The sequence below is a fragment of the Euprymna scolopes genome, chromosome 14 (genome assembly GCF_053919585.1).
Source record: "Euprymna scolopes isolate OS-2025 chromosome 14, ASM5391958v1, whole genome shotgun sequence".
Taxonomy (NCBI): domain Eukaryota; kingdom Metazoa; phylum Mollusca; class Cephalopoda; order Sepiida; family Sepiolidae; genus Euprymna; species Euprymna scolopes.
Genome location: NC_136495.1, coordinates 114459185 through 114531273, shown reverse-complemented (window position 1 = coordinate 114531273; position 72089 = coordinate 114459185). Strand labels below are relative to the sequence as shown.

At 36.2% G+C, this 72089-nt stretch overlaps 1 protein-coding gene across 1 annotated transcript; it reads right to left on the bottom strand.

The window, feature by feature from the left end:
• Positions 1–24189: 24189 nt before the first annotated feature.
• LOC145293231 (protoheme IX farnesyltransferase, mitochondrial-like) lies at positions 24190–66537 on the bottom strand. The gene is made up of 6 exons (XM_080139788.1): positions 66123–66537; positions 52514–52967; positions 36728–36852; positions 33903–33973; positions 29450–29682; positions 24190–24703 (listed from the first exon to the last, which is right to left on the bottom strand). Exons 1-6 carry the CDS (start codon positions 66216–66218, stop codon positions 24249–24251), a joined length of 1434 nt encoding a protein of 477 aa, XP_079995914.1. The 5' UTR covers positions 66219–66537; the 3' UTR covers positions 24190–24248.
• Between the last annotated feature and the right edge of the window lie 5552 nt (positions 66538–72089).

The following is a 72089-nucleotide window of genomic DNA, read 5'->3' as shown; positions in this document are numbered from 1 at the left end:
AACTCAGCGCACATGCACGCCCAGCTTCCCTCGGAACATGACGTCAACAGCCGGAGTAAGCCGAGCGTCGCCGAGGAAATTAAGCTGTCTAACATAACATAAAGCTGAGCCAATGACAATATAGCACAATAGTTTTCAATGCAACGCGCGTTCGCGTGAGTTGAAAATTCAAAGCAGCAGACGACAATTTGGAAGAGGAAGAAAAGAAAACAAATTAGTAAAAAAAAAAGTAGAAAAAAGCTCACCATTTCGTACTTTCACGTCAGAAAAAAAAACATGAATTTTACAGCCTTAAGTGAGCAGCTGAAAACACCAGCCGAAGTCCTCAATTTTGTCAAGACAAAATTTACTGGCACGGACGAAAACTTGTGCATCATGTGGACACAGGTGCAATCTTATGATAAGAGGAAAGGTAAGCGATGGTTATGCCTGAAGGTGTCGGGTTACCAAATGCCGGACCTTTACATCATCCGGACTGGTAACTTTTTTGGCAAGTCTAGGCTGAAAATTGCCATCATAATTAAAATCATCCACTTGTGGGCGTTCGAGCGAGCAACACAGAAAGACCCAGCACGAATGCAGAATACGATCTACGCACACAACACGATTAATAACACAACGGTCTGAGGAAACAACATCAATATCCGTTTTAATATGAAAAAAAACCTATCTCACCCAGTTTTGTTTCAACTTTTCTAGTTCTCAGGGGTTTCCTTGAAAAAAAAAAAAAATAAAAACAACACCCAAAAAAATAAATAAATAAATAAAATGTTTTAAATTTTTCTTGAAAAAAAAAAATACAAAAAAAATTCCTTGAAAGTATTTATTTGACTTACCTCCAAACCTTTTCTCGAGCAAAAAAATCTTTAACATTATTTATTTTAATATATATATATATATATATATATATATATATATATATATATATATATATATATATATATATATATATATATATATATATAAGGAAAACATTTTTAGAACATTTTTCTTTACAGTTAATAAAACTTAAAATTTAAGGTAAGTTTTCTTTTCTTGTTATGCTTTCATCTGCGACGCTCGGCTTAATTTCCTCAGTGACGCTCGGCTTACTCCGGCTGTTGACGTCATGTTCCGGAGAAAGCCGGGCGGACTCTGAGTTACGTCTGGATCACTGTCTGCATGAGTACCTAAATTTTTTTATGTACCAAAAACAGTTTTTTCATGAAACTATTTTAGTTAAAACAATGTTGTAATAAAAATAATTTATTTAGAAAAAGGAACTCATTTTCGTTTCGCTAATAACGTGTTGCTAACTTCGATGTTTGATAACATATGCATCTGGGCTTTTGTTTACATATTATAGCAATTAGTAGTAGCAATAATATTTTAATGAACGAAGACATCAGCGTCTCTCTCTCTCTCTCTCTTTCTCTCTCTCAATAAACAAATGTAAAGAAAAATAAACAATGAAAAAAAATAATAATAACTGCTCAATTTTTGTCCCCACCGGCCGAGAGATGTGTGTTATAGCTTTTTTTTTATTACGTAATAACTTAAAATCAATTATTTCTTAACAACTTTTGTAAGATAAACCCTAAATTTTATAGAAGTAAAAACAAATATATCTCTGAGAACACGCTAATCCAATAGAACCTAGAGCGTTCGTAAATGTGTATTCCGAAATTAAATGTCTATTTCAGAATAAAATCTCAATCAATCAAATTTGCCGGAAAGCGTGACACACAAAAGAACACACACGCTATTGTATTAATATATAGATATAAAAAGGCTAAATCCGTAATAACATATGATTTAATACATTATATTAAAATGCTAAATCCACAGCAACGTATGATTTTAATATATTATATGAAAAGGCTAAATCCAGAGCAACGTATTATTTAATACGTTTTGTAAAATGGCTACATCCATAGCAACGTATGATTTTAATACATTATATAAAAAGGCTAAATCCATAATAAAGTATGATTTAATGCATTGTATAAAATGGCTAAATCCACAGCAACGTATGATTTTTATACAGTTCATATAAAGGCTAAATCGATAGCAACGTATTATTTTTATACATTATATAAAAAGGCTAAATCCATAGCAACGTTTAATTTTATTACCTTATTATTGCTTAATCCAACGTATAATTTTATACATTATATAAAAAGGTTAAATTCATAGGAAATATTACATAGTTGCTACTTTGAACATGCTACTATTTCGGACAATTGATTGGCAAAAACCAAAAGTTCTGGTCAGGTGACATAATATGTTCCAAAATCGAAGAAGAAAAATGTTTTGTTTTGTTTTGTTTTTTTTTTGAAAAATAAAACGTTTAATTTAAAATTAAAAAAAAAATGGAGAAGTGGTAGGTTAAGTGGTATTTTAGACTCGAAATATAGGAAGTGGTAGGGGAAAGAGAACGTCAAGACGTAACAGGATAGAAGGGGGACTAAAGAGGAAAGAAAAAGAAAAAGGAAGATGAAAAAGGTTAGAGACATAGAAAAAGAAGAAAGGAGAAAGAGAAAGAAAAAAGAAAAACAAGGGAACCGAGAAAAAGAAAAAGGGTGAAAAGGGGTTAACGTGATTACATTGTCATTAAAAATGGGAGGGGATGAAACGGCGAACGACGATTGAGAGGTCGAACTTCTAGTGTTGCTTTGCGAGGATCGGCTTCAATTAAGGCTTTCAAGAGTTTGTTATTAACTACAGTTGGCCGGTCGTGACTGTCTTCATCTTCGATGCTCTCGTCATCGTTGCAAAATTTATTGCTGTGCCACATGTTCGTAAGTGGTTCCTGGACCAAACGCATCATTGATATCACGAACTGTTTCAGCAGCTTTTCGGCCTAGTATGAAATAGTACAAGAAAATCGTGCGGATTTGAATTTTGTCCATGCTGTCAAAAAGCCAGCAAAAGAAATTAATGGAGAGATTGAGAACGATAACGAATTGTGACCCGATTGGGGACCTGGCGATGCCGGGAGACCTTGCTAGTTGATTAAAAAACAGCTTGTAGTCTGGGTGGCCCATTAACACGAATTCATGAGAATTCGCACGGCTGGACTCTAATGATGATGATGATGGTTTGATGTTGTTTTAAACAGAATACGTCTGTTTCTTGACGGATAATCAAAATGATCTCCACTCCCCTTCCCCGGGAATGGGCACTACAATGCGTGTCTACGCCAGAATGAAGTCATAAAAATAATTCCGAAAATTAACAGATGGACTCGTGTGCTGATGGACCACACGGGTTGGCATGCGTGGCAAAGACCTGGTGTCAATTAGACGTGACGGCTCGTATTCCTGGTGAGGGGACGTTATCTCCTTACTGACGTGTTGAGAGAGAGGATGAGAGAGGAAAATCTTTCCCTTCCTTTTTTTCTTTTGCTTCAATAAATGTAAAGGGCGCTTTTTATTATTTTCTTTTCTTACTCTTCTCCGACCAAGCGGTCAGAGTTCGGCAGGCTCTTACTGCCCCCCTCCTCCGAACAAAGGCACGGCCGCTGATTGGATGACCGCCACTTGTCGCCCTATTTGGAGAGGAGGGGGTTACAGCTAGCCGATATTGATAAAAGGAGGTGAGGAGGGGATGTGAGAGACTTTTGTTGCCACACGCTTGGAAGACACGTCTCCGATACGCGTGTCTCTGATCCTTCCCCTCCCCCGTATACTGACGATAGTGAAAACTAAGTGCTTGGAAAAAAGGAAAGAAAACTGTCAGCCTCTCAGTGCTTGCATGATTAGGCCAGCGTGTAACTATCATTTGTAAGATCGAAGACGATAATAAATTCTATGTTAAGAAAAGCCAATTAAAGCTTTTTTCTTTATTTGAGAACACACTTGTGTAGTGCAATATATTTCTCAGATAGCCCAGGTGAGCGTTTGGAAGATGATTCAAAAGTGGAACCGGAGAGCGGACGACGGCGACGGAGACGAATTTGACCACTAGACGAAAACACGGGTGACGCCACAGGTATCGGCTACAGCTGCATCTCAACCCCCAAGCCTGTGCATCTGAGCTGCTGCCCTGTATGGGTTACAGAATAACAAGATTCAATAGAGCAAAAAACGCGCTTCAAAATGATATATAACATGGCTATATATATATATATATATATATATATATATATATATATATATATATATATATATATATATATATATATATATATATATATCAATGGATTAATTAAAAAATCATATATGAAAGTAACATATGTGAAAAACAATATTGTTTTTGCTACCAACCTAATATATATATATATATATATATATATATATATATATATATATATATATATATATATATATATATATATGTGCGTATATATATATATATATATATATATTAGATTATCATATAATGGTTAGATCACTCTGACTGACATAAAAACATTTAAAATAAAATGTTTAAATTTCAACATTATTTCACGCGGTTAACGGTAGGCGAATGGATACGGTCTTTGATAATGAAGCCAGAGATGGCTTCTGTCGCCGGGTTCGTTTCTATCGATTGGTGTTAATCGTGACACGCTGCACTGAAGATACCCGAAAGGATGAAACAGTAGTGTCTGTAGATATTTAATAATTATTATAGTAAATAATTACACACACACACACACACACACACACACATACACACACGTATATATATATATATATATATATATATGTATATATATATATATATATATATATATATATATATATATATATATATTCATCAAAACTGCTAGACTTTGGAACTCCCTTCCAGGTTCCTGCTTTCCCAACTGTACTGACATGCAGAAGTTCAAGTGTAACGTGAACAGACATCTTGTTACTCAACTCCCTACATAGTATCCCTGCAACTTATCTCCCTGATAGTAGCCCCTTACATCAAAGTGGCACTGTGCCATGTTTGGGGTGAAAAGTGAATTAAAAATAAACATGACAATTAGGTAGATAACGTGGTGCTTGTTTGGGATTTGGTTTTTATCTAAGGGAGATAACTAGCATTTACTAAGGAAATAATGTTTTGTTGTAGATAATTTATGACGATTTAGGACGCTGAAATGTTCAGTAGAACAAGGAAACAAATTCTTTATATATATATATATATATATATATATATATATATATATATATACATATATATATATATATATATATACATATATATATATATATATATATATATATATATATATATATATATATATATATATATATATATATATACATATATATATATATATATGATAATGAGTAATTCGAAATAAATAAATAAGCATTTGATTCATCCTAAGGCGTTAGAATTTAACTGTGAACACAGAGGATCAAACACCACATTCCCGGATCAGTAATTCTTTTAAAGACCTATTTTTAGTCAGGCGAGTAAAGACTCGCTCCATACAAAAAATAAACTATACATTTATTTCTTTTAAACTTTAATAAAAGTTTACTTTTTTCTGTAAGTAAACAAACGAAAAACATTTTTTTATATATTTTATTTACATTTTTCTATAAATTATTTTATAAGATAAACTTGAAATTTATTTGCCTCCCCTCGAGGGTAAAGTTAGAAACTATGCTACTTGAAAAAGAAGGGTTTTATTTAATCATAGCTTTGTTTACATAATTTGTTTGTAATTAAAATGCGTTTATAACAAAGCGGGCTTTTAAGCAAAAATACAGGATAAAAAAATGTTTATATTTTTGCACTGTAAGCAAATGATTTTAATTATATCATTGCAGTACAAAAATGTAAACATTTAAACAGACATACTTTTATTTATAACTAGCAGGACCCATTAACCGGCGTTGCCCGATGGTAGTATGATTCCCCCTCGTAAAAAATTAAACTACGGTTGTTGTTGTTGATGGCCACTGCCATCCTTGGCCAATTGCGGACAGTGGCCGAAATATAAAAAAAAACAAGTAAGGGAATGCGTAAATGCGGAGATGGAGCCACTGTAAAAATTTACCCCACCCCCAAGTAAAAACAAGTTTAAAAAATTACAAAGTTAACGTGTGTGCAGTCTAGCGAAAATGGTAAAAACATAACTTTCTGTAGCCAATGCAATTTACGTTCAAACAAAGCCTAGTTAATCGGTACTTTTTAAATTTTTTTTATCAGGGCGTTTTTTTTTGGGGGGGGGGTCGGTCGAATGTGGATATATGTATATTTCCACCATCCAGAAAAATCATTTAACATTACCACTTTCCCAGGGATTAGGTGGCGCTGGAAACAAAAGTAACGTTTATAATTACTGCCAACGCATAATTTCTAAGATATGAGAAAATGTTAGTTTTAAAAAAGTGGGGATTACTTTCCTCAAATAATTTTACGTAAAATGAGCACTAACATAATGACCAGCTGTTTGGGGGGGGGCACGTACAATGAACTAGATTTAATGTAAACTGAGCATATACAGGTTGATCACGCCTCCACCCAATTAGATGCTTACATTTGCGAGATGTGGCGGTCCAGACAATCGACTTTGCAATAGAAATTTTTTTAACCCTTTCTTTCTTTTTATTATAAATAGACTGTCGAAAACATTGTGTTTTATATAAAACAAAATTATATATATATATATATATATATATATGTGTGTGTGTGTGTGTGTGTGTGTGTGTGTGTGTGTGTGTGTGTGTGTGTGTGTGTGTGTACACGTACGTGCGCACACAAACACACAGACACGCATAGATGTGTAAGTGTGGTCGACCGAATAGGTTAGCTTTATAAACCTTTTCCAATACCAATTAGATCTTGATAAAGATTCTTCCAAGAGATTAAAATATAATGCGAAACATTCGGGTCCCAGGAAATCCCCAATTTCCAGAGCTTACTCAGAATTATCCGAACTTTAATAGTTACGGATAATACCAATCCTATTGAATCAAAGACTGGGACATTCACAGACAAGATGTCACGTTTAGTAGTAACATTCCTTCCAACTGTGCAAGAACTTAATTTCATCTTGTCAGATAAAGGGTTGTAGAGGTAAGCCAAAACCTTTTTATACGTATTTCCATGAGAGGAGTAATTGTCAAGTCTCATACACTGCGCTATTATTCGCTATTATTGCACCATGTTTTCAAAGAAAAAACCCCTTCCTTCATAACCGCTACAGCATCTAAATACAACTGTAGAAGATTAGGGGGTATTGATGAGTCTTCACTAAGTTGTCAACGTAAAACCTTTCAAGTAATAAATAATTACAAGAACCCGGTTGATATTTCTCCACGTAGCACTTCACAATGTAACTTTAAATAAATGGACTGGGTACAAACCCAACTATGAGAGTCTTGTACCTAAAACATACTAGTCTATTTTCAAGCTTCAAAAAGTCTATTTTCAAGCTTCAAAAAGTCTATTTTCAAGCTTCAAAAAGAAAAAACAAACAAACAAACAAACAAAAAACGGTTTTCATCGAATTCATTTTTAGTTTAATCATCAGAAATGGCTTGTACCTAAAACATAATAGTCTATTTTCAAGCTTCAAAAAGAAAAAAACAAATAAACAAACAAACAAACAAACAAATAAACAAACAAACAAAAACGGTTTTCATCGAATTCACTTTTAGTTTAATCATCAGGACGCCAGCCGAAAGGACATACTGATTAGTTCTGAATTTGAGTATCAAGATGAGCATATCCGAGTACAAATTTACTCCAACATAAGCGCAGTCATAGACCAAATATCACGGTCTCATGTATGATATGAAAAGAAACTGGAATCTTATGGAGATATAAATCATACCAGTTATCATAGGTGCCACAGGGCTTTACGAAGAAGAACCTGAAGTCTACCTAACTAATATTCCTGGTGAACCAAGTGCAAGATAGATCCAAACAATTGCACTTAAGGGAACAACGAGGATACTAAAAAGAGCTCTCGGTTGGTTTCAATAAAAAGCAGCTGGTTTGGCTGCGCCATACCCAACGTTACAATCTTCAAAGGAAGAAAATGAAAAAAAAACAAAAAAAAACGGTTATAGCCTGTTCTTAAAGAACAATCGAAAACAGGACGAATTTTTGTTGTAAGTCTTGGTTAAACACTGGACGGTGCGGAATCTACGTGTACTTACTAAAATTAGAATGATCGACATTTACTCTCTTGATTATACCTTCCTTATCTCGTTCCAAAAACACCTGACAATATCCAAGACACAAATCCTATTCAGATATTTACGAGAAACACAGTCTAACACTGATATGGTTACTTGGTAGTTAGAGGCTACAGTACTTAGTTTAGTCTCGTCCCAGGGTAGACTTATTTAATAACAGTTATCGACAGATCTAATATAAGAACGAAAGGCTTTTTCTTCTTATCGTAGTCACTGAACTCATTTTCTACGATACCCATCGTCTCTAAACTATATAACCTATCAACGGTTCTATCAACAGAGGACTCTTTCAGTGTATTTCCATTAAGAGCCTAACACAAAGTAAATATGAGTAATATCGCAAGAAGAATATTTGTCGACAATCTGAGCATAATGCAAAATCAACTCTTCTGTCTGAGGATGGTTGGTTGGTTGGTTGGTTGGTTGGTTGTTTTTGTTTTACGGCATATCAACCCTTTTCAGGTTATTTAATGCCGAATTCAAAGATTTTGAAGAAAAATTTTTTTAATAGAATATATTTGTTGTTTTCAAGTCGGTTTCTATTTAACCCATATAGGTACTACCACTCCGGGTCAGAGTGGACCTGGAAGCAATGGCAATTAAAGGGTGGCTCCACACTCCCCAAAGCCTGCAAGCTGGGGCCTCACCACTGGATATAGTTTAAGGTCATATCCAGGACCCTGTCTGAGGAGATTTAAAGTCAGCTATACTTCTGGACAGAACCTTGCCCTGAGGGAACCCCCAAACGTGTCCCCCTCTAAATCGGCTTAAATTGATAGGTCCTAGGAATTTAATCGCATCAACTCCCAATAGGCCATGGACGAGCAATGTGCCGTCGTTCCACTCAGAATAATCAGTAGCTAATTCAACTTTATGTTTCATAAAATCTTTGATTACATAAGTCAATCCATTAATACGGAAAGTAAGATCTAAATTCTCATCAATCAAAAAAGACACAGAATTGTTAAGGTCGATTTCTTTCAAATATTTTAGCTCTTTCCCCAAGAAAGTTTTAATTAAGAATTTACGATCCTTTAAGCCAAGAAACCAGAAAAATTATCCAACAGGCTAAGAGATAAATAAGATCTGTCTTCCTGTATCCAGCAAAACATTGAAGGATACTTGTTTGCCACACCCTGTATCAACAGAGATTTTTACGACTGATAGAATTGACAAACTATTATTAATCCAGCAGGTATTAAGCATTGTATGGGAACTAACTGAACTAGAGCACAAAATTCTACAATGTTCCCTTCTATTGCAAGTCCAACAAGTACCAAATTCCTTCTTGTCACAGAAAAAAATTTTCTCATCATGGAGAGGACTCGAATATTTAAAGCACAATCCCAAAACCTTACATCATAAGTAGGATAAGAGTGACAAGAATAACCCTGATGGTCATTAGCTCTGCAAAAATTAAAATTGTAATTTGCTTTAGTCGCCTCGATATAAACATTCTCCAAGATGGAAGGTTTTTTTTATAGCAGAGGTATACATAAGCTAATGAGTAAACTTCTTAGCGGGACTCACAACCTTACGAGGGTAAGAATCTTGCTTACAAAAATCTAATGTACGTGAACTTTCAGAACAATTTTCTAACATTTCCTCAAGGGATGGAAAATTATTTCCAGCCCTGTGAACAGATTTTGTTTTAAAGAAAGCCGGTAACTTGCCAAGAACTAGGTGGCTAAACAATTTATTCCCAGGAGATTCAATTTCCAAAAATTCTAATCCAAACCATTTTTTTAGCTCATATATCTGAGCCTTCAAAATACTCAGAAACCTCCTGGTGATAGAAACATTTTTTTATTATTCAATTTTCACCCCAAACAAGGCACAGTGCAACTTTGAAGTAGGGGGCTACTATCGGGGACATAACTTGCAGGGATATTATGAAGGGAGATGAGTAGCAAGATGTTTGTTCACATTACACTTGAACTTCTGCATGTCAGTACAGTTGGGAAAGCAGAATCCGGAAGGAAGTTCCAAAGTTTAGCAGTTCTAGGGAAGAAACTATTGGAGTAGAAGGCTTTCTTATACCTAAGGAAATATTACTTAGTCTGTCAGTATGTAATATAGAAGAAAAAATCGAGTCAACTATGTTCTTTTCATCCAAAAATTCTGTAGCGAAAATATTTAGCTCTACCTGATAGTTTTATTAGATACTGTCAAACGTCTAATTAACTGGAAGGTGTAACGCGTTATGTGATTTTTCAAAACGACTAGCTTTAAAGCATCGCAGTCAAGATTAGCTGCACAATTCTGAAATTCCCTGCTGAAATTCAAAAAGGCCAACTTATCAGTCTCCAGATCATTATCATTGAACTTAGATTGAACTCAATCTTTAGAATCAAGTTAGGACCCTTGGTTTTCACAGTAGACTCCCGATGTTCAATGGGATCATCAACTTTAGAAGGTCGTAAGTTAGACATTTTTATAACACTTGTATCTTGAACAAGCTACATTCTTTATTAAAGGATTCGATCGTAATCTCATCAATCTATTCCGTCAAATAAACGTTGACAATCTGTTCTTCTAAAAGATTCACAGATTTCAAATAATCATCAATTTGATTTTCATATAATGCTAAACTAGATACTCCAATCTTTTTCCGCGACTCTAAAAATTCAAACATAGTCAATATTTTGTCTCTAGCCAACTTCCTTCTCTGTATCAACGAAGAAGGAGAGGAAGCTATTTTTACGCAGCTAAGCTCCGCCCCCAAGAACAGTCCACCAAATCTTACGTCAGGAAGAGACAGAGAGAATGAGAGTGACCAAGACAAAGACCACATATAAAAAGAAGATAAAGAGGGTAATTGAACAAATTCCAACGATTATGGATTTTTTTAAAAGGAGAACCAATGACGTAATCTGCTTCTTGGCGCTAAAAAAACTGCCAAAATTTAACCAAGGAGACAATATAGCAGCCAAAACTGAAAAAGGTTACAAAGAAAGACCAGAAAGCACAACAGACAGTGTGAAATAAACTGAATATGACTATACTACCAAAAACTAATTCAGGTGGTGGGGGTGGGGGAACCCGATTTCTATAGTAAAATCAAAGGAAAAAATTCCACTATTAGTAGAAAAAAACTTTTTTTTAAATCAGGTTCCACGTAATCGTAGCAGAGTGTCGAAATTATTATCATCTCTTTCAATGAATGTCACGTATAAAAACGTTGCCAATACAAAGGCAAAGAAAAGCAACAAAAAAAAGGAAAAGGAAAAAGGCTTCGTGGATAGAAACAAACAAAAGAAATAAGAAAAAGAAACTTATAGCCAAAAAAGTTCACGAGCTGTCTGCTGCTAGGATTTGGCTCTTAGCTACAAAGAAAGTCCTTTGTGTGGTAACAATTATGAAAGATAGTAAAAAAGACAGGTTGAGAAGGACTTTTTTTACTTATTACTGTAATATGAGATTTCAACCAGTGTAGGTTTTTTTTTTAGAAAGATCGAAATATTTTAGCGAAGTCTAAAAGAGTTTGCTTCATCTTGTCACAATTTAAGCTTACATTTTGTAATGTCGTCTATTTTAAAATAGGGTTCTCTCGAGTTGAAATACCTGCAGATAAAGATAACTTATTATCTGAAATAAGATTCCGAGAGTGTTCTTTTATAGTGAGGAATCTATTTCATTTTCCTGAAGGAATAACCTGAAAAAAAAAATACACACATTTCTTCGTATAATAACGCTCTCTGAAGAGGCAAGAAGTGCAATAAAAAAAATCCTATTCCTTCTTTGAGTCCAGCCAGGATAGAAATATTCTTTTCTTTTGACTTTGAAAAATTGCCGCTTGAGAGTATCCATTTTCTTCAGGCATTTGAAGAAAATATCTAGTTATAGTGATAGACACTTCTAATTCAATTTTTCCTAGTGAGCATATTTCCCACATATGTCTTCTCTCCTGCAGGTTTGTATTTTTCCGACACAGTTAATTGTCAAGTTCTTGATAGATTTCTTGGATTTACTTCAAGTAGTTTTCTTCCAGCGAGATACGAATTTGTCAGGTAACTTAGACGCAATCACTTCAACATAATAAACTTCGCCAGGTAACTTAGACGAATTCACTTTAACATTTTGACATTTTGATTTTACGGAGAGAATATAACACGTCAACACATTTCAAGTGTCAAGCACCAACTGCCAGCTTTAGCTTGAATTTTATCACAAAACGCGGGAATGCGCACTTCAATCAACATGCAGAAATTAATCACGTGACCAACAACATCAGCAGCAACAATACAAACCCAAAAGAAAGGAAGAGGAGGAGAAAAAGAAGGAGAAGAAATATATCCCCCCAAAATTTCAACACTAATTCAGAAGCAAGTTCTCGGACAGTTATGCGGTCACGTGCTTCAACTAAGGCTCTTAATTGATTCTTATAAACATCTGATGGCTGACCACTACGCTCGTCAGCTTCAAGACTCTCGTCGCTACCACGAAATTTCTTAAACCATCACTGTGTTGTGCGTTCAGTAGTGGTTCCTGGGCCAAACGCTTCGTTGATATCGCTATCTGCTTCAGCAGCTTTTCCCCTAGCTTGAAATAAAAAAAAATTGTGCCAATTTGCTTTTTTTCCATTTTCTCTGAAAAGAAGACATAATTGTTCAAAAGCGATTGTAATTTAAACGATTATATAGAGCAAAGAACGTTCTTTAAAATGATACATAAAGTAAAGGTATTATAACGAAGACTTATTTGAAAATACATCATTTGAAATCAAAATTAAAAATTCCGTAAGAACCTTCTTGTCAACCTAACAGATATTTCTTTCTAATTTTTTAAATTTTATTTAAAAGAAGTGCGAATTATTTGTTTTCCATCTGCTAACAAATTCAATACAAAGTTTAAAAAATGTGTAATTATAAAAACATGATTTCATTTACAAGCACTTTTTTTTTAATTTGGTTAAATCCAAAAATTCAGTTGCCAAAGTTAAGACGCCAGAAGTGGACTTCTTCTTCTTCTTCTTCTTCTTCTTCTTCTTCTTCTTCTTCTTCTTCTTCTTCTTCAAATGTCCGGCCTGGTCTTGCAGACATCAACGATCATGGCTCTCCATTCTTCCCTGTTCTCGGTCTTTCTCATGAACTCATTGTTGGTGCCATCTTTATACGTTGAAAATTTGTTTAAACTGTCTGTGAATTTTGTGCCTTGTTTTCCTCTGCTTTTTTCCGCATATTTTGCCACTCCATAACAGTTTCTCTAGTCCGTCAGCCCTGATTACATGGCCGAAAATTTGAGCTGTCTTTCTCTGATAGTACTGATAAGGGATCTCTTGTATCCAGCTACGTCCATTAATTCTGCATTTGTTTTTCTTGAAACGTTCATGATTTTCCGGATGAACCACATGTCCACTGCTTTTAGACACTGTTCTGTATCCTTGGTTAGGGTCCAGCATTCGCATCCGTATAGAAGAATGAACCATGCATAGGTTCTCATATCATGTATCTTTGTCTTGAGGCTTATCTTACTATTGGTAAAAATGCATTTCATGCTGTTAAAAGTTGTCTTAGATTGTCCAATTCTCTTCTTGATTTCTGTGTCACACTTGCTATCCGGGATGATAGTACAAGCAAGGCATTTAAAGGTGTTTACTGGTCTGATTCTGTCTCCATTACAGACCATGTTTCATTCTGGTATGACAGCTTTCTTCGAGATCACCATGCATTCCGTCTTCTTTGCATTGAGCTGTAATCCTTTCTTTTCGCTTTCGTCTGTTACTGCTGTTAAAATCGTTTGCAGTTTTTCTTCAGAGTCGGCGATAAGAATTGTGTCATTTATATATCTCAGGTTGTTGATGTTATGGCCACCTGCACTAATTCCCTCATGATTCTCAATATTTCGTAGAATTATTTCCCTATATACATTAAATATATCAGATGAGAACACGTAGCCCTGCCTCGCACCTCTACAGATTGGTCTATATCGACTGATGTCATTGTCTACTCTAATGGATGCCTTCTGTTTCCAATATATATTTCTGAGTACTCAAAGATCGTTCCTGTCGATGTATAGTGCTGCCAGAATAGAAAACAAGTTAGAGTTTTGTACTTTGTCGAACGCTTTTGAGTAATCATGTCCGAATTTAACTTAGTAACAGCCAAATTAGACGTATTCAAATACTAGAACCTGTAAAAACCAATTACATATAACCATTTACAAGTAAGACAAGGAGAAAGAAGAGCAAAAAAAACCATTTGAAATAATTATAAACTTTTATTTAAAGAGGCGAAAAAATAAATTGAAAGGGGAGGGAGAAAAAAAAAAGTCTGAAGTTCACCTTTTAACCGTATAAAAGACTGTATTTAGACTGCTAAAAATGTCCCCTTTTGGCGAACCTTAAAGGTTCTGGTAACAGTTCAGGAGAGAGAAAGAATAGAATTAAAAGATAAAAGATTAAGAAAGCGGCAAAACTTACGAATAAGGTAAGAATAGTTTTTTTTTTAGAAGCAAGGATAATTTATATGGATTTTTTTTTTTTTTTTAGAGAGAAGATAGCATAGAATAAACAATGTCTCGTTGGATTTTCTTTTTTTTTTTATCAAATAAATCTGCGTCTTTTTCAACTTTCTTTTACTCATATTTGTCGGCTTTTACTTGGGGGGGAAACAAACATTACTTGGCCTGATGTATTTTCGACTATAATTAGTCGAACGAACACTTTTTTTCTTATCAAAGAAGGCTCTTCTTGCTTCACCATTGAAGATAATACGCTTTCTTTTTCACTCGTCTGATGTTTTACTTTTGAACTTTTTTTCCTCACTTCATATTACATTTTGGAGACGGACGTGTTTTTGTTGAGATAAGTGATTTCAATTTTAATCATACTTTTTATTTTTAGATTCAAATATTAATAACTCCATTTTATTTCAGTATTTAATTTATGTATTTCTGTTTTATTAAATGCTAGCTTTTTTTTCTCGTCCATAAATGTTTATTTATCTACCAAGTTGATTGCAAAAATAGATTACGAATTTGTACTCATTCTTAGTTCGTGAGAGGGGAATCTATCACCATACTTTCCCTTAAACACGTCTATTGGACTTTTATTAAGTAGAATACTTAATAATTTTTTTTTTTTAAATGGCGAGTAGAAAACGCATTGTGGATGCGTTATCGGCAGCTCCTGTTACTCTCCCTTCTTCTTATTTGTCCCTCAGTCCTCATTTTTTAATGAGTGATTTTTCTGACAAAGGGAGAAGAAATAACTGTTTCTAGGTTGGCAGTATTTTGCGCGAACAGTTGGCAGAGATAGCGGAAATTTTCTGTTTCTATGTCTATCCTTGTAGCCATGTCACTAGTAAGGGTGCTGGAGGTAAACGTTTTGTCTGGGCTGACGTTATCCGCCTGATAGTCAGGGACCCGAACCTTGGATTAACCACTAAGGAGGCTGTCCTATTAGCAGGTGCAAAGTACTGGGGCTGCTGTATTGCCATTTGGTGAATGGATTCTGGACCATGCAGTAGCTTCTGGTGGGGCCTCTCGATGCCATACTAGTGGGTAATTGTTACGGCTTTACCTTATCATTAGCTACAAATAAAAAAAAAAATTCTTTGTTTCTTTTTCTCTCTTAGTTTCCCCTCTCTGTCCTACTCTAAGTAAATCTGACGGCCTAGTCCACAAATTCCAAAATTTCATCATGACAAGTTTCACCCCTTTAAAGGCTTCTGATCGAAAAGCGGGGCCATTGTCCATTAAGAGTTCCTCAACCGGCCCTCTCTCCAAAAATATCTCCTCGATGACCCCTCCGATCGCCCATGCAGCTTCTGCCCTGATCTCTCTCCAGATGGCAAACCTTCCCGGTCCACAGTCGACCATCGTCAGATACAATTTGTGGCGATAGTGTGTCACATCAATGGCCAATCGCTCCCAGCCCTCCGCAACGTGTAGCTCTCCTGCTTCGTGTCTGGACGGTCCAGGGTCAATTGATTGGCACTCTCGACAGTTCTCCACCACCTCCCTAACCTCCTCCTCGGTGGTCTCCGGGTAAACCTCTCTGGCTAGGAATAACATTCGTTCTCGACCAAAGTAGTGCATTTCGTGTGACTCTTTGACTTCTTCTCCTGCACAGCATACCGAGGAGACCTCCTTTCCCTCCTGGAGCCAGGCCTTCTTCACGCGTGTCATCGAATCCACCTTGTTTTTTTCTGACGGGACCAACATAACAGATACTCTCAACTGGAATTCCGCTATCAGGTCGGTGAGCGCTCCAAGTCTGCGCTTGATCAGCATTTCCGCAGCACCCCTGGTCTTAACTCTCTTATCGCCAGTTACTGCCGACCGAATCCACGACGCTACCGTTGCCGAATCGGTTTTGACTTCAATTATTTTCAATCCCCATTTCAAGGCCAGATTGATTCCTTTTATAGTGGCATCTAGTTCTGCTACGTTGATATGGGAGAAGTCGTTTTTTCTTAGCCACGCCGCATCCTCCACAGTTACACCTCCTATCTCTAGTACGACGCCCAACGCCAGGTTACTGGCATCGCACCAAACCACACCCACGTCTTCGCCGCTGACATACCATTTCCCTTTCACTGGGTCCTCATTCCTCACTCTCGCAATGACTTCTTACAGCATGTTCATGACCTCCTTCGTCACACGGCCCTCCCAGCCATCAGTGCCTGTTTGTCGTTTAATAAAGCTGCATGCTATCCTTAGCCAGCCAGCGATAGGATAGTGCCCGACCAGCCTCCCGCAGACTGAGAAGAGTTCTCGCCTCGTAAGCTCAGATCCGACTTCAGGTATTGCATTCCCTCGTTCGAAGACAAGGCTTTCTTTTCCATCTCGCCTTAGTTTCAACCCCAGCACCGCTCCTCCATTTAGGGCCTCCGCCGGTTTTGCAGTTAACCCATACTTCTCGACATGGCTTCTTACTTTCTCTGCTGTCACCTCTGCCTCCTCCACCAGGATGTCGTCAATGTACGAACTAGTGGCCTCCTCCACTGTACAGTCTTTGCTCAGCACTGTCTTCAGCACGGCAGTCATAATTTTGGGGGCTGAACTCAGCCCAAAGCCTAACCTCGTCAGACAATACACCCGCCCCTTGTACCGGACCAGTTGGTACTGCCAGAGTTTTTCATTTACATGGATCTGCAGATATGCCGATTTCAGATCGACAATCTTAGTGGCCAGCCCCATTCTTCTCCATGTCCTCATGACCTCCTCACATACGTCGATCCCCGTTCCAGTGTGGCAGGCTACGTGTCTGTTCAATTCCCTAAAATCCAGCACGGGCCTAATCTTGTTTTTAGTAGGCTGAACAACCGCCAGTAGTGGCAACACTCCTTTTTCTTCCCCTGTCTACGGTTTCAGAATTCCTTCTTTTATCCACCTCTCCACTTCTTCCTCGAATCCTTTTCTTATTTCTCCTCGCAGGGTGTTTTCGTAGCAGCCCACCTTATTCTATAGTTCTGGGGGCCCGGAGATCCATTTCCATTCCACCGTCCACCTCACGCCATCAAACTTCGCCAGGAAATCTTTGTCCTCAATGCAGCAAACCTCCGGTTTTGGGGTTCTGACGGTTCTATCACCTTCCACCCCTGCCATCCCCACTGCGCCGAGACGTCCAAACGTCACTTGGCCCCCTCTTAACGTAGCGCCCCCAGTCGGTTAATTGCACTCATACCTATAATCACGTCGACACCACCGACCAGATGATTCAACACTAGGGCTTGCAGTCCAATGGGCACCACTTGCACCATTACTTCCGCTGTCGTCTCTTCTAGGCATTTCACATCCCTGCTATCCACGGTCCTAATAATCCTGGTTCCGCTCCATGACCTCGCGACATTCCTCGCTAACAACGTTGTAGTGCAGCCTGTATCGACAAGGGCTATGGCTCTCTTCCCATTGACTACCACCGGTAACCGAGGCAATGTTCCATCATGCGCCATTTCCACACAGAAGGGGTAACCACTGGCGCAATAGCTCCCCTTCACTCGTTTCCCTGGTCCCGTGCAGCAACACAATAGCGGCTAATATGCCCCACTTGTCCACATCGGTAGCACGTGATCCCCGGTCTCGGCTCTTTGCAGTCCTTGATCAGATGAGGACCCTGGCACCGGAAACACTTGATGGCAGGTCTCCCCTCCTGTCGCCTCGCCGGCTGCCTCTCATTCAAGTGAGGCCTCATGCACATATTTCCACTCACAGCTGCAGCCACGATTGGGCTTTTAACATTTTTCACTAGGACTCTGGCGTGGACCAAGAGATCGTCCACTTCCATAGAATGGATCCCCGTGATTCTCTGCATGTTCGCAGAGATTTCCTCTGGGAAGCCGTTCACTAGGTACAGCTTTACCGTCATCTCCAGGCTCCTCCCCACGTAACCAGCCAACCCTGCCAGTCTCCTGATCTCTGCTACAAAGACGTCAACCGACTCGCCGGTCCACCTCAAACTTGACAGCTTGCCAAGTGCTTCAAATGGGCCCTCAGCGAAGGCCAATTTCAGCCTTTGCTCCACTAAGGCAAGGTCTTCCTTGTCTTCATCTCGCATCTGCTGGTAAATCGTGAGGGCTTCCCGCTCTAAGTATAGCGGCAGCAGGGTGCCCACATCTTCTATCTTTTGCAGCTTCGCCACCATTTTTAATTTCTCCAGCCACTTAATCAAGTCACTCTCCCCAGTAAAGGGTCTCAACATCTGAGTGCTCAGTCTCCACTCAGCCATGCTAATTTGCTTGATGTGCCGAAATAGCTTGTCGTTTGCGTGACACTGCTGTCCGAACTTTCACTTTCTGGTTACCATTTGACGCGTCTTCTCTCCACTCCAAAACGAACTTCTGCAACTTTAGCTTTTCTCTCCCCGAATCCGACTTTTCTCTTCTACAAATACAACTTCTCTGCTCGCAATCAAACTTCAGAATGCCCTCCTTCCCCAAATCACTCCTCTTTTATCTCCAATCAGGAGCATCTCATTTGCATACCTCGTGGTCACCCTGTAGGCATATAAAGAAACAGGGCAGCCATTTTTGTTTCTTTCTTCTTCATTATGAACACGAGGTAAGCCACACAAAAACGCGGTCGGTCGTTCTTGTTTCTTTTTTCTTCATTTACACCACAGGGTCTACGTTCTAACCTTCCAGAGGTTGAAACCCAATTACAGGAGACTAAACCAGACCTTTTATTTTTAAGCGAAACTGGCATTGGACAGGCTATTTCCCTAGAAGAGTTCGCAATTAAAGGATACTCTAACTTAACTTCTAAATCTGACCCCCAAGATCGCCATGGGCATGGAATATGTGCCTATATTAGGGATAGCTTTCCATGTGGTAGGGACATCTCCAGGGAAGATCCTAACTTACCCTATATGTGCTTCCGGGTTACTTTAGCTCACACTACGGTATTTATATTTACTCTCTATCGCCCCCATAACAGCAGAGTTACTATCATTCAAAGCATATCTGAGAAAATTGACCAAGTCTTATCTGCTTATCCTTCAGCTAACATTCACGTATGTGGTGACTTCAATGTTCACAACGTCGAATGGTTGACCCACTCTAACAAGACCGATAATGAGGGGAGGTTCTGTCATGATTTCTCCATTGCCTATGACCTCACTCAGATTGTTCAGGAACCCACCCATGTGCACGACAATGACGACCAGTATGCGAGCCTACTAGACCTTTTTCTCACAACTTGCCCTGAACTATGTTCAGTTTCTGTTCTGTCGCCTCTTGGCTTTTCCGACCACTCTGTTGTATCAATTAAGATAAAAATAAAATGTAATAAGTCCCCAGACGTACCTCTCCATCGTACAGTATATCGATACACTAAGGCTGACTGGGATAGCTTCCGTACATTTATATCTGATCTACCTCTGCATTTCATGTTTAAAAAGGAGTGTCCTCTATAGTATTAGACCTGACGGAATGGTTAATTGTAGGTATTGACCGTTTCATACCCTCGAAAAATATATTCGCTATTAAATTGTGTTTGAACATAGTTTCTATCTTTACTAATCTTTGTACTACAAAACGTCAACTTTAAGATATTCTAACTTTTGACTGGGAAGACGTGTTCAAATTCCATAGCGAAGACAATTCTTTTCCTTGATTAGCTAAAACAACTAGAAACGTCGTTGACAGGTACAACTTCTGCTTCGAGTATTTATGTGAACACACCCCAACTGCTTATTTGCAAAAAGTGATCTCCCGCCAGTGGGCATCCTATGCTGACAGATTTCATCGTTAATAGTCGGATTTAAATAGCGATTTCTTTGAATATACAAATCACAACAAAAATATTAAAATACCATTTTAAAGTAAATTTTATTGTGAATCCAGTTATATAAGTTTTATTTTGATGGATGTAAGAGAAATGTACTTATCATTATTTAAAGACTGAGTGTCAAATTATGTAGCAGTGTGCGCTTTGTCCAGCGCTGAACGCTATAGTGTCTGGTATTGCTAGTTAACTGGTCAAAATCAGACTGCCCCTTCTTTAATAGGATTTTTTTTATTATCGATATTTATCGGAAATATTACGATACAAAACTTATTTAAGAACACTCTCAGACACAAAGAATAATTGTTTAAAATTTTTTTAAAAAAATCATCCCAACTATTTTGGAGTTTACAGGAAACAAATTCACACGCGCACATCCAGATGCAAAGTTTCTTTTACATATAAGTAGAGATTTTTATCTATCTGTAGTCATCATCGTTGTTTTAAACAGCAGAAACACTTCTTTTAAACTTGAGTTATTTTTATCCATGATACAGTATATTAAGTTCGTTTTCATAATTTTGGAATAGATAAAATAGGCTTTTAATATCAATGTCAGAGCAAAAAAAAAAAATCATTTTTATAAGTGTATAGATTATTGCTTTCATTTAACGATTACACTCAGTTCTATTTATGCGTATTTTGTACGTAACTACATAGTATTTAGGATGAAAAAGTTCTAACACACACAAATTTGTGTGTGTGTGTGTGTGTGTGTGTGTGTGTGTGTGTGTGCAGAAAGTCTCTACCAAACTCCTCTTTGAATTTTTGGTCTACATACTTGAAACTGGATATATAGGGCATTTGGACATGTGGAACAATTTCGATTTTGTTTTTAGTCTGTGATAATAACTGCTAATGGGTCAAAATTGACTCACCACACACCTGACACTGTGACCAGTGTTGGAATTGAGCACCGACTTCAGACCAGCACGATCATGATGGGTGCAGCGAATGCACATAGACGCACATTTACAATTGCTTTGTATTATTTGGATTCTTCGGACTACTGTTCTTATCGAACTCTTGAATGTTTCTGTTGAACTCAGGAATTTGGATAGAATTGCGAATGGAACCCTTTATTTACTTCACGGGGGTAGCATGCTCTTGTTTTATCAGCCATGACTGGATAGAGGTCCTAAGTAATTTACAAATGTATTTTTCAGTCACCCATACTGAAAATTGAACCTTCAACCTTCAGGAGAAGGTCACGTTTACAACTGATTTTTCCAAGTTCTCTAAATACTGTGGACTTGAGTTTGACTAGATGCACCCAAAGAAGGCCAACTGAAACGTTGTGAAAATAGCAATCAAACTGAGAACAGTGGGCAAAAGAAAAAAAATAATACAAATAACCAACTTTCATCTAAAAAATTCAGAAAGACTTAAACTGGCTTGTTTAAAATTCAAACATCATGCAAAACCTTGCCCTGAACTATGTTCAGTTTCTGTTCTGTCGCCTCTTGGATCTTCCGACCACTCTGTTGTATCAATTAAGATAAAAATGAAATGTAATATGTCCCCAGACGTTCCTCTCCATCGTACAGTATATCGATACACTAAGGCTGACTGGGATAGCTTCCATACATTTATAGCTGATCTACCTCTGCATTCCATGTTTAAAAAGGATGTGTCCTCTATAGTATTAGACCTGGCGGAATGGTTAATTGTAGGTATTGACCGTTTCATACCCTCGAAAAAGTTTCAGCAAAAAAACCTAACAGCCGGCCATGGTTCTCTCCAGAATGTGCTGCTGCCATTGCGCACAGAAATCACTTTTTCCATTGCTTCCAACGTAATAGATGTATGGAAACTAAAGCCGCTTTCAGGACTGCCAGCAACCATTGTAAGAAAGTAATAAAGAACGCAAGAGAGTTGTATGCTCAATCTGTTAAGTCCAAAGTAGCTGAGCAGCGGCTTGGTTCCAACCAGTTTTGGCAAATAGCAAACAGAATCCTGAACAGAAGCGTGTGCTCTATCCCAACTATTATCAATGGACCTGAGGTAATCTCGTCAGCATCAGACAAAGCCAAACTCTTTGTCAAGAACTTTGCAGCTAATTCTACCCTTTGTGACCAAGGCCGCCAACCCCCAATATTTCCTCCTGTATCAGAAAACACGCGATGTGATATACGTATATCTGTACGTGATGTTGCCAAGCTAATCAAAAACCTTGATTCCAGTAAAGCAACTGGCCCTGACGGTATTCCAATTATAGTACTCAAAAAACTTCAACCTGAACTAGCACCCATACTTACAAAACTGTTTAAACGTTGTTTTAAGGAGAATAGTTTCCCATCTCCCTGGAAAATTTCATCAGTATGCCCTGTATTTAAGAATTCAGGTGATCGCTCATCCCCCTCTCAGTACAGACCAATAAGTCTCCTGTGCGTCATGATTAAGTTGTTGGAATCTGTTAAATACAGAAGTAATCAACCATCTCAACAAAAATAACCTTCTTAGTGACACTCAATATGGTTTCCGTTCTGCTAGATCTACAGCAGATGTGCTTACAGTTATATCTCATAGGATTAGCAAATCTAAGGAGGCCAACTTTCTAGGGCAATTGCTCTTGACATATCTAAGGCTTTTGATAGGGTATGGCATAAAGGTTTACTTCATAAGATCTCTTGCTATGGTATAGCTGGAAATGTCTTCTCAATTATTAAATCATTTCTTTCTGATAGGTTCATAAGAGTAGTAGTTGAGGGGCAAAAATCAGAAGCTCACAGTATTAATGCCGGTGTCCCTCAGGGGCCCATCCTGGGCCCAACTCTTTTCCTGATCTACATTAATGATCTTCCAAATCATATCCTTACATCATTTGTAGACATTTATGCTGACGACACTACCATTTATGGTAGCACATCTAAGACAGTAAACGACCAAGTTCTCTCCAATTCTCTCTCCTCTGATCTTGAGCACGTAGTACAATGGGAAAAGGAGTGGCTGGTTACTTTTAATGCATCTAATGCATTTAGATTAATGCATCTAAAACCAAGCTTCTCTCTTTACATCATCAACATTCTGATCCACATCTGGCATCAATTGAAATGAATGGCTCTCGTCTTCAGGAAGCCTCAAGTTTTGACAAGCTTCTTGGCTTGACCTTTACTCCTGATCTTAAATGGAACACATACATCAAATCTGTTGCCAAGGCCGCTGGAAAAATGGTGGGATTTTTCTATCGATCCGATAAATATCTCACTGCTGATGCTATTCTCTATCTATATAAGAGCCAGGTACGTCCAAGGATGGAATATTGTTGCCACATCTGGGCAGGAACTGCTAGAAAGGACTTGTCCTGCCTTGATAGAGTTCAAAATAGACTTTGTAGCCTCGTAGGAGATGTCCTTTTCTCTTCCTTGCAACCTCTATCTCACAGAAGAGATGTTGCGAGTTTGTCTCTGATGTATCCCCCCTCGCCAAACTTTCACAAGAAACACTCATCTAGCTGTAAACACTATCAATAATTCCCCCCAATCTTTATCTGTGCCTAAACCTAAGTGTAGATTCCATGAACAAAGCTTCTTTCTTAGAACTGCACGCCTGTGGAATTGTCTTCCGTTTTCCTGCTTTCCAGCTGACTACAATATGGTTGTGCTCAAGTCTAACGTAAATAAGTTCTTGATGAGCCGTTCTATATAAGTTATCAAATTTACCAAATTTTCATTACTAATGATTACTATATTGTCCAATGTCTACTGTACACTCTTAAACCCTTATCCTTGAGTAACCTCTTGGCCTTGATAAGTGGTGATGCCTATGTAAAAAAAAAAAACAAAAAAAAAAAAACTAAGCAACATTTTCCAAAAATGATTCAAAGAATAAAAGCAAAAATCAAATAAATAGTGTATTCCTGAATCTGTTTTTTTTTTCTTTTATATACATAATTTGAATTAAGATTTACAAATATATATTTTCTTTATTGCATGCTTCAGCAACATCTGAGATGATGGAACTCAGCGTCACTTCATCAGTCCGTTCTCGTGATGGCTTCTTACTTATCAACATCAATGTAAACAGCACAGGTAGGTGCAGCAACGTGAATCGGAACAGTTGTCTGGACGACTTGCTGTCGCCTTCTTTGTAGAACTTCCATCCTAAATAGGAAAGGTACGCATTGAGTGGCAAAGAGTCGACCATGAATGTCCACGTGGTAAGGTTGATGACGGGTGCCATCATAGAGAGGGCTGTCATTCCAAGGCAATAGCGGAAAGCAACTCTCCGACAGAGGTTGGGGTTCATCACCGAAGACATACAGTATCCCCCGCGAGAGTAATCAGGACGGAGGTTCCAGCTAAGGGCATTGAAGTGGGGAAATTGCCAGGCAAACATCACGGCTCCAAGAAACCAGGCACCTAAATAATTTCAGAAAGGAAAAAAAAAAAAAAAAAAAAAAGAATTAACAAATCTAGCAAAGTAACAAAAATTTGGTGTTTTTCCAGAATTTTGCTTATATTAAAAAAATCTGTATGATGTATGTACTTGTGATGGAAAAAAATATTGTGTACAAAAAAAAATCATGTAATGGATCAAGTAGTTTTATTTTTAATTTACAAATCAGATTTTATATTTTAAAGAGAAACTATGAGAGATGATCTTGTAAAGCCATCTTGAATATATTCTAAAGAAAAAAGGGAGATAATTCAAATTTGCGATTCTTAACATAGGAGGGGGGACATGGAAAAACTCAAATTCGCTGAAAAATGATTTTCATCTATATAAATAAAACGTGCGTGTGTGTGTATAAATATTTAATCGATAAACTCTGGTCACATAACACTGAAATTAAACGGAAATAGTAATCATACACTAAGAATGGTTTATAATGAGTAAAATCTTTGTTTGGATGGATAAATAACGCATACAGAAGTTGGCAAGTCCAAATGCAAACTTTTCATTTCAACTTGCCAACATATTTTTACTTCTTTCTGCGCATGCCCAAATTCCATTCATTTCTTCAAGTTATCTAATATTCAATCTTTATCTCTTGGTAGCTAAATCAGTAGGGAATGTGGCTGGAGTGCTAAATGTTTTGGTTTCAATTTTAACTGATGGCACCCAAATCATTTTTTTTTAACTTGAAATCACTACTATATATATAGTATTCAATAGAGAATTGGTTCTGTAATAATAAATACAAAATCTGCATGAATTAAAATATATTTAAGTGTATTTTACAACCATCCCAACCCATAAACCCACTTATATTTTAAAGGGAAACTACGAGAGACGATCTCGTAAAGCCATCTTGAAAATATTCTGAAGAAAGAAGGGAGATAACTAATTCAAATTTGCGAGATATTAAAAAGCGATTCTTCACATAGGGAGGGGAGGCGTTGGAAAAATTCAAATTCACTTAAAAATGATTTTCGTCTATATAAATAAAATGTGTGTGTGTGTCTGTCTGTGTATGTAGACATTTAATCGATAAACTCTCAAACTACTGGTCGCATAGCACTGAAATTAAACGGAAATAGTAATCATACACGAAAGATGGTTTATAACGAGTAAAATCTTTGTTTGGATGAATGAATAACGCATACAGAAAGTTGGCAAGTCCAAATGCAAACTGTTTATTTCAATTTGCTGACATATTTTTATTTCTTTCTGCACATGCCTAAATTCCATTCATTTCTTCAAGTTATTTAATATTCAATCTTTCTTACCTATCTCTTGGTAGCTAAATCAGTAGGGAATGTGGCTAGAGTGTTAAATGTTTTGGTTTCAATTTTAACTGATGGCATCCAAATCATTTTTTGAACTTTTGAACTCTTTACTCAATATTAAGTACAATATTAAATAGAGAATTGGTTCTGTGATAAGAAATATGAAATCTGCATGCACGAAAATATATTTAAGTGTATTCCATGACCTTTTTGTTACAGAATGAAGATAGTATATTACAAAAAAAAAACTCACAAAAATTGCTAAAGTAAATTTTTTTTATTTATTTTCGAAAAAACAAATTTGCCATTTTTTACTGAATAAACAAAGGCTGAAGCCATTTTAATATTCTTCAAATTTTGCTTTTAACTTTTATAAAATTACCCTTCTATAATAATGTTTTCATTATTTGAAAATTTAATTTTCTGAAAAATAAAAACAAAAAAAATACATGTTATGTTAATAAGTTATTGTTCGGTTTTAAATCTTACGTTTCGGTTGTCTTTCCGACATTATCCTAAAAAAAATCCAAAATTAGAAATGAAAGTGTTGGTTATCTACCCTTAATTCCTTCATGGAATTCGATTTTCTAAAATAAAAAAAAAAAAAAAAAAGAAAAGTACTTTATCAAATTATGTGATTTTTGGAATATATCATGTTTATTACGTGACTTGTACGTACATCATACAGACATTTCTGTATTTTGTTTACTTTTAATTGTTGCCATAAGTGTCAATCTGAATAAACACCAAAATTTCTACAGCTGTTATATTGTAAACTGAAAGTTGTCAAAAGTTATCTATTTCTATTAAAGACTAGCAGGACATGTGTGCCAACGTTGCCCAGTGGACACAAAACCAAAACAGATTCATGGCCAAAATAAAATCATTTGGCTTCCACTGTCAGGTATTGTCTGGCATTCGTAGGTACTGGAGGTCACTAGTTATCATTGTTATCACTGGGGTTTACTAACGTTTAGTGTAGGGTTGGGTGATTACTTGCAGGTGCTGGCAGTCATTAGCGGGCATCATCAGTGTCGGCCTCCATTAGACTGCTCTGAATTGAAAGCATCCGTTTTCAACTGTCGGTCATTGTTGATATGACATCTACATTCTGTGATTAGTATGTATACTATATAGACTTTTCTGTATTTCCTTTACTTTTAATTGACACCATAAGTGAATAAGCACCAAAATTTCTTATCGAAATTAAAACATTACTTTAACAAAATATTTACGTTAGGTTTCAAAACATAAGCAATAAAAAATGAATGCGTACATGTTATGAACTTCAGAAATTATTTTAATAGTCCAAAACAATTTTGTTTTAACTATGTATTGTATATAGTTCTTTTATAATTATATAATCCTCCTAACCTAGCAAAAACATGTGCCTGGACGGAACCTATATTTACTAGTTATGGAACGTTGATGATGTGCATACATGCAACCTATGATAAATGCTGAGGCGCAAACACGCATATGGTGACAATGCACCGAACGACAGTGTAAAGCTGTCAGATTAGTCAGCAGGGGAAAAGATCAATTACTTGACAGGTGCATCGGTCAGATGCCGCCTGAAACAAGAAAAGGTCATATAACCCAAGCATACTGCCGGGTAACGCAACATTTGCATCAGTCAGCCGAGTGTTGAACAACGATGAGCGTGACTCTGATCATCCACCTTTCCTATTTTGGTCTTCCCTATTCTCCAGCTAAGCGCACAATTTTTTTATGACACGACAACAAGAAATTAAGCTTATATTTTTTATACAAACAAATTGACGAGTTTTACTTTTTTGCAGACAAAAGATCAATTACGCATTACACTTCAGTTATATAAACATTAAAAAAAAAAAAAAAAAAATTGAAATATTCTAAATCTGATACAAGTGATTACTGTAGGTGAAATGAAATTTAATCATTAGGAATAAGTCCAGCAGAGTTCATGTCATAAAAAAGATGTTTATTTAGAATTAAAAAAAAGATGCAGAAAAATCTTTGATATACCTATTTGTCACAGAACAAAGAGATCATATACCAAAAATCATATAAATTGATCATTTTTTTTTTTTTTTTTTTTTTACAATATTAGCGATTTTAAAAGTAAATTTTATTCAATACAAGGCCGATTTGATCTCGATAGATCAAACTGAGTTGAATCCCCATGATTTATAAAAGATGGCATATCAAGAAATAACGTATTGCCTTCGTAATAAAATTTGATTTTTTGTTGTTAATAAAAAACAAAAATACAGAAAATTGATCAAGTAGTTTTTTTTTTAAAAGTCGAATTTTAAATAACAAAAAAAAAATTAAAAAAATTTTTTTTTTATATTTTTAATGATCATTTGTTGGTCATTTTTGTTTTACGTATTCTTGATATTAGCTTTATTTTTATTATTGGAATCCTTTCAGATGAGTAATTTGCATATTTATTTATTTGCGGACTGTTATCCTCATCTTTATAATTGTTGGTTCATGATATTTTGGCCAACTGCTTCTCTGGCCTTCATCAGGTTTTTAATCGCAATGAGATAGTTGTTGTCTCACCACGGGCCTAGTGCTGCAATGAATAGAGGCATTGAATCTCTACAGTTCCAGGTGAGCATTGTCTGAAGATAGTAGTTTCAATTCTACCCAAAGCCTGCCAGAGGATTAGTTACCCAAAACATGGTGAGACGACAACAACTATGGAAGGCAGTAATTACTAGGGTTGTGACAATAGCATATTCTTTCTATTGTTTTTACATAGACTGATGTGGTTCTCAGTTGATTGACTGTGCCTTACTGTGTGGGATGAATATTCAAGAGTCAAAAGAATGAAAAGAATCTTCTGTTGTCACAGCCCTAGTTATTGCTGAGGATACAGTTAAGAGACTCAGTATTCCTATCCAGTCACGGTTAACTACCTGAGAAAGGTCAGAGGAATAGTTGGTTGACACGTGAAACAACTACTATGAAATGAGAATAACAGTCCGCAAATAAATATTAGTTGTTTGTAAGGAATCGATTAAGAGAATAAGTATTCTCAACAAAAATTAAAAATAAGTATTGCGTAGAATTTTAATCAAACAAAAATTAGGAAAAATTATCAAGTAAAAATTTAATTAAATAAAAATTAGTTTTGGTATTTTGCCAATTATTTGGTTAAATGACAGACCGACTTATCTCCCTTTGCTTTACGGTATTTTTCACTCTTATCAAGGGTTGATCAACAAAATATGATAGAACTGATTTTTATTTTTAATTGAAATTTTACTTAATAATTTTTCATAATTTTTGGCATAGATACCTATTTTTACCCGATATGTAAAGAATTTTCCAGTTATTAGGATTTTAACTTATAAACACCTTGATTCATGTTCTCTATCTTTAATCTGATAAAACTGAGAGATAAAAACCCAAATAAAATTATTACAAAGAAAATAAACATACCGAGTGAGAGATCTCCGGTGCATGCTGCCCAACCCATCATCGGAGGAAGTGCGCCAACTATTGAACCCACCCAGGTATTAGCAATACTCGTTCTTTTCATTGGTGTGTACACCAGTGTGTACAGTCCGAGGTTTATTGCTCCAATGTAAGCGGTTAATGGATTGACGCCATAATTTAAAATGGCAAAACCGGTTGCACCCGTGATAGTGGCAAATAATACAGCATGTAAGGGACTGAAAAACAAAAAAGAAAAAATAAAAAGAAATTCTTTATAAAAGAAACATCTAGAGAGTGTAAACTTCTATCAAGGTTCTACGGTTCTACAAAAAAAAAAAAAAAAACTTCAGTTAAACTTCAAATCTTTTACAAATATTAAAAGCTTTCCTGAACTGCAACATCGGGGTTTCTTTTACAATCACAAGAGATTCGGAAAAAAATGGTCAAAATTCAAATACATGACAAATAAATGTTATCAAAGGCAAGATGACCTACTCTTCTACCTATCTAGAAAATCTTTTAGTGATTTTTACTCACTTTAAAAAATTGAATTGGTTCGAAAAACAAACTGTGTAGCGTTTATGTGAGAGCAAGAAAAATGGGCATGCTCTTGACTCATAGAATTCAAAGTTTTGAAAATGACTTAAAACTAAAAATTTATATAAAATACTGTTAGAAACCCACTCAATATATGTCATACTAACATCTCAAATAAAAATTTTTTTTTTAGATTTTTTTTCTCAATGTAAGCATCATGTAAATTTGAATTAGAATTTGAAAGAAGCTAATACAACACAGATTTTTTTCTTAAATAAACATTTAAAAAAAAAATCAACTTAGTTTTGATGATATGAGACAGCCAATCATATCTTTGCAAAACGAAAACGCCTATTAGTTAGACATTAGTAGAAAGCATTTAGTATCCTGCACTTTCAAAAAAAAAAAAAAAAAAAAAAAAAATTAGTTTCAAACATATTTCTTCATCAGGCATCAAATCAGCTTATTTTTTTTCTTTTTCTTTCCTTGTGGCATGGTGTCCTGAGAAAATCAAACTCTGTGTAATCTTAAACGATGAGTTTTTTTAAATGTTCTCATCAGGAGGATAGTTTGTGGCATGCATGAAATTAATTATTTCTGACTCTAAAATCCCTCATTCTAAAATCTCTCGCTTGTTTTGCACAATCCTTCTGATTGAACATTTGGAAGAAAAAAAAAAAAATCATTAAGACCACAATACATTTGATTTTCCAGTGACACCATTCCACAAAGAAAATAAAGAAGAAAAACACAAACTGATTCTATTCCTGATATAGATGCTCATCGAAACTAGGTTGATTTTTAATTTTCAAATAAGTGTTTATTTTTAAAAAAAATTCTGTGTTGATTTGATTTTTCACAAATTTTTATACTGTAATTTAATTACCTTTACCAGGAAGGTTATGTTTTTGGTTGAATATTTTGGTGTACAGCCTAGCATCATCATAAGTTTAATCAACTGTTACCATATTTGGTCAAAATACCCAGAATTAAATAAGAATCAACAAATATTCTACACTTCCAATACTTTTATAGTCATCAAAATCAGTGAAATTGACCATTTTTCAATCAAATTGATAGCTTGAATTAAAGTTTAAATTCCCCACACTTGACTAGTCCTGACTTTTTCTTGTGAGGATATCTTAAAGAAAGAGTCTATGTTAAAAACCCCGCAAGAATTGAAGGAAAACATCAGGAACAAAATAAGGGAGTTAAATCGCAGTCAAGGGATTCTGCAATCTGTCTTGAATAATGTTTTGGAAAGAATACAAATATGCGAAGCTGAAAATGGGCAACGTTTAAAAGACATTATTTTGAATAAATAGTCTGAATTTTGCATTTTTAAAAATTTAAATTTCCCAATGTCTTAGTCAGATTGTGCTAAAATTACAGAAAGATATCAAAAATAAAGAATCTTAGTGAATTTTTTTAACACCCTGTACTTGGTTTATATTATGGTTATTGAAGTACTGCATCATATGACCTTGACATTTGATTGAGAAATTTGGTCATAATCAAAATTTCAACGTTTGATTTTTAACAAATTTGATGTCATGAATCTGATGTTCATTGATAAGAATAACCATCATGCAATATTTCAGCCTGAGCAAATAGTTTTGGAGTTACCAATAGTTCTTTGGCATAACTTCTGAAATATTTTATACAATATGGAGAAGAACAGCCCAGATAACTTCAATTCATTCATACATTTTCGGCAGAGGTATGTAGGCTTATTCATACATTTTCAGCAGAGGTATGTAGGCTTATTCATACATTTTCAGCAGAGATATGTAGGCTTGTATGACTGATTTTAGTCCTTGTCATATATTTGTTTTGCAATATAGTAGGAAAAAAGAAAAAAAAATTTTTTTGCAAAACACTTGATTTCAATAATCATTAGTACAAAATCAATGTAAATGTATTTACATTTTTTTCCCATTCATTAATTTTAATTTAACATATTAATCTAATATATAAAATTATCTCATCAGATTTTCAAAGTCAATTCAGACAAGCCTGTTACTTTTTTTTTTTTTCTTTCAATATACTTATTTCGTTTGAATTTCTCTCTGAAATGAATTTATTCGTTCGGTCTCTTAAAACAAATATAAATATGAGAGTTGTTTCAAAAGTAAGGCCTACTATTTTTAAACTCAAAAATTAAGATGCTGAAGAGATACAAAGATGGGAGTGGTACCATTAAAACGTGCAACTTTTTGTGCCTCTGAATTTAGTCAACATAATTCTCAATGCATTTTTGCCAGCCTCTTTTGATGCCCCCATCATAAAAGTCTGGAATGCGCTTTGTCACTCACATCTGTCACAACTTTAAAATCAACAAACTCATCTCCTAACTGTGCTGACATCAACTACATTGGCCTCATAAACATTCAACAGGTGCCCGTGAATGCTGATTTGTTCAATTTTTTTCTGCATGGAGGAATTCAATGACATATCTCTGCTTCTGGTGCAGATCCATAAGAGTTGCTTTCTTAAGAGTCTCACACCGTCAATATTTGCAACAGAAAGATAAAAACTGTTCACGTCACAAATGCATGAATTCAGTCATCATAACAACGCAATTTGCAATTCCTTCTTATGGAATAAAAAAATAGGAGGCATTACTTTTGGAACGTCACTCGTATTAATTATGCAACGTTACGCATACTCGTATCATGCCGGCACATCACTCGTTTTCTTTTTAGCATCAAGTATTAAAGCAATCTCTTTAAAATTCCTATTTCACAAAATAATTGATTTGCAAAATTAAATTTACTAAAATTAGAAACGGGTCAGTTATCATCTCTTTTAAATGGACTAATGTCGAGTAGACACATAATAAAATGGTAAAATTTAAAAAACTTCCAAATCATATCCTTACATCATTTGTAGACATTTATGCTGACGACACTACCATTTATGGTACCACATCTAAGACAGTAAACGAGCAAGTTCTCTCCAATTCTCTCTCCTCTGATCTTGAGCACGTAGTACAATGGGGAAAGGAGTGGCTGGTTACTTTTAATGCATCTAAAACCAAGCTTCTCTCTTTACATCATCAACATTCTAATCCACATTTGTCATCAATTGAAATGAATGGCTCTCGTCTTCAGGAGGCCTCAAGTTTTGACAAGCTTCTGGGCTTGACCATTACTCCTGATCTTAAATGGAACACGTATATCAAATCTGTTGCCAAGGCCGCTGGAAAAATGGTGGGATCTTTCTATCGATCCAGTAGATATCTCACTGCTGATGCTATTCTCTATCTATATAAGAGCCAGGTACGTCCAAGGATGGAATACTGTTGCCACATCTGGGCAGGAGCTGCTAGAAAGAACTTGTCCTGCCTTGATAGAGTTCAAAATAGACTTCGTAGCCTCGTAGGAGATGTCCTTTTCTCCTCCTTGCAACCTCTATCTCACAGAAGAGATGTTGCGAGTTTGTCTCTGATGTATCGTTATTTTCATGGAAAGTGTTCAACTGAGCTTCAATCTATGGTCCCCCCTCGCCAAACTTTCACAAGAAACACTCGTCTAGCTGTAAACACTATCAATAATTTCCCCCACTCTTTATCTGTGCCTAAACCTAAACGTAGATTCCATGAACAAAGCTTCTTTCTTAGAACTGCACGCCTGTGGAATTGTCTTCCGTTTTCCTGCTTTCCGGCTGACTACAATATGGTTTTGTTCAAGTCTAAAGTAAATAAGTTCTTGATGAGCCGTTCCATATAAGTTATTAAATTTACCAAATTTTCATTACTAATGATTACTATATTGACCAACTTCTACTGTACACTCTTTAACCCTTATCCTTGAGTGGCCTCTGGGCCTTGATAATGTGGTGATGCCTTTGTAAAAAAAAAAAAAAAAAAAAAAAATGCTCTGAAGAGAAAGTATCAATGGTTGAGGGCATTTTTTACCTGAGATTTCCCTGTACAAGAACACGGTTCCTTGTTCGATTCATTTGGCTATCAAAGGGCACTTCAAAAAACTGAAAAAGAATTAAAACATATATATATTTTTATAAGGGAGATCTGTCTGTCTGTGTGTTTAGCAAAAAGTAAAAAACTATACAAGGCACAGCTACAAAGTTCATGCATTCCTTTTCATCATTGTTTCAGACAAAATATAATTTTTTTTTAATATTCATTCTTCTAGGGAATAAACAGGAACAGAAGTAATCAAGAACGATTTTTTAATGTTATTATGTAGTGATTTGCGATTGATCTTTTTTCAGTTGCAAGAGAAAGAGAGGGAAAAGGAGGTGAGTTAGAGAGGGCGAGACGGGAAGAGAGCGGAGATAGAGAGGGCGAGACGGGAAGAGAGCGGAGATAGAGAGGGCGAGACGGGAAGAGAGCGGAGATAGAGAGGGCGAGACGGGAAGAGAGCGGAGATAGAGAGGGCGAGACGGGAAGAGAGCGGAGATAGAGAGGGCGAGACGGGAAGAGAGCGGAGATAGAGAGGGCGAGACGGGAAGAGAGCGGAGATAGAGAGGGCGAGACGGGAAGAGAGCGGAGATAGAGAGGGCGAGACGGGAAGAGAGCGGAGATAGAGAGGGCGAGACGGGAAGAGAGCGGAGATAGAGAGGGCGAGACGGGAAGAGAGCGGAGATAGAGAGGGCGAGACGGGAAGAGAGCGGAGATAGAGAGGGCGAGACGGGAAGAGAGCGGAGATAGAGAGGGCGAGACGGGAAGAGAGCGGAGATAGAGAGGGCGAGACGGGAAGAGAGCGGAGATAGAGAGGGCGAGACGGGAAGAGAGCGGAGATAGAGAGGGCGAGACGGGAAGAGAGCGGAGATAGAGAGGGCGAGACGGGAAGAGAGCGGAGATAGAGAGGGCGAGACGGGAAGAGAGCGGAGATAGAGAGGGCGAGACGGGAAGAGAGCGGAGATAGAGAGGGCGAGACGGGAAGAGAGCGGAGATAGAGAGGGCGAGACGGGAAGAGAGCGGAGATAGAGAGGGCGAGACGGGAAGAGAGCGGAGATAGAGAGGGCGAGACGGGAAGAGAGCGGAGATAGAGAGGGCGAGACGGGAAGAGAGCGGAGATAGAGAGGGCGAGACGGGAAGAGAGCGGAGATAGAGAGGGCGAGACGGGAAGAGAGCGGAGATAGAGAGGGCGAGACGGGAAGAGAGCGGAGATAGAGAGGGCGAGACGGGAAGAGAGCGGAGATAGAGAGGGCGAGACGGGAAGAGAGCGGAGATAGAGAGGGCGAGACGGGAAGAGAGCGGAGATAGAGAGGGCGAGACGGGAAGAGAGCGGAGATAGAGAGGGCGAGACGGGAAGAGAGCGGAGATAGAGAGGGCGAGACGGGAAGAGAGCGGAGATAGAGAGGGCGAGACGGGAAGAGAGCGGAGATGGAGAGGGCGAGACGGGAAGAGAGCGGAGATAGAGAGGGCGAGACGGGAAGAGAGCGGAGATAGAGAGGGCGAGACGGGAAGAGAGCGGAGATAGAGAGGGCGAGACGGGAAGAGAGCGGAGATAGAGAGGGCGAGACGGGAAGAGAGCGGAGATAGAGAGGGCGAGACGGGAAGAGAGCGGAGATGGAGAGGGCGAGACGGGAAGAGAGCGGAGATAGAGAGGGCGAGACGGGAAGAGAGCGGAGATAGAGAGGGCGAGACGGGAAGAGAGCGGAGATAGAGAGGGCGAGACGGGAAGAGAGCGGAGATAGAGAGGGCGAGACGGGAAGAGAGCGGAGATAGAGAGGGCGAGACGGGAAGAGAGCGGAGATGGAGAGGGCGAGACGGGAAGAGAGCGGAGATAGAGAGGGCGAGACGGGAAGAGAGCGGAGATAGAGAGGGCGAGACGGGAAGAGAGCGGAGATAGAGAGGGCGAGACGGGAAGAGAGCGGAGATAGAGAGGGCGAGACGGGAAGAGAGCGGAGATAGAGAGGGCGAGACGGGAAGAGAGCGGAGATAGAGAGGGCGAGACGGGAAGAGAGCGGAGATAGAGAGGGCGAGACGGGAAGAGAGCGGAGATAGAGAGGGCGAGACGGGAAGAGAGCGGAGATGGAGAGGGCGAGACGGGAAGAGAGCGGAGATAGAGAGGGCGAGACGGGAAGAGAGCGGAGATAGAGAGGGCGAGACGGGAAGAGAGCGGAGATAGAGAGGGCGAGACGGGAAGAGAGCAGAGATAGAGAGGGCGAGACGGGAAGAGAGCGGAGATAGAGAGGGCGAGACGGGAAGAGAGCGGAGATAGAGAGGGCGAGACAGGAAGAGAGCGGAGATAGAGAGGGCGAGACGGGAAGAGAGCGGAGATAGAGAGGGCGAGACGGGAAGAGAGCGGGCGAGACAGGAAGAGAGCAGAGATTGAGAGGGCGAGATGGGAAGAGAGCGGAGATAGAGAGAGCTGGATGGACAGAGGATGGATATAGATACTTCTCATACGCAAATTAATGTCCTATGTACATAAAGAATTTATCTATAAACTTGAGATTTTCTTTTCTTTTTTTTTCTTCTGTGATTTTGTCACCTGACAGACTAAATAGAGGCACTGCTACTTGTGTGAGTAGTATGTTCTACTTCTACTACAGCATATCGTCACACACATTCTTTTGGAGACTGATAACAAGATGTTCTCCCAATACATTCACCACAGTTACATTTGCTGAACCCTTATGAAAATTACATCCGAGATGAGAATAGTAGTCTAAATAATCCAGCTTTTCAGTCCTCATCTCAAAAATTCCTAAACATAATGAGCAAAAATCATAAATAGATTACAAAAAAAGGAAAAAGAAAAATGTTACCTGATTTATGGCATTAGCAGCTGCTGACATGAAACCAGTGCCAACAGAACTCAGTAAGAACGTGCCTAATTGGAATGGTGCAGGTGCAAGAGCATAACCAGCCATTGCAGAAATGACAACAAAACCTGAAAAAAAAAAAAAAAAAAAAAAAAAAAAAGGTTATTTTATTTTTTTACAATTAAATAATGAAGGTATATATTAGTATCTATATTATAATACATATGCTCCTGTGATACAATCGGCATTCTCCACCCCAAATGTTGGGATGTGAGGAAGAAAGAAAAAAAAAAGTACTACAAAAGAAAGGGGAAATGGGTGTATCGACAGAACAATGAAGAGAAAGTTGTTCACTAGGCTAGATTAGACAAAGGAAGCTGAATGGGATTGTTAGTCAGGGTGCTGAGAACAAAAGGACCCAAGATATATTTAGTTTTAGTTTTTAGGATTGCCAATAGGTTTTATAACAATTAGGAGTGGTTTGTGGAGAGTCTTGTGTTTACAACAGCTGACGGATAGTTTCTCACGATGGTATCAGACATGTAACCAGAACTTAACCGACATCTACAGAATACGTTTGCTATGTTTTCTTGTGTTTTATTTTTTATGATTACATTTTCACCCCAAACAAGGCACAGTGCTACTTTGATGTAGGGGACTACTATCATGACATAAGTTGCAGGGATACTATATAGGGAGTTGAGCAGCAAGATGTCTGCTCACATTACACTTGAACTTCTGCATGTCAGTACAGTTGGGAAAGCAGGAGCCCGGAAGGGAATTCCAGTCTAGAAGCTCTGAGGAAGAAATTATTAGAGTAGAAGGCTTTCTAACATCTAGGGATTTCCACAGTGTAGAGGTGGGACTTTGTTGCTTTTCAGGTTTGTCGGGGGTATTTACGTCGAGGGAGCACAAAGAATTGTAGTTCGTTGGAGCATCCACCATTAAAATACTTGTAAAACAGGCAGAGAGATGCGAGATTTCGTTGATGAACAGAGGTTGAAGCTTAGATGACAGTTCAGGACCTACCATGTTGGCGACTCTTTTGAACCCTCTCGAGGAGTGAAAGCATCAGCCTAAATGTGACAATACTCCATACATGGGCGAATGGTGGACTTGTAGAGGTACAGGATACTTTCAGGCATAAATAACTTTCTAGCACTGTAGAGAGAGCCAAACTTCTTTGCAGCAGCCTTGGCAATGCTCTTGCTGTATCTGTTCCAAATCATGTTCCCTGTGAACATTAAGTCGAGGAGTTTGAATGAAGTACTTTCAGATAATGTATCTTTAGCCATAGCTACTGCTGGTTGAGAAGATTTCTTGTAATTATTAAAGGAAACGAGCTTAGCCTTGGCAGCATTGAATGTTACTGACTCCATTCCACTTCAGACTGGAGGTCTTCCTCTAGGATTTCCGCCATTGCCTTGCATATGCGTCCATTCTTTTTCTTCTTGTGCTTGTTATAGAGCGGTTTTGTCAGCAAATATACCCATCCCATTTTATTTTATACTTGTGAATCCATGTGCACCGACTTGGCAAACGGCAATGTGAGAGATGACGACGACATTGCTAGAAGATCACAAAAACAATGTTAAGGTCTGCGATGTTGTTGAGAGCAAGTGGTATCAACCCAACCTTAATCTTTGAATCTAAAAACAGCATATTTCTTGATGCTAAGTTCACCTCACATGATAAAATATCAAACATCTTTTTTTTTTTTTTTTTTTTTACATAGGCATCACCACATTATCAAGGCCCAGAGACCACTCAAGGATAAAGGGTTAAAGAGTGTACAGTAGAAATTGGACAATATAGTAATCATTAGTAATGAAAATTTGGTAAATTTGATAACTTATATGGAACGGCTCATCAAGAACTTATTTACTTTAGACTTGAACACAACCATATTGTAGTCAGCCGGAAAGCAGGAAAACGGAAGACAATTCCACAGGCGTGCAGTTCTAAGAAAGAAGCTTTGTTCATGGAATCTACGTTTAGGTTTAGGCACAAATAAAGAGTGGGGGGAATTATTGATAGTGTTTACAGCTAGACGAGTGTTTCTTGTGAAAGTTTGGCGAGGGGGGACCATAGATTGAAGCTCAGTCGAACACTTTCCATGAAAATAACGATACATCAGAGACAAACTCGCAACATCTCTTCTGTGAGATAGAGGTTGCTAGGAGGAGAAAAGGACATCTCCTACGAGGTTACCAAGTCTATTTTGAACTCTATCAAGGCAGGACAAGTCCTTTCTAGCAGCTCCTGCCCAGATGTGGCAACAGTATTCCATCCTTGGACGTACCTGGCTTTTATATAGATAGAGAATAGCATCAGCAGTGAGATATTTACCGGATCGATAGAAAGATCCCACCATTTTTCCAGCGGCCTTGGCAACAGATTTGATGTACGTGTTCCATTTAAGATCAGGAGTAATGGTCAAGCCCAGAAGCTTGTCAAAACTTGAGGCCTCCTGAAGACGAGAGCCATTCATTTCAATTGATGCCAAATGTGGATTAGAATGTTGATGATGTAAAGAGAGAAGCTTGGTTTTAGATGCATTAAAAGTAACCAACCACTCCTTTCCCCATTGTACTACATGCTCAAGATCAGAGGAGAGAGAATTGGAGAGAACTTGGTCGTTTACTGTCTTAGATGTGCTACCATAAATGGTAGTGTCGTCAGCATAAATGTCTACAAATGATGTAAGGATGTGATTTGGAAGATCATTAATGTAGATCAGGAAAAGAGTTGGGCCCAGGATGGACCCGAGGGACACCGGCATTAATACTGTGAGCTTCTGATTTTTGCCCCTCAACTACTACTCTTATGAACCTATCAGAAAGAAATGATTTAATAATTGAGAAGACTTTTCCAGCTATACCATAGCTAGCGATCTTATGAAGTAAACCTTTATGCCATACCCTATCAAAGGCTTTAGATATGTCAAGAGCAATTGCCCTAGAAAGATTGCCACCGTCGAGAGATTTGCTAATCCTATGAGATATAACTAAGCACATCTGCTGTAGATCTAGCAGAACGGAAACCATATTGAGTGTCACTAAGAAGGTTATTTTTGTTGAGATGGTTGATTACTTCTGTATTTAACACAGATTCTAGCAACTTACTCATGACGCACAGGAGACTTATTGGCCTGTACTGAGAGGGGGATGAGCGATCACCTGAATTCTTAAATATATTGATGAGATTTTCCAGGGAGATGGGAAACTATTCTCCTTAAGACAACATTTAAACAGTTTTGTAAGTATGGGCGCTAGTTCAGGTTGAAGTTTTTTGAGTACTATAATTGGAATACCGTCAGGGCCAGTTGCTTTACTGGAATCAAGGTTTTTGATTAGCTTGGCAACATCACGTACAGATATACATATATCACATAGCGTGTTTTGTGATACAGGAGGAAATATTGGGGGTTGGCGGCCTTGATCGCAAAGGGTAGAATTAGCTGCAAAGTTCTTGACAAAGAGTTTGGCTTTGTCTGATGCTGACGAGATTACCTCGGGTCCATTGATAATAGTTGGGATGGAGCACACGCTTCTGTTCAGGATTCTGTTTGCTATTTGCCAAAACTGGTGGGAACCAAGCCGCTGCTCAGGTACTTTCGACTTAACAGATTGAGCATACAACTCTCTTGCATCCTTTATTACTTTCTTACAATGGTTGCTGGCAGTCCTGAAAACGGCTTTAGTTTCCATACATCTATTACGTTTGAAGCAGTGGAAAAAGTGATTTCTGTGCGCAATGGCAGCAGCACATTCTGGAGAGAACCATGGCTGGCTGTTAGGTTTTTGCTGAAACTTTTTAGAGGGTATGAAATGGTCAATACCTACAATTAACCATTCAGTCAGGTCTAATACTATAGAGGACACATCCTTTTTAAACACGGAATGCAGAGGTAGATCAGATATAAATGTACGGAAGCTATCCCAGTCAGCCTTAGTGTATCGATATACTGTACGATGGAGAGGTACATCTGGGGACTTATTACATTTCATTTTTATCTTAATTGATACAACAGAGTGGTCGGAAGATCCAAGAGGCGACAGAACAGAAACTGAACATAGTTCAGGGCAAGTTGTGAGAAAAAGGTCTAGTAGGCTCGCATACTGGCCGTCATTGTCGGGCACACGGGTGGGTTCCTGAACAATCTGAGTGAGGTCATAGGCAATGGAGAAATCATGACAGAACCTCCCCTCATCATCAGTCTTGTTTGAGTGGGTCAACCATTCGACGTTGTGAACATTGAAGTCTCCACATACGTGAATGTTAGCTGAAGGATAAGCAGATAGGACTTGGTCAATTTTCTCAGATATGCTTTGAAAGATAGTAACTCCGCTGTTGTGGGGGTGATAGAGAGTAAATATAAATGCAGTAGTGTGAGCTAAAGCAACCCGGAAGCACATATAGGGTAAGTTAGGATCTTCCCTGGAGATGTCCCTCCCACATGGAAAGCTGTCTTTAATATAGGCACATATTCCATGCCCATGGCGATCTTGGGGGTCAGATTTAGAAGTTTAAGTTAGAGTATCCTGTAATTGCAAACTCTTCTAGGGAAATAGCCTGTCCAATGCCAGTTTCACTTCAAAATAAAAGGTCTGGTTTAGTCTCCTGTAATTGGGTTTCAACCTCTGGAAGGTTAGAACGTAGACCCCTGATGTTGGAGAAGGAGACATGGTAGTAGAGGTCTACGTTGGAAGTTGGAGAACCGGGTTTAATCGTGTATTTTTTCTTGAAACTTGTCATGATGAAATTTTGGAATTTGTGGACTAGGTCGTCAGATTTACTTAGAGCAGGACAGAGAGGGGAAACTAAGAGAGAAAAAGTAACGAAGAATTTTTTTTTTTTTTTTTTTAGTAGCACCTCTCTTTTAAGGTTTCAAGGGATCTGGAGAGCATCCTGTGAACTCTTGAACCTTCCCCCCCTGCTATCTTATCATCCTCTAGGGGAAGAGTTGAAGGGAAAACGTGTGAGGAAATTCATTCTTTCGACAGTCGAGAAGAATAGCCCTAAAAAAGTTAAGAAAAATCGGTACTTATGCCGAACAAAAGTTTTGTGATTTTTTGGCTTTCGCATAAACGCTGGCCAATTTTAACAAAAAAAAGCTAAATAAATAAAATAATTTCTGTTATTATGAAGGTAATTCAATTAATTTTAAAATGTAATAAAAAAATATTCTTTTTGTTATTACAAAGAAAAGACAATGAATAATTGTCAAACAAATTTTTTCGAAACTAAGCAAATTAAAATTCAAATCAAGAAAAAAGAAAACACTAATTTTTTTGATAATAAAAAACTGATAGCAAACAAAATTAATCGATTTTTTTTTTTTTCTTTTAAATAAAAATAAATATTAATTTTTTTTTTATAACGCAAAACAAGTGTATTTATGCCAGTAATGTAAAAATCTTGTGTTCTGATGGCGGTGAAGTCGCTGAAAGCGTTTTTGAAGCATTTCTCACACAGAAAATTGTTGATATGTTTGAAAAAGTGGTAGTCGGTAGATGAGAGGTCTGGAGAGTATGACAGATGAGGCAGAATTTCTTAGCCCAAGTCGTTCAACTTCTGCAGGGTCGGTTTAGCAACATGCAGTCGGGCATTGTCATGGAGGAGAATTGGGCCTTTTCTGTTGACTAATGCTGGGTGTTGTTGTCGAAGTTTCTGATACATTTTGTCCATCTGTTGACAGTACTTCTCTGCCGTAATGGTTTCACCTTCATTCAAAAAAACTGTAATTGAGGAGACCAAACAGTCAGCATGACCTTCTTTTGGTGCAACTCTGGCTTCGGGAAGTGTCGTGGAGCTTTGTCGCTATCTAACCACTGAGCTGTGCATCGCCGGTTGCCATAAAAACCCACTTTTCATTGTAAGTTACAACCCGATGGATAACAGGTTGTTTTCGTTGCATAAAAGAAGGTAAGATGACACTTCATAACAGCATTTCTGTTGGTGGTTGTTCAATTTATCAAGTTTCATGTCAAAACATCTTTACATATTGGTGATAGGAGGATTCCAAAAGTAACATTATGTTTAAGTAATTTATTGCATATAATTAGAACAAATCCTAAATGTAATTTTGCATTATCACCTCTACCAATGCGAAGGCTATGTCCCTATGTGTACAGCTTAGCATGCACATTGCTTGACTAATAGTCACCAAAGTTGGTCAAATTATTGATCATAGTCTTGATTTAATTTTGCAATATCTAGATGAAAAGTTAAAATCACAAAAAAAAAAAAAAAAGTGGAAGTCACACTTTTGACAATAACTTTAGTTCTGTTCAGTGTACAGACTCACTATTCAGCCCATATTATAGTCAACGAAGTCTTGTGTCTTATATGACCATGACAAGTTTGATTATTTGCATATTTTAGCAGAAGTCATTATTCAAGTATGTCTGATTGAACACAAAACAAATATACTAACCGTATTCTACAATAAATAAATAAAATAAAATAAGAATATATACATATATATATATATATATAAGCAAAAATTTATGTATGTGTGTATGTACATGTTCGCTTTTTCTGTATGTCAGTATGTATATATGGAGAGTAGAAAACGCATTGTGGATGCGTTATCGGCAGCTCCTGTTACTCTCGCTTCTTCTTATTTGTCCCTCAGTCCTCATTTTTTAAATGAGTGATTTTTCTGACAAAGGGAGAAGAAAAAGCTGTTTTCTAGGTTGGCAGTATTTTTGCGCGAACAGTTGGCAGAGTTGGTGGAAATTTTCTGTTTCTATGTCTATCCTTGTAGCCATGTCACTAGTAAGGGTGCTGGAGGTAAACGTTTTGTCTGGGCTGACGTTATCCGCCTGATAGTCAGGGACCCGAACCTTGGATTAACCACTAAGGAGGCTGTCCTATCAGCAGGTGCAAAGTACTGGGGCTGCTGTATTGCCATTTGGTGAATGGAATCTGGACCATGCAGTAGCTTCTGGTGGGGCCTCTCGATGCCATACTAGTGGGTAATTGTTACGGCTTTACCTTATGTGCTACAAAAAAAAACAAAAAAAAAAATTCTTCGTTTCTTTTTCTCTCTTAGTTTCCCCTCTCTGTCCTGCTCTAAGTAAATCTGTCGACCTAGTCCACAAATTCCAAAATTTCATCATGACAAGTTTCAAGAAAAAATACACGATTAAACCCGGTTCTCCAACTTCCAACGGAGACCCCTACTACCATGTCTCCTTCTCCAACATCAGGGGTCTACGTTCTAACTTTCCAGAGGTTGAAACCCAATTACAGGAGACTAAACCAGACCTTTTATTTTGAAGTGAAACTGGCATTGGACAGGCTATTTCCCTAGATGAGTTTGCAATTACAGGATACTCTAACTTAACTTCTAAATCTGACCCCCAAGATCGCCATGGGCATGGAATATGTGCCTATATTAAAGATAGCTTTCCATGTGGGAGGGACATCTCCAGGGAAGATCCTAACTTACCCTATATGTGCTTCCGGGTTGCTTTAGCTCACACTACTGCATTTATATTTACTCTCTATCGCCCCCACAACAGCGGAGTTACTATCTTTCAAAGCATATCTGAGAAAATTGACCAAGTCCTTTCTACTTATCCTCCAGCTAACATTCACGTATGTGGAGACTTCAATGTTCACAACGTCGAATGGTTGACCCACTCAAACAAGACCGATGATGAGGGGAGGTTCTGTCATGATTTCTCCATTGCCTATGACCTCACTCAGATTGTTCAGGAACCGACCCGTGTGCCCGATAATGACGGCCAGTATGCGAGCCTACTAGACCTTTTTCTCACAACTTGCCCTGAACTATGTTCAGTTTCTGTTCTGTCGTCTCTTGGATCTTCCGACCACTCTGTTGTATCAATTAAGATAAAAATGTAATGTAATAAGTCCCCAGACGTACCACTTCATCGTACAGTATATCGATACACTAAGGCTGACTGGGATAGCTTCCGTACATTTATATCTGATCTACCTCTGCATTCCATGTTTAAAAAGGATGTGTCCTCTATAGTATTAGACCTAACTGAATGGTTAATTGTAGGTATTGACCATTTCATACCCTCTAAAAAGTCTCAGCAAAAACCTAACAGCCAGCCATGGTTCTCTCCAGAATGTGCTGCTGCCATTGCGCACAGAAATCACTTTTTCCACTGCTTCAAACGTAATAGATGTATGGAAACTAAAGCCGTTTTCAGGACTGCCAGCAACCATTGTAAGAAAGTAATAAGGAACGCAAGAGAGTTGTATGCTCAATCTGTTAAGTCCAAAGTAGCTGAGCAGTGGCTTGGTTCCCACCAGTTTTGGCAAATAGCAAACAGAATCCTGAACAGAAGCGTGTGCTCCATCCCAACTATTATCAATGGACCTGAGGTAATCTCGTCAGCATCAGACAAAGCCAAACTCTTTGTCAAGAACTTTGCAGCTAATTCTACCCTTTGCGACCAAGACCGCCAACCCCCAATATTTCCTCCTGTATCAGAAAACACGCTATGTGATATACGTATATCTGTACGTGATGTTGCCAAGCTAATCAAAAACCTTGATTCCAGTAAAGCAACTGGCCCTGATGGTATTCCAATTATAGTACTCAAAAAACTTCAACCTGAACTAGCGCCCATACTTACAAAACTGTTTAAACGTTGTCTTAAGGAGAATAGTTTCCCATCTCCCTGGAAAATCTCATCAGTATGCCCTGTATTTAAGAATTCAGGTGATCGCTCATCCCCCTCTCAGTACAGGCCAATAAGTCTCCTGTGCGTCATGAGTAAGTTGCTAGAATCTGTGTTAAATACAGAAGTAATCAAACATCTCAACAAAAATAACCTTCTTAGTGACACTCAATATGGTTTCCGTTCTGCTAGATCTACAGCAGATGTCCTTACAGTTATATCGCATAGGATTAGCAAATCTCTCGACGGTGGCAATCTTTCTAGGGCAATTGCTCTTGACATATCTAAAGCCTTTGATAGGGTATGGCATAAAGGTTTACTTCATAAGATCGCTAGCTATGGTATAGCTGGAAAAGTCTTCTCAATTATTAAATCATTTCTTTCTGATAGGTTCATAAGAGTAGTAGTTGAGGGGCAAAAATCAGAAGCTCACAGTATTAATGCCGGTGTCCCTCAGGGATCCATCCTGGGCCCAACTCTTTTCCTGATCTACATTAATGATCTTCCAAATCATATCCTTACATCATTTGTAGACATTTATGCTGACGACACTACCATTTATGGTACCACATCTAAGACAGTAAACGAGCAAGTACTCTCCAATTCTCTCTTCTCTGATCTTGAGCATGTAGTACAATGGGGAAAGGAGTGGCTGGTTACTTTTAATGCATCTAAAACCAAGCTTCTCTCTTTACATCATCAACATTTTAATCCACATTTGTCATCAATTGAAATGAATGGCTCTCGTCTTCAGGAGGCCTCAAGTTTTGACAAGCTTCTGGGCTTGACCATTACTCCTGATCTTAAATGGAACACGTATATCAAATCTGTTGCCAAGGCCGCTGGAAAAATGGTGGGATCTTTCTATCGATCCAGTAGATATCTCACTGCTGATGCTATTCTCTATCTATATAAGAGCCAGGTACGTCCAAGGATGGAATACTGTTGCCACATCTGGGCAGGAGCTGCTAGAAAGGACTTGTCCTGCCTTGATAGAGTTCAAAATAGACTTCGTAGCCTCGTAGGAGATGTCCTTTTCTCCTCCTTACAACCTCTATCTCACAGAAGAGATGTTGCGAGTTTGTCTCTGATGTATCGTTATTTTCATGGAAAGTGTTCAACTGAGCTTCAATCTATGGTCCCCCCTCGCCAAACTTTCACAAGAAACACTCGTCTAGCTGTAAACACTATCAATAATTTCCCCCACTCTTTATCTGTGCCTAAACCTAAACATAGATTCCATGAACAAAGCTTCTTTCTTAGAACTGCACGCCTGTGGAATTGTCTTCCGTTTTCCTGCTTTCCGGCTGACTACAATATGGTTGTGTTCAAGTCTAAGGTAAATAAGTTCTTGATGAGCCGTTCCATATAAGTTATTAAATTTACCAAATTTTCATTACTAATGATTACTATATTGACCAACTTCTACTGTACACTCTTTAACCCTTATCCTTGAGTGGCCTCTGGGCCTTGATAATGTGGTGATGCCTGTGTAAAAAAAAAAAAAAAAAAAAAAATGTCAACAAAAGGCTTTTTTTAAGAGAAGCAGTCGCTCGCTTCACAACTTTTTAAAACTTTTTATATCACATATAAATCGTAATATCTCACAGTTAACAACGAAGCTCACCTGTCTATTTAATTTGCTTGATTTTGGGAAGATAAATATTCAACATTTGTCGCTCACTGCATGTGGGTTAGTCTTTTTCCTATAACATCTTGGGGGGAAAAAAAAGCGTTCAGCAGTAAATGAAGGTACTATCCCGCAGTCAAACTTGACCTCATTAACTCATTAAAACGGGCACCTGCTAAATCCAAGTAATTAAATAAATTCAAACGTGTTTCCGTTAGCATTTCGCGGTAGGGCAATGGTTAACGTCGCACGTTTTTTTTTCACACTTTAATTTACAACTTTGCCTCAATGGTTCGGGTTCGATCCTCGCACTTTTTTTTTTTAACCCCCCAATCCCCGAAGTTTCCACACACACCTACAAACACCCGGGCAACGCCGAGTACCCCTCGCTAGTCAAAAATAAAATAAATAATTCACCTCTACCCATCCCGCACCTTCCTATATAACCAATATAAAATAAAAATTTAAAAAAAACAAAAACAAAAACAGGACTAACTATAAATAAACCAATCAATAAAGACTAGAACAACAACAACCATTCCTGATTACTATCGGATGTACTGAGGAGGATATGACCGAACAACAACTACTGGGCGTCATAATATACAACCTGCCAGCTGAAAAAAAAAAGATTGCTCAGCAAATCAAAAAGTTATCCAAGAAAATCAGAAAAAAGTTAGATCATTTTGACAAAATTTCAACATCCGATTTTTTAAAAAATAAAATTCTGTTTTAGGACGAATACTAATGAAAATAAAATTCTGCTTTGGGATAAATATTATTGAAAATAAAATTCTGCTTCGGGATAAATAGTAATGAAAAGATCATTTTGACAAAATTTCAACATCCGATTTTTTTTTTAAATTTTGACAAAATTTCAACATCCGATTTTTTAAAAAATTTTGACAAAATTTCAACATCCGATTTTTTAAAAAATTTTGACAAAATTTCAACATCCGATTTTTCAAAAAATTTTGACAAAATTTCAACATCCGATTTTTAAAAAAAATTTTGACAAAATTTCAACATCCGATTTTTTTAAAAATTTTGACAAAATTTCAACATCCGATTTTTTTTTTTAAATTTTGACAAAATTTCAACATCCGATTTTTTAAAAAATTTTGACAAAATTTCAACATCCGATTTTTTAAAAAATTTTGACAAAATTTCAACATCCGATTTTTTAAAAAATTTTGACAAAATTTCAACATCCGATTTTTTAAAAAATTTTGACAAAATTTCAACATCCGATTTTTTAAAAAATTTTGACAAAATTTCAACATCCGATTTTTTAAAAAATTTTGACAAAATTTCAACATCCGATTTTTTAAAAAATTTTGACAAAATTTCAACATCCGATTTTTAAAAAAAATTTGACAAAATTTCAACATCCGATTTTTTAAAAAATTTTGACAAAATTTCAACATCCGATTTTTTAAAAAAATTTTACAAAATTTCAAAATCTGATTTTTTTTTAAATTTTGACAAAATTTCAACATCCGATTTTTTTTTTTAAATTTTGACAAAATTTCAACATCCGATTTTTTTTTAAATTTTGACAAAATTTCAACATCCGATTTTTTTTTAAATTTTGACAAAATTTCAACATCCGATTTTTTTTTTTAATTTTGACAAAATTTCAACATCCGATTTTTTTTTTTAATTTTGACAAAATTTCAACATCCGATTTTTTTTTTTTAATTTTGGACAAAATTTCAACATTCGATTTTTTAAAAATTTAATGGATGCGTCTGGTGCACTTTGATATCCCTAATCACTATGCAAAGTTTCAGCTCAATCAGATAAATAGTTTTTGAGTTATCAATGTTTCCATCGCATAACTTTGCCAGTACTTCATGCGATACAGAGATGTAAAGCCCAGATATAAGGATTTGGATTTTTTGGATTGTCGAGGTTAGGAATGTCATCATGATTGACTTATGTCATTGTTTATTAATTATAAATAAAAGACTAATGAGATTATAAAATATCAGGACCTCAAAATTACCTGAAAACATGGCAGTCATTGAAAGATATAAATATAATAGCGGTTGTGGTAGGGCAACTGAGTTAATTGAAACCATCTCAAAAACTATCCCAAAATAAAGTGTTACAAAGTCCAAATTACAATTCTACAAGACATTGTTAATACTAAAAAATTATATTTTTACTAGCAAGGAGACCTGGCTTTGCCCGAGATTGAATGATGATCAATGTTTCACACTCGAAATTGATGAAATTTATTTTTCAATCAAATCGATTGATTGCCTGCTCTAGTTGAAAACCAATCACGGTGCACAGGGAGGAAGCTTCATATGCCTATCCACAGTCTTAGTCCACAATACATTGTAGTCTACATTGCACTGTAGAGAACCTATTAATTTTATAAAATTATTTTTTTATATATAATGGCTTGAATTAAACTTTAAGATGAAAATGTCACGTATCATGGTTTGATTGTGCTCTAAACAGAAACATTTATTTCAAATGCGCCCCTTGTCATATCAAAGAATCTACTGTCGATTTTATATGTCAGGACTTTCGGCTTGTGTGGTAATAAAACTTCTCAAATGCACTTGTGATGTTAGGCTGTATAAGATGTTAACTTTGGTCCAAATCGCATGTTCCTTCTTTCATTAGATTATTTCAATTATAAATACTTATCAAAGATATTTCAATACAAAACCTATTTAAAAACACAGCCAGGTACATCAAGTACCTTCACGTGGAATTTAAAAATCGGCCCAGTCGTTTTCAAGTCTATAGGGAACAAATTCACACACAAAGTTCCTTTTATACAATAGTACAAATGAGCATTATACATTTATACATTATCAGCTACATTGAGTTGCAACTACATTTATACATCAGGAGGAACATTTCTACAAAAGAGTAAATGTAGCTAAAACAATTAAGTGTTTGTTCAAGGTGCTGGCCCCTTTTATCTCTTCAGTTTAGACAGCTATTAATGAAAATAAAATTCTGGTTCAGGATAAATATTAATGAAAATAAAATTTTGCTTTGGAATGAATACTAATGAAAATAAAATTCTGCTTTGGGATAAATATTAATGAAAATAAAATTCTGCTTTGGGATAAATATTAATTAAAATAAAATTCTGCTTTGGGATAAATATTAATGAAAATAAAATTCTGCTTTGGGATAAATATTAATGAAAATAAAATTCTGCTTTGGGATAAATACTACTGAAAATAAAATTCTGCTTTGGGATAAATATTAATTAAAATAAAATTCTGCTTCCGGATAAATATTAATGAAAATAAAATTCTGCTTCCGGATAAATATTAATGAAAATAAAATTCTGCTTCCGGATAAATATTAATGAAAATAAAATTCTGCTTCCGGATAAATATTAATGAAAATAAAATTCTGCTTCCGGATAAATATTAATGAAAATAAAATTCTGCTTCCGGATAAATATTAATGAAAATAAAATTCTGCTTTGCGATAAATATTAATGAAAATAAAATTCTGCTTTGCGATAAATATTAATGAAAATAAAATTCTGCTTTGCGATAAATATTAATGAAAATAAAATTCTGCTTTGGGATAAATATTAATTAATATAAAATTCTGTTTTGGGATAAATATTAATGAAAATAAAATTCTGCTTCCGGATAAATATTAATGAAAATAAAATTCTGCTTCCGGATAAATATTAATGAAAATAAAATTCTGCTTCCGGATAAATATTAATGAAAATAACATTCTGCTTTGGGATAAATATTAATGAAAATAACATTCTGCTTTGGGATAAATATTAATTAAAATAAAATTCTGCTTCCGGATAAATATTAATTAAAATAAAATTCTGCTTCCGGATAAATATTAATGAAAATAAAATTCTGCTTCCGGATATATATTAATGAAAATAAAATTCTGCTTCCGGATAAATATTAATGAAAATAAAATTCTGCTTCCGGATAAATATTAATGAAAATAAAATTCTGTTTTGGGATAAATATTAATGAAAATAAAATTCTGCTTCCGGATAAATATTAATGAAAATAAAATTCTGCTTCCGGATAAATATTAATGAAAATAAAATTCTGCTTCCGGATAAATATTAATGAAAATAAAATTCTGCTTTGGGATAAATATTAATTAAAATAAAATTTTGCTTTGGGATAAATATTAATTAAAATAAAATTCTGCTTTGCGATAAATATTAATTAAAATAAAATTCTGCTTTGCGATAAATATTAATTAAAATAAAATTCTGCTTTGCGATAAATATTAATTAAAATAAAATTCTGTTTTGGGATAAATATTAATGAAAATAAAATTCTGCTTTGGGATAAATACTAATGAAAATAAAATTCTGCTTTGGGATAAATATTAATTAAAATAAAATTTTTCTTTGGGATAAAGACTAATGAAAATAAAATTCTGCTTTGGGATAAATATTAATGAAAATAAAATTCTGCTTTGGGATAAATATTAATGAAAATAAAATTCTGCTTCCGGATAAATATTAATGAAAATAAAATTCTGCTTCCGGATAAATATTAATGAAAATAAAATTCTGCTTCCGGATAAATATTAATGAAAATAAAATTCTGCTTCCGGATAAATATTAATGAAAATAAAATTCTGCTTCCGGATAAATATTAATGAAAATAAAATTCTGCTTCCGGATAAATATTAATGAAAATAAAATTCTGCTTTGGGATAAATATTAATTAAAATAAAATTCTGCTTTGGGATAAATATTAATTAAAATAAAATTCTGCTTCCGGATAAATATTAATTAAAATAAAATTCTGCTTTGGGATAAATATTAATTAAAATAAAATTCTGCTTCCGGATAAATATTAATTAAAATAAAATTCTGCTTTGGGATAAATATTAATTAAAATAAAATTCTGCTTTGGGATAAATATTAATGAAAATAAAATTCTGCTTCCGGATAAATATTAATTAAAATAAAATTCTGCTTTGGGATAAATATTAATTAAAATAAAATTCTGCTTTGGGATAAATATTAATGAAAATAAAATTCTGCTTTGGGATAAATATTAATGAAAATAAAATTCTGTTTTGGGATAAATATTAATTAAAATAAAATTCTGCTTTGGGATAAATATTAATGAAAATAAAATTCTGCTTTGGGATAAATATTAATTAAAATAAAATTTTGCTTTGGGATAAAGACTAATGAAAATAAAATTCTGCTTTGGGATAAATATTAATGAAAATAAAATTCTGCTTCCGGATAAATATTAATGAAAATAAAATTCTGCTTTGGGATAAATATTAATGAAAATAAAATTCTGCTTCCGGATAAATATTAATGAAAATAAAATTCTGCTTTGGGATAAATACTAATGAAAATAAAATTCTGCTTTGGGATAAATACTAATTAAAATAAAATTTTGCTTTGGGATAAATACTAATGAAAATAAAATTTTGCTTAGGAACAAAATTTTTGCTTAATAGACAAAGAAATTATTCTTTTTCTTCATTTACCTGTGAGTCTCGATTTCGAGAGCTGGAGATAATAACTCAGCAATTTATTTACATTCATTTTCTGTTCCCGCCACATGTGATCATGTATGGATTCTATTTCTTTGCTTGGCACATTCTCTTCCAAAGAGGCATCAGTTTTTTCTATAAGGGGGGGTAATTCAAGCCGAACCACTTCTTTTGTAGTTGGCACAAATAAAAGTATATGTTTGTTGTCATGACTAATTTTTACATTGAGCACCTGTCCTGTCGATGAAGAGAATATAGACACTATGTGGTCAGACTCCAGGGGGAAAGCCTCATTTTCTTCATGTTTCGAACCATTTATTTTGGCCTTTAAATCTTTTGTTTGTGTGATATGTGGTACATGAAAGAAAAGAGGTTCGTCCAAAGGAATCGGTACTAATGGTTCCGGTTCGTCTGGTGGTAATGTCTTCATCACAGATTTTGCTGAATACTGAAAAATAGGAAAATAAAAACATATTTTATTTTTTAAGAATCCTTTCAGATGAGGTTTGATAATTTGAGTATTTATTTTTTGCGGACTGTTATCCTCATCTTCATAGTTTGTGTTTAACCACGTTCGGCCAACTTTTCCTCCTCTGACCTTCTTCAAGCGCTTAACCACGAGCATTATCTGAAGATAGTGGTTGTAATCCTACCCAAAGCAGCTCAGAGGATTAGTTGGTTAAAACGTGGTGAGACAACAACTATGGAAGGCAGTAATTACTGGAGATACAGTTACAAGACTCAGCATTCCTATTCTGTCGTGGTTAATCACCTGAAGAAGGCCAAAAGATAAGGATAACTTAGGTCTATAGCCATGTCTAGAGAGTGAACATTGCAAGAGCTATTCCAATTATTATTAAGCCTCCCACTGAAAAACCGTGCATGTGCTTACATGCTGACAAACACACTGCAGTGGGATTCAGAAGGAGTGCGATTAATTACTAGGATTACTGGTATATACCGAGTGCACAAACAAAATGGCATTTTCTATGTTATAATTGATCGCCAAGTCGCTCTTTAACAACATTTCCAAAAACATTACCTATGTATAAGTCGACCCCCAAAAATAACCTTAAAATCATCTCCCAGAAATTCGACTTATACACAAGTATATACAGTATATTCTAAGAATAGCAGGCGTATTCAAAGGCAACTTCATTTTTCTTTTTTTATATGTACATTCAGTAATATTCACATTATTTGGATTCTTCAAACTACCGTTCACATCTTCAATGTTATTTTTTCACGTTTTGGTCGATGCAACCTTCTAGAAGTTGAAGGTTCCACTCTTAGTGCAGGTAACATTCAAAATACAATTGCGAATTACTTGAGACTTTTACTCAATCATGGCTGATGAAATGAGAGCATGCTACCCCCCATGAATTAAATAAAGGGTTCCGTTTGACATTCTATTCAGATTCTCTAGTCTGATAAGATATCTCTGAAGAGGGTTGGAGATTACATCAACCGAAATATTGTGAAAATAAAACTTTAGATTAGTACAGTAGTTCAGATGATCTAAATAATATGTATACTTTTATTACAAAAAAAAGAAAGCAAGACCAACAATAGTATGCAAATGTGGAGAAAAACCAAAGTTGGTCTGATCTTTAGAGGTGTTCTTAATCTACATTTGAACTGACATTTACACATGATAAAAAAATCAATTTCTCTTTATTCTTTGGAAGTTCTGTGTAGTACAATGTATCATGGGTTAAATCTTGTGTCAGTCACCCAAATTAGAGTGAAAATGGTTTTCAACATTCTCCCCAAACAATTTAGCAAAGGAAAATTCAATTACATCCAGTAATTTATAATTAGGTGATTCATATCTAAGACATGATAAATCAACTACTAGTAAGTAAAAAAAAAAAAGAAAAGAAAAAAATGGCGTTCATTTTAAAGTGGTCAAAGTCAAGCTTACAAATCAGCAATTGAAGCGCATCTCACACGGAAGTTCTATAGCAAACCCCGCTCTCCCCAATGGTTCATTTCTACTTGTGCAGCTGCCATTGCTCAAAGGCAGCATGCACACCACATATTTCTCCAACATCAATCTAGTACAAACAGACAAAAGTATGTAGAAGCTAGAAATAGTTATAAGAGCGAAATAGCCGCAGCTAAGAAAATACATACCAAAACCATCAGTAAATGTATCAATCTGCAGAAATTAGGAACTTGTGATTTCTGGAAAATTCATAACAGTGTAGTAAATAATAGACAGTCAATTTCCCCGTTATCCAACAATCTTGAGGTTGTTTACATGGCAACCGAAAAGCTAACCTGCTTGCCCGACAACTTGCTTCCAATTCCACTCTGAACACAGCAAGTCATTCCATCCCAGATTTTTCTTTGTGAACAGAAACTATGCTCGATCTGAATACCACCTCTTCCCAAGTTTGTGACATCATAAAAAACTTAGACACCTCAAAAGCATGTGGGCCTAATCTCATCCCAGCTATACTATTAAAAAAATGCTCAGCTAAGCTAGCCCCTGTACTTTCTGTTCTACAACAAATGTTTTGCTGAATCTTGCTTCCCTGAGAGCTGGAAAATTGCATTTGTGGTACCAGCATACAAGAATTCTGATGAAAGAACTGATCCGCGCAATTATCGTCCTGTTAGTCTTCTCCCCTACTTTGCCAAAATCTTTGAGTCCTTAATCAATTAAGCATTAATCCATCACTTCATCAACACTAAACTTCTTTTCGGTCAACAGTATGGATTTAGGAAAGCCTGTTCTACTGCAGATATCATAAGTGTATATACCACGCACCGGATAAGGCAGGATAGATTAGGGAAGTAGCCCTTGATATATCTAAGGTCTTTGACAGGTTATGGCATGATGGTCTTCTCATAAAAATTAAATCATATGGTATTACTTGACGAATACTTAACATAATCAAATCTTTTTTAAATAAGAGAAAAATCCAGTTTGTCCTCAACGGTCATACGTCTAAAGTACAAACTGTAAATTAGGATGTGCCTCAGGGGTCGATCCTTGGACCTTTATTGTTCCACATATTTATAAATGACCTTCATGATAAAATTGTCTCCAAGATGGGTATATTTGCTGATGACACTACACTCTATAACATATACAAGGGAAAAACGAATGAACACACATCTAAGGAAATTGTTGGAACCCTAGAGGAAGACTGCCAGTCTGTAGTGGAATGAGGACATAAATGGACGGTAACATTCAATGATGCCAAGACTAAGCTTCTTTCCTTTAATAATTACAAGAAACCTTCTCAACCGCTGATAGCCAATTATGCACTATCTGAAAGCTCTTGGTTCAAACTCCTTCGCTTAATGTTCACAGGGAATATGAATTGGAACAAGTACATTGAGGGCATTGCCAAGGCTGCTGCAAAGGTGGGCTCTCTCTACCGTGCTAAAAAGTTGCTTACGAATAAAAGTATCCTGTACATCTACAAGGCCACAATTTACCCACGCATGGAGTGTTGTTGCCACATTTGTACAAAAGTTTATTCGTAACAAGTCGGCATAATAAATATAGCATCATTTATGAAATAAGCAAGGATATTCACTGGTTAAAAAGTGTTTATCTTCAGATTTCAAGATTTGATTTTTTGGTACTTGTACAGTTTAGTAAAGACATTAAAAAATGAAAATATCGAAAAAATTTAAATTGTACGTATCCGTTATGAAACGAAGTTCTCCAAAAAAAAATTTCACTTAATTTCATCAAGTAGTTTTTTTTTTTTTTTACAGTGAAAAAACAATTTGTTATGATACCGAGCAAAAGGTTCGATTTTTAGGAAGAAAAGCTAGAATTACAGATGGGAAGGGAGTGTCGGCGCTTTAACTGGAGTTATCTCCCTGTGGCATGTTGTTCAGCTTCAGCAAATTTCGCAATGGCTGACTTTAACGTGCTCTCATAAGAACGTGTTTTTCCGCTGTGAAAAAAAAAAAAAAAAAAAAAAAAAACTACTTGATCAAATTAAATGAATTTTTTTTTTTTTTCGGAAATCTTCAGTCCAAAACGGATACGTACAATATAACCTTTTTTTTTTTTCGATATTTTCATTTTTTAATGTCTTGACTAAACTGTAGAAGTGCCGATTTTTTTTTTCACAGCAAAACGTTCAGCACGTAATAATTTTTAAAGAAACAACAATTTTTATTGTCTATTCACAATTTTAGGCACTTCTACACTATTGGGACGAGATTTCGGAAATCGTAAAACTGAATTTCACATGAAAACAATGGTATCTACGTATTCCTCAGATTTTTAAGATGATTATATTAAAAAATTACGAAAATCGATGAGGTAGAAAATTATTTATTAAACTCAAATAAAAAATAGAATTTTATGAAAACAATCGTAAGACACAGGAGAGTTCAAAAGGGAGGTAATTTTCTGTTTTGATTTAAACACGATAGGGGCAATTTTTCACTTGCTACCATGATTAAAGTTTTAGAAATATTTTTTTTAATAATTCAATAATATAGAGGTAATTCCGACTGCATAATTTGAAAACTACCATTGTAACCTATTAGAATTGACAAAGAGAATAAGTTGAAACTATTGTTTTTTTTTTTTATCTGAAAACTTCATTTATTGATTACAAAATCTCGTCCCAATAGTGTAGAAGCACCAAATTTTATATTGCCTTTTTAAAAAAAAGCTTAACTCAATCTTAGCTAATCCTGACTTTTAATTTCAAAATTGTACTTTAAGTTAAACTTGGGCAAACCAGAAAATTAGAGGAATTATCTACCTTTTCAACTCAACTTCCCTCTCTATTTTTCAGACATCATTTAAAAAACAAAAAAAAAATCGTAAGAAATTCAGTCAATGAGAAATATTTCTTAGAAAAAAAAAATCTGCAGTTTTAGTTAATAATAAAAGTTAAAAAAAAAAAAATGTTTTAACTAAAATTATTTAGTGCTTCATATTATCTGGATTCATCAGATTATTATTTTCATCTTGAGTGTTATTTTTACATTTCGGTTGATGTAACCTCCGACCTTCTTCAGATGTATCTTGTTGAACTTAGAAATGTTTCTGCTGGAGTCAGGAATTTGGACAGAATTTCAAGCGAAACCCTTCATTTACTTCACGAGAGTAGCATATCCTTGTTCTGTCAGCCATAACTTGATAGAAGTCCTAAGTAATTCGCAATTATATTTTTCGGTCGCCCACATTGAACCTTCAACCTTCAGGAGAAGGTCACTTTTACAATTGAATTTTCCAAGTACTCTAACCGCTGCGCCAAGAACAGTAGTCTGATGAATCCAAATAATACGAATAACCAACCCTTATCTCAAAAATTCAGAAACGGCATATTTAGTGCTTATCCAGAATTTCCTATATCAAAAAACAAAAATAAATATTTATAGTGTAAGTATCTGTGATAGAAAGAAATTATATTCCAAAAATCATGTAAATTGATCAAGTAGTTTTATTTTTAAATAAGAAAATCAAATTTTACGGCTCACCAAGGAGCAACTGTCTCGTGATGCAATTTTGAAAATGGGTGGAAGGAACAAGGGAAATAACTCCAAATAATTCAAACTTGTAAGATTTTAACATAGGGAGGAGGGACATTGGAAGATTCAAATTCGATTAAAAAAATGATTTTCTTTATAGAAATAAAATTACTTGATTAATTCACACGATTTTTCGAATACCATATTTTCTTTGCATCACAGGTACATAAACCATACAGATTTTTCTTTATTTTTGGTTTTTACTATAAGGTGAATTCTGGATTAGCACCAAATATTTTTTAAGTACACAAATATCTAAAATACCGATCAGAACATCAGAGGTGTGTTTTTTTAAGGTAGAGGTGGGAGGTAAATAAACTGATTTAAATTTCTGGTTTATCTGAGTCTTACTACAACTTTGAGGTGGACGCCATTTTTCTAGAAGTAAATAATGATTCAATGTGCCTCAGATACAAGTCAGCTATAAATTAGTGTTTTAATTTATTTTTCTTTCCTAAGACATGGTGTTTAAAGTAGCATTAAGTTGTTTGAGCATGATACCGAAACCCATTTTGCTCTAAATAATTAGGGTGATTAAAATAGGAATAAACCTGTACGGTGTGCTCCATGGCATAAGATACACACAGAAAGAAAAAAAAATATCTTGAATGACAAAATGATGAACATTAGTTTTGTTGGTGTTCTACCTAAACCTGTTAACTTTTCTGGCGTTATGCCAGACAAGCGTCACTTGCAACAGCCTATAAAGAGACATCCGTTTCAATTTACAATTTACACGATTCTATGGTATTTTTATTCTGTTCATTCTAACAATAAATTATAGTTAGTAGTAGTATAACAATGCACTATTATTGTTAGTAGCAGTATATAATATAGTAATAACATTGTTAGAAGTATTGTATAACATTACTGTTGGTAGTAGTAGTAGCAGTATAGTATAACAATAACATTGTTCGTAGTAATATAGTACCCCTAACAACCGTATATACTGATAATTAAAAAAAAAAATGTTCAAATTCGTACTTAAAAGCAAAAAAGTTTGAGCATTTTTAACAATGACCAACAAAACAAAAAGGAGTGAAAAACAATACAACAAATAAATGTTATCAAAAGAAGATAAGTTACTCCTCTATCAACCTGGAAAATTTTTTTTTGTTTGTTTTAATTTATTTTTAAAACGTTTTTTTTTAACTTGGAAAGAAAAGTAGTGTCTCTTCAGTTAATAAAAAAAAAAAAAAAAAAAAAAAAAAAAAGAGGGGGGGAGGGGTCCTTACAGCCACGCCGAGCCTTGATACTCACTCAAAAATCGAAAATTAAACAAAATACTGCTAGAAACACATCTAATAAATCTCACCAATCTTGCGAACTTGTCATTTTCTACTAGAAAATTTGCAGATGAACAACATGTTTTTGTAGCTCCATCTGTCCATAGCAGCCATTGATCGACCCATTCCTGTAACCTATTGTGTATACAGTGGAAGACACAATACTTGAGCCAGAAGAGGAGAACTCAGAAGGAGGGTTCCCATGTCGATAGGAGCGGGAGGTTATTTCCTAGCTTTCTAGTTCATAGCTGTAATCAGGTTCTTTTTCTCTCCCAAGATAGAGGCTGAACATGGTTGAGAAAGCTTCTTGATTTCAGTTGTTGGGTCAAGGATTTAACATTGATAAAGGGGACAGCATTCATCACTGGCAATCTTTGTGGCTGGCAACTATCTGTCTCACATCTGCAGGGGCAATGCTTGCAAGGAGATACTGGCTTCAGGCAACTTGTGATCAAGCAGCAAATTGCTAAATTTGCATAGTTGTATATTCGCATAGGTTTATTGCTTCCAAAGAGCACATGCATACTCTGCAGAAGGACTGCACAGGACTAAGACAGTACATCTTTTTAGTGCACGTGCTCTAGCTCTTTATTTAGAGTTGGTCAGTTTCTGTAGCATGTTGTTCCGAAAGGTGTCCGTCTTGCTCACCTACATATATCACATTTCAGCGCCCGGAGAAAGAATTTATCCGCAAGTTGGTAGTCCTAATTGCACCTGCTGGCTGGAAGAAGCGCAGAGGCAGTCGACTGGAGACTGATAGGAACCATGAGGACAGACATAGAGCTGGTGTAACAGAGTGCGGACGCACATATGCAAATGCATCCGAAATGCGAAACTGTGTCACTGTAAGGCAAAAGACTATAAAAAAGAGAGAGAGCACGTTAGAGTAATGGGTGACGTCACAGCTGTAACGAGAAGTTACACGTGACAGGAGAATGAAGAAATAAATGTTGTTACACAAAAAAGTGAGTTAGAGTTATTCTTTATCTTGGTTTTCTTTGCAACGTACACTGCATACAATGTGTGGGTCCTGTGTGGGTTTCATGCGTAAACGGACAATGCTATACTGGTGGCTGACCCCCTACAGTTTTGATGTTCGATGTTGGAACCCATGATGGCTAAAGTATGCCAATGACTTAGCTACCGGTCGCCAAGAATGGACTGTCTTGAAGCAAGATGCAGTGTGCTCGTTTGGCGCTGGCTCACCTACCACCACCACCACTACTACTATTACTACTACTACCACCAGGAGTGAACGCCGTTACATTTATATTGCACTCAAAATTAAAAACAAATTTTGATCATTGCAAAGATTTCACTAAAGAATATTTTCCTTCCTTCTTTCCAAGATTAGATGTGAATTTTGTATGTTTGGGTTTTTTTTTGGTTTTTTTTATATTCGGTTTTTACTTTTTCTCTTATTTCTTTTGTACATTAAGAAATATAATCCACATTAAGATAGTGCTACAGGGCTATGTACTCGAATTGCAAAAGTGCAGTATAGTTAACAGCTAAGAAAAAGAAAACAAAAACAAAACAAAACAAAACAAAAAATAAATACAAGAAAATTAAATTTCTTTTTTTTTGACCTTTATAGTTTTTCAGTTATGAAACTTTTTTTTTTTGGGGGGGGGGGGGTTCAGTGCTTGTCCAAAATTCAACTTAACAATAAAAATACAGGAAAATCAGTACAGTGTACGGACCCATCATGGAATAGAATGAAAAGATCTTATTCCAAAAATCATGTAATATTGATCAAGTAGCTTTTTTACTTTTTACTAAGAAAATCAACTTTTATGAGGAAGCGAGTATAGTGTGTTTCGCTTTGCTATTTTTTAAATTCATCACTGGTTACCTCCCCCTTAACAACCTCTTCAGAAATAGAGAACAAAAATTATACTGGCTATGATGCACTATTAGTTACTAAGTCATAGAAAAAATGAATTTGTATAAAAAATACTTGATCATTTTATGTGATTTTTGGAATATGACATTTTCGTTCCGTGATGGGTACATACATGATAAAGATTTTCTCTATTTTTTTTTTTTTTTTTTTTAATTAGCTTGAATTTGGGACAACAACCATTCACTGTATTTCAGAATTTGTTTCATGCCTCCAAATCTTGTAACTTTTCTTAGTAAAATCAGTTGGAATCCTGAATCCATACTTTGTCCAAAATGTTTTGCTAACAATATATATTGATTACCTGATAAAAACATTGGTTACTGTAAACTGAATGGTTGGCATTGATAAGAGTCCACATAAATTGCATGTTGCTTCACCATTGTTCAAACTTCAGAGCTTGAACTTCTGTTTCTTCAAACTCCTGGAATGTCCTCTTCAGATTCCAACAGTAGTCAGTCATCATGACTGCATCTCAGCAACCTTGATATCTGGTCTCCATCTCTGTCAGGTGCTGATGGAATCTCTCCCACTGCTCGTCACTCATTCAACCCAAGTTCTCAGAAAATGGGTCCATATGTGAAAATAGGTAGTGCATCTTGACACTCATGTTGCAGTCCAAGTTTCTGAAAGCAGTCAGCATGTTGGTGACAAGTTCTGAATAGTTTCTGGCCTTATTGTTGTCAAGAAAGTTCTTTGCTACCAGAACAAATGCCTTCCATGATCCAGTTCCTCTTCATTCATTGAGTTTTAAAATTCTGAATTTCTGATGAGCTGCTGGATCTAGGGACCATCAAAGATGTCAGCTTTCAACTCTGCCATGGTCAATCCTGAAAAAGCCTGGAACAAGTAAGTGAAGCAGTCACCATCCTTGAGCAGAGCCTTGGTGAACTGCTTGATTGATTGAGCAGAGCCTTGGTGAACTGCTTGATTGATTGATTGAGCAGAGCCTTGGTGAACTGCTTGATTGATTGATTGAGCAGAGCCTTGGTGAACTGCTTGATTGATTGATTGAGCAGAGCCTTGGTGAACTGCTTGATTGATTGATTGAGCAGAGCCTTGGTGAACTGCTTGATTGATTGATTGAGCAGAGCCTTGGTGAACTGCTTGATTGATTGATTGAGCAGAGCCTTGGTGAACTGCTTGATTGATTGATTGATTGAGCAGAGCCTTGCTGAACTGCTTGATTGATTGATTGAGCAGAGCCTTGGTGAACTGCTTGATTGATTGATTGAGCAGAGCCTTGGTGAACTGCTTGATTGATTGATTGAGCAGAGCCTTGGTGAACTGCTTGATTGATTGATTGAGCAGAGCCTTGGTGAACTGCTTGATTGATTGATTGATTGAGCAGAGCCTTGGTGAACTGCTTGATTGATTGATTGAGCAAAGCCTTGGTGAACTGCTTGATTGATTGATTGAGCAGAGCCTTGGTGAACTGGTTGATGTGCAGTGGTGGGAAGAATATTCTGTCTCTGTTAACCAGAGGGTCGTTGATAATGTTTCTTTCTTTGCAAGGCACCAATTCCTTTCTTTAGTTTTGCTGCACCAATTTTTGGAAGATTTTGAGGTCTTTTGACTTCAAACTGATCTCTTTTCAACCCAGAACTATCGGACTTGAATACTTCCTGTCATTAAAATGATCATTTCCAATCAAAATAATTATTCAGTATGGCATTTTACTCTCACCAACTTCTAAAATGTTTCACATGCACACATGTGAACAGAAACGTAAAAAAAAAATGTGGCCAGAGCTCAAAAACTTGACCTGATCAACCAAAACCGATGTGATTTTTGGATTTAGCGCATGAGATTAGTCCTAAACCAGATGCAAAAACGCATACAACAAATTTTTTGTTGATCAAGATTATTTACTGAACTTCAGGAGCTCTGGTAGTAGCACGTGATAATGAGAACCGGTGTGTTCAATGCTTTTATGCCAGGCAATTTGGAACCTTAACTCATCATTCTAAGAGAGGTAACTATTTTTAGTAAACTAGGAGAAAAAAAAGAAAATCAGTTTCAGGTGTTTATACCCGGGAAAATGAATTCAAACTAAAAAAACTATACAAAATACTATTAGAGACTCACTCAATATATGTTACTGTGACATGGGCTGACATATATCCGGTGGATTTTTAACAGTATTTTGGATCATATTTTAGTTTGGACTCCTTTTCCCCAAACTTAACGTATGCAACAGCGAGGTAGTCGCCATTTGTCTTTTTCAAATATACCAATAAACACTGCATGTTTTTCAAACCGATTAAACATTTTACATTAAATAAAAACACTAAAAACTTATCCAGTTAGGTAGAAAAGTAACTTATCTTGCCTTTGATTACATTTGTTATATATTTATTTTTAACAACTTTTTCGAATATATGTGTATAATAAAACAAACCTCTTTTTTCTTACAATTCTTAGTAAAATAGTTACCTCCCTTAGAATAATAAGTTAATATTCTGCATTGCCTCATGCCGTTTAAAGGTTATTGATTAATAGTTAAAAAAAAAAAAAAAGTATAAATCACATAAAATCAAAACAAAAAAAACAACAAAAAAAAATGCACGCATACAGACACATACGAGAAATGGTCAAACAATATTGATATATATATTATAGAAAGAAGAAATTTTCATTGTTTTAAGAAACTCCACATAATTTCCCCATTTACAAATTAAAAAAGAAAAAAACTTCTGACAAAATAACATTTTATATTGACTGGGCCGTACTGAAATTATAACGCTATTATTCAGAAATCTATTCATGTGGAGTGGAGTTAACTATTCTGTACTTTCACCTAACAAATTAATAAGCAAAATAGGTGCTAATGAATGCACTTGATCCGCGTTATTTTTTAAATCGTATTTCCAAGTTTGATTAAAGATTTATGATATGTTTTTTTATTCAATTGTAAGATTATAGTACAGAATAAGAGGTACAAAACACCCTCCCCTCCCCATGTTAAGAATGGCTTTTTAAATAATAGCACTATTATAGCACAGATCAATAAGTGACCGCAAAATATACCGTAAGAATTGGATTTAACTTGAAAATCCTATCTAAAAAAAATAATTTAAAAAAAAAATAGGGTACTTGTACAGTTTAATCAAGACATTATAAAATGAAAATATCGAGAAAAAAAATAAGAAAAAGGTTATATTGTAACTATCCGTTTTGAATTGAAGATCTCCGAAAAAAAAAAAAAAATCACTTTTTTTTTTTTTTTTTTTTTTTTAATTCAATTTTCACCCCAAACAAGGCACAGTGCCACTTTGAAGCAGGGGGCTACTATTAGGGAATTAATTAGCGGGGTCATTATGAAGGGAGAAGAGTAGAAAGATGTTTGTTAACATTACACTTGAACTTCTGCATATCATTGCAGTTGGGAAAGCAGAATCCCGGAAGGGAGTTCCAAAGACCCGCAGTTCTGGGGAAGAAACTATTGGAGTAAAAGGCTTTCATGCACCTAGGGATCTCCACTGTAAAGGGATGAGACTTAGTAGCTTGTCGGGTTTGTCGGGGGTAGTTACGTCGGGTAGGTACAAGTGTTTGCAGTTTGATCGAGTAGTTTTTTTTACAGTGGAAAAACACGTTTCTATAAGAGCGTGTTGAAGCGTGGCCTTAAGACGGTCTTGGTTGAAGTCAGCAATCTTCGAATTTTTTGACACGCCACGGGGAGATAACTCAACTTAAAGTGCAGACACTCTCTCCCCATTTTTAATATTAGCTTTTCTTCCTAAAAATAGAACATTTTGCTCGGTATCATAAATCGCTGTAAAAAAAAAAAAAAATAAAATAAAATAAATAAATAAAAAAAAAAAATACTTGATGAAATTAAGTGAAATTTTTTTCAGAGAACTTCGTGGGTTTGTATTACTGTACACATAGATTCGAAAAAGTTGTCAAAAAAACAAATATATAACAAATAAATGTTATCAAAGGCAAGATAAGTTACTTTTCTTCCTAACTGGATATGTTTTTAGTGTTTTTATTCAATGTAACATGTTTATTCAGCTCGAAAAACAGTGTTTACCGATGTATTCGAAAATTCAAGATGGCGTCTCACACTCGCTCAATATATGTCAACCTATGTCACGGTAACATATATTGAGCGAGTTTTTAACAGTATTTTATCCGTTTTTTTATTTATAACACCTTTTCCCAAACTTACGGTGTTAAAGAGGGTGTGAGACGCCATCTTGAATTTTCCAATACATCGGTAAACACTATGTTTTTCGAGCTGAATAAACATGTTACATTGAATAAAAACACTAAAAACATATCCAGTTAGGAAGAAAAGTAACTTATCTTGCCTTTGATAACATTTATTTGTTATATATTTGTTTTTTTGACAACTTTTTCGAATCTATGTGTACAGTAATACAAACCCCTGTACAAGTACCAAAAAGAGGGAAATTTTTACGACCTGCCCCGGCGTAGCATAAACACTCCTAATCACCCCATGTTAAGCACGGCTTTCGAAATACCCCCCACCTCCCCATGTTAAGCACGGCTTTCGACATACTCCCACCTCCCATGTTAAGAACGGCTTTCGAGGTTGGTGGAGAGTTTATTCCGAAAGCCGTTCTTAACATAGGGAGGTTGGGGTGTTTATAATACGCTGGGGTGGGGCACGTTGTAAAAATTTACCAAAAAATAAATAGCATGGCCTGTAAACTGGAGAAGTTCGCAAATTTCAATTTAAAAAAGGGGGGGGTCTTTATAAAAAGATAAATATTTTGAACATTGGTATCGATCAAATACATCGGCACGATATATTTTTTAAGTATAACAATATTTATTTATTTTGAATTTAAAAATGAAAATTCAACGAGTCAAAAAAAAAAAAAAAAAAAAAAAGAAAAAAAATTATAATCAAATTAAAACTTACTGATTTGTAAATTCTGGCATAATTTTGCCTTGCAGTCAAGTATTTAAATAATCGTCCATTTAATTTTGATCGATTGACTAGAGAAGAAATATTCATCGTTGATCAATTTTGCAAAAGAAAAAATAATAATGTGGTTTTTGTTTGTGGTAAAAAAAAAAAAAAAAATCCCTTTTCGGGGATTTTAATCAATCACCGGTCAAAAGATAAGTAAAGATTTCGATGGTAATAAGCGAAATTTCCCGTTTCTTTAATCTCAAGATGTTAAAATAAGATATTTGTCATGGTGTTTCATTTGTAGTTCTTGAAGAAAGTCCTTCGTAAAGAAAGTTGAAGAGTCTGACTGCATTTTTTCTTGAAAGTTTTTGACACCATGTGAAATTTCACCTTGAACGGACGTAGTAACTACGGTTGTTACAAAATGTTAAAATCAACGAAATGAAACGCAATGTGAAACGAAACGAACCGAATCTACATTTATGTTAGTATTACCTATTATTTTAACGAAATTATCGTCTTTTTTTTTCTTTCTCGTTTTAATTTAACATTACAACAAAGAAAATTAATTTATAAAGAATTAGAAGAATATCCGCCACCACTGTCCAAAATTGATATTATTTGTTTACGTTTTAAAATCGTAAACAAATAATAAACAATAAACATGTTCCCGAACTTTCGTCTTCTTAATAAACATAAAATTTTAAAAACGTAAACAAGAAAAACGTTGATTTGGCCTTCGGGCCAAGACGGTGTAGTATCTGTTCTGATGCTACATTTCCCCTTTTTGTCCTCGGTGTACGGTACGGTTAAACAGTAAACACACCTTTAAAAAAAAATGCATTCACTTCTTGTTCTAAAAATAACAAATAAATAAATTAAAACCCAATTACGCGCACAAACAAAAAAGATAAATTTTAGAGGCGCAAAGATTTAAAAAAAAAATAAAAAGAATACGCCCACGCAAATTTTGCGGGAACAAAACTTAAGATGTGTTTTGTTCGGCAGATGTAGTTGAAAGCATACCACGTGACAAAAGAGTGCACTTCTCGGCCAATCAACGCTCAGGAAAAGATTTAATTTTCAAAGCCTTTTTCTCACATCGCCTGGGAGCCGATCAACAAATACTTAAACGAATTCACTCACTCGCTCACTCTCACTCGTTGCTCCATACTCTGTGTTCCTTACTCTTCGCTCACTTCTCTATTCACGTCGACGCCGTTGCTGCGCATTTTTCTGCCAGCATGACAAAACACGATTATCCACATGCATGTACACACACAGAGAAGCACACATCCACACACATCCACACACACATGGCGAATAATGCAGATATTCAGCCGCACGCAAGGACCTTCTTCTTTATTTCTTCTAGCACACACAAAAATTAAGTCTGTTTTCTCAGCGAGAAAACAAAGGACACTCTCTGTTTTTTTCTTGTCAAAACAACGAACAGTCTCAATAACTTTCACATTTGCAAGAACTGTCTATCCAGACAACCTTTTGGACACAAAAAATGATTTGTTTGTTACTTGTTATTTTTGTGTAAATAAACATTGTTTATTTCACATGTTTTATTTTATTTTATTCATGGTGGAAAAGGGGATTATGAGACCTGAGTGCCACTACAAGTTGGTGACTCAACGTTTATATGTTTTTTTCTTGTCAAAACAACGAACAGTCTCAATAACTTTCACATTTGCAAGAACTGTCTATCCAGACAACCTTTTGGACACAAAAAATGATTTGTTTGTTACTTGTTATTTTTGTGTAAATAAACATTGTTTATTTCACATGTTTTATTTTATTTTATTCGTGGTGGAAAAAGGGATTATGAGACCTGAGTGCCACTACAAGTTGGTGACTCAACGTTTATATGGAAAAGTTGAAAACCCCTGCCATTCAAAAGATCCCTACAAATTGGTGACCATGAACGTGAAACAAACACATATGACTGCAAGTCAATGAATCTGAATGAAATTCGAGTAGGCAACCTCTTTGTACAATGGTCCACTATAATTTCTGGCATTACTTGGCAGTTTATAGACCTCAAAACTACAAACTTTTGCAACCAAACCAAAACCAAAAGTTTTCAACCTCAACAACAAGCGTCCTGAACTCGGAACGGAAGAGCTGACAGTTTAAAGGCTTCAAAATCTTTCACACACCACTAAAAGAAAAGAAAGAATCCCTACCAGCTGAGACACCTCTGGCCACATAATCACTGAATATACCAGTCTTCAATCCCACTAGAATAAAGTCATGGTTCGTACAAATCCAGGCACTTTTCGACGCGAAATGGATTACGTCTTAGAGAACCAGATATTGTTGCTTTGTTGAAAAGCTACCAAAAGACGTTATCGATGAGGTGACGGATTTACTGGAGAATGTAATAGAAGACAACCCATACAACCGACTTAAGGAGGCGATATTGAAACGTACTGGCTCAAGGTTGCACAATCTCTTCACATGGGTCGAATTGGGAGATCATACCCCTTCACAACTATTACGGCATATGCTAACATTACTGGGTGACAACAAAATGTCCGAAAACATCATGAGAAGTCTATGGATGGGCAAACTACCCAATACAATGATACAAATTCTCGCACTCATGGCAGAAGAAACAAAAACTAAAAAACTAGCGGACATGGCAGACCGAATACATGAAAATCTTCGGAACTGCAAAGTGAACTCTGTGCAATCACAACCGATACAAACAAAAGACAAGGAATTTAATGAACTTAAGTCTACAGTTGAAAAACTTTTATGGCAGTTTGCTACAAACAAACCATTGGTACCAACTCAAAAAACGACCGAGCTGAAAGATGAAGTCTTAGTAAAACACATGGGAGAGAATGAGCAAATATTGTTATGATCATGAAAAATATTGTTATGATCATAAAAAATGTTGTTATGATCATGAAAAATACTGGATCGAAGTGAGATGTTGTATTTACCCTTGTTCGTTTAACAATAAGGGAAACAAACATTCCAGCCAGTAGAGACAACAACTGTTGCTGGATTTTCTACTAAAGGTTGTCTATTTTATATTCGAATATAACTTCTTAATAGAGACCGGAGCGGAGATAAGCGTGATACCACCGCCACCAAATCCAAAAATTACTCCACAGTCTTACCATTTCCAAGCAGTTACCAGCACAAAAATACTGATGTATGGAGAGAAGTCCTTAAATATCAATCTCGGCATGTGACGGATTTTTTTGTGGATTTTTGCCATAGTCAACATGACGATTCCAATATTAGCGGCAGATTTTCTAGCCAGATTTAATTTGTCTCTAGACATGACTAATGACACCCTAATGGACAATCAAATGAAGATTGTGATTAAAAGTATCACGACGAGATATCAGCCTACCAAAATCAGTTCTGCCTTACCCGAAGATACTCACATTCACCAGCTTCTTCAAAAATATCCATAATTCTCTCAACCATTCAAGGACACAGATATAATTAAACATAATGCAAAGCATTATATCAAAACGAATGGACAACCCATCTACGTCACTCCCAGACATTTGAAACCCGATAAATGCAGGATCACAAAAGATAAATTTCAATGCATGTTACAGAAAGGAATTATCTGACCATCCAAAAACGCTTGGTCTTCTCCTCTACATATGGTACAAAAATCAGACGTGACAGCTTGGCATCCTTGTGGCTATTTTTGGAGATTAAATGCACAAACTGTACCGGATAGATACCCTATCCCACACATTCATGATTTTGCAATCGGATTACAAAATGCCACAACATTTTCCAAGCTGGATCTAGTGAAGTTATATTACCAAATTCCTACCAAATTCCAGTGGCAGAAGAAGATATCCCTAAAACAACACTGACCACACCATTTGGACTTTATGAATTCATCCCAATGCCTTTCGGACTTAGACACGCTTGTCAGACCTTCCAGAGGTTAATAGACAAGGATTTTAGAGACCTGCCATTCATATTCGCATACGTAGATAATGTCCTAATTACTAGTATAAACCTTGACGAACATAGACAACACTTAGAACAAGCTTTCCAAAGACTGTCCCATTACGAGCTAAAAATAAACATTGAAAAATGTATCTTCAGCCAACAGAAGATTAACTTTCTTGGACACGCAATCGATAAGGACGGAATATCACCATTACCCGAGAAAGTAAGTGCCATTTCAAATTTCCCACAACCTACGTCTGTTAGACAAATTCGTCGTTTAATAAATGTAATTAACTATTACAGACGATTTTTACCTAACTGTTCTACGATCCTCATGCTGTTAACATCACTATTGAAGAACAAAACAAAAACCAACAGTTAAAGTTGGAAGGATCTGCTTTAGAAGCTTTCAATCAAGCTAAAACTGCCTTCGTCAATTTCACAAAATGGAACTGCGTTAAGAGTAGTGAAAAAACGAAATTCACACTTACAACAGATGCATCAGACATAACTGTAGGAGCAGTTATTCCCCTACAGACTGAAGATACAACTCTTATATCGTTTTTTTTTTCAGCTAAACTGAGCAAGACAAAGTACAGTACCTTTTCAAGGAATGGATGGTAACGTTCAATGCCACCAAGACAAAACTGGTTTCATTCAATAATTACAAGAAACCTTCTCTACCACCTATAGCAATGGCCAACGACTCTTTATCTGAGAGTACGTCTCTCAAGCTCCTTGGCCTAACGTTCACTGGAAACATGAGTTGGAACAGTTACATCGAGGGCATTGCCAGGGCCGCTGCAAGGAAGGTGGGCTCTCTCTACCGTGCTAGAAAACTTTTAACACCCGAAAGTATCCTGTACCTCTATAAGGCCACTATTCGCCCGTGTATGGAGTATTGCTGTCATATTTGGGCCGGTGCATCGGCTACTTGTCTCTCGCTCCTTGACAGGGTTCAAAAGAGAGTCGCAAATCTGATAGGCCCTAAACTGGCATCAAAACTTCAGCCTCTGTCCCATCGTCGAAACGTTGCATCCCTCTGCCTGTTCTACAAGTATTATAATGGTGAATGCTCTGAAGAACTGCAAGCACTTGTGCCCCCACGACGTGAACACCCTCGACAGACCCGACAAGCTGCAAAATCCCACCCCCACACTGTAGAGATCCCTAGATGTAAAAGATCCTTCTACTCCAGTAGTTTCTTCCCCAGAACTGCTAGACTTTGGAATTCCATTCCGGGTCACTGCTTCCCCAACTGTACTGACATGCATAAGTTCAAGTGCAACGTGAACCAACATCTCGCTGCCCTAATCCCTACATAGTACCCCAGTAGATGTTTCCCCTGATAGTAGCCCCCTACACCAAAGTGGCAATGTGCCTTGTTTGGGGTGAAAATGTAATAAAAAAAAAAAAAAAAAAAAAAAAAAAAAAAGGAAACTATTAGCGATTTACTTGGCAATTAAACATTTCAGACATCTGTTAGAAGGAAGAAACTTTTGCCTCATTTATATTGACCATAAGTTTTTAACGTGTGCGCTACTGGATACACATGTAGATAAATATGGCCCATGAGAAGTCAAACATCTTGATTACATAGCCCAATTTACCACCCATATCAGATACGTCAAGGGACAAGAAAACATTGTAGCAGATGCATTGTGATGAGCTACAATTCGCTAAATTCCAGTTCACTTAGTATGGAATTAATTGCACAAGAACAAAAGACAGATGAAACACTCGCAGTCTTTACAACTGAAGGAAATGCCGGAACTCTTTAGTATAACAACATTTTATTACAACACAGCAAAAAAACAACCACGTCCATACGTACCACCAAACATCAGGCTATAAGTTTTCCAACATTTCCACAATTTATCCTATCCAGGCAAAAGAGCACACTGTAAAAATTATAGCAGACCATTTTGTTTGGCCAAATATGAACACAGATATTCGAAATTGGACTAAGATGTGTGTACCCTGTCAAAAGAATAAAATTCGCAGGCACACAAAGTCACCACTGGGCGC

Bases quoted from the DNA above. Each gene is read 5' to 3' on its own strand.
- LOC145293231 (XM_080139788.1), bottom strand. From the start codon at position 66,218: ATGAATATTTCTTCTCTAGTCAATCGATCAAAATTAAATGGACGATTA. The intron at 33,974-36,727 runs GTAACATTTTTC...ATTCTTTTTCAG, and splicing joins CTGCTAATGCCATAAATCAG to TTTTTTGAAGTGCCCTTTGA. The intron at 24,704-29,449 runs GTATGTTTATTT...GAAATTATTTAG, and splicing joins CACCGGAGATCTCTCACTCG to GTGCCTGGTTTCTTGGAGCC.